Consider the following 63,038-nt stretch of genomic DNA (forward strand, 5'->3'; position numbering starts at 1 on the left):
TTCAACTCCAAACTTAATATACTTCTTTAAATAATTATTAAAAACTAGTTTAATTGATTGAAATGAAAATAAAAAGGAGAACAAAATTAAAAATAGACAAAAAAAGTGTAGATAATTTAAAATAGGAAGACGTCTATTTAAAACATAGGAATAAAAAATCAAATTATTGTGGATTAATATATAGAGAGAGGTGGAGAGATATATTTTTTTAACAACATAAACACCCTTAAGAAGAGAAAGAAAAGTGATAAATATGATAAGTCATGTATGATACGTAAAATACACAGAAAGATAAATATAAAAATAACAAATGTTAAGAAAGATTGCTCACATTATTGTTTGAGTCAACTCGTAATTGGAAAAGTGATTTTACATTATCGTTGTTGACTAATCATTTATATTTTAATCGTCATGTTAAATGTTTTAAGTTTTAAATTATTTTTATTAAATTATTACTTAATTTGTAATGTCTTCTGTTTATGAAATAATATTATGGTTAACATAAGTTTTTTTTTTTTATAAGAAAAAAATCTTTTATCTTTTTATACAATATTTTACTTTCATTTCTAATGGACTTAAACTTATAAATACGAACTTATTAGTGTAAAACCAAACTTATTTAATCTCAAAATAACTCTATTAAAAACAGCACAAAAGAAATATAGATTTACAGATTCAAACTGATAAAAATATTCATGTTTATATGCTATTTTTGAAGTTTTAAAAGCTATACTGAATCATTATTAAGCTAAAGATAAAATAAGTCCATATATTATATATTAGCATTTGACTTTTGCTAAAATTTTAATCTCACGCGGTTTTTCTCGTTTGCCTTTTTCCCTTAAACCAAGTCCCACTTTTCTAACAATTATATAGTTAATCATGCACATATACGAAAAATTCTACGTACGAGAATTGACTGCTTATACGTCACTCATACGTGAATGATTTTGAAAATTTGTATAGATGTATAAGCCTAACTTTTAGAGTGATGGTTAACTTCTTATCTAATTTTTCAAATGTGAGTGGGAGATATTTGTAGAGGTCCATAATTCACATATGTATCATGTAAATCCTTCTTCCATATGTTTTCTTCAACTTTATAAAGTTTTGCAGAGAAACTAAAAATATAGTTAAATAAGTGGTTTTGCAGGGGAGACAAACATAAATGAAACTTGAATTCAACCACATAAGACATTGACATTATTCTTAACTCAAAATCTTAAGTAATGGATTTATGTATTTTTATCCTTATATAGTGTTTTATTTTCTCATTTCTAATCAATGTGAGACTTAGATTCACACTTGAATTTCTAACCTTTATATAATATGAAATTGTCTTATTTTTTTTATCGATGATGAAATTTCAGCTAGAAAAATGTGTGGATTATAGTTGTGAATGACTTTTCTTTAATCGAAAAGAGTAGTTAGGTGTTAATTTGTGCCTAATTATCAAAATCTTTTCCCTAACATCCACACGAGTGGAACATGGAGAATTGGGGCAAAAGATATTGATGGAGTGAAAAACAAGTAAGAGCAAGATGTTGGGGTTGGGTGCGTGAGTGTAACATTCCATTAAAAAAAGGAACAATAAGAATAAGGAGAACGAAATCCAATCTTCTCTGAATGTGACACCACAAAACGATGAACATCATCCATTGTTGCTCTCTTTCTGCATATTGTTTTTCAAATATTAGAAGATACTGTTACTCGGAAAAATAAAATTGAGCATTTAATTGAGAGAATAGTTGAGATTTTATGAATCTACAAATTTGTAATAAACAATAAATGGTTAAAAGTTTTCTTCTCCTCTTTCAGTTTTATATTTTTTTCTCTTTTTCATAAAAAAAAATGTTTTTGGCACTCAAACGACATTAGTTATCTTAAAATATTTTAGCAAACTTATTCAGTACACACTAGCTTTTTAATTAATGAATATTCTTTAATGTTTTGCTGCAAACCATACGACATAATAACAATTCAACTTTCTTTAATGCCGAAAGCCAGCTTCACAACGACATCATAATTACCAAGAAATTGATGCTCCACCCTGTAAATTAACTTTGAGTAATTAAGCACTAATTAACCTAAATGAAGGTGGTGATGCCAATTTTTTTATAGCAATAAAGATTAAGTCTGTTATGTTGAACAAGCCGTTCCCAGGCAACATTAAATAGACCATATTTTATATGTTTCTAGATTTGAAAATAATCGTCTGACCCAAATATAAGAAAAATAATTGATTAAATTAGTTAATGCATTTTATGTTTACTAGATTAAATTTAAAAATGTTCTCTTCTCTCTCTAAAGTATACCTAATTAAAAGTTGACTTTATAAACAAAAGTCAGAGAAAACAGAAATATATACCATTACATAAAGATGAGATCGATAATATTTGCTATAGTTATTTTTTTTTATTGTATTTGAATTTTGTTAAAGTTTTACATTAATTACAAAGTAGACAATTTTATAATATATAAATAAAATATAAATTTCACATTATAAATTACAAATTAATTTTGTAAAATTGAATTAGATTAAAAATTTATTTCTTAATTAACAAAATTTAGTAATGACGTGATGAAAGTTTATCGGTGAATGGTTTAATTACTTAATTTAGTAATTAATTAATTAATTAGTGTTTATGTTGATGAGCTTAGTGGAGCTAGGTTCGTAACCTTTATCAGCGAATGGACAAGACAGGGTCTTTGTTTTAGCAGAAAACGGCATGCAACCTGTTCTGAATGCGTCACCGTCACGCTAAGCTATCTAAACTCTATACCCAACTTCAAGTGCTTCCATCTCTTCTTCATTCATCTTTGGGACAATGCATTATTATATTTAATATATATTTCCATCACATCAAATTATTGTGATGCTAATATCAGTTTCTTTCGTATTTGTTTTAATCTTAATTTTTTTTCCATCTTCTACATGTTAAGTAATATTAGTTTAATCTTCGTATATAAAGACGTTAAGTGTGTCATATTATATAAATTTAGTGAAGATTAAATATTTAATAATTTGTCACACATAAGTTTAGACTAAATTTCAAATTTAAAACAAAACAAAAATTTAATATTTTATATAAGATTTAAAATTAATTTAAAATATTTTTAGAAATATTTAATAAAACGTTAATTTTAGTGAGAATATCACCATAAGATTTATAAAAAAAGTACATTGAGAGTAAATTTAAGGAGGGACAATATTGGTTTATTTTTACAAAAATTGAGACTAAATTGAAACTAAAAACAAATATAAGAACCAAATTGAATCATTTTGACACGTGGCACAAGTGCAAAGTGACATGTGTAAAAAATAAAAAAATTCAAAAATTCAAAAAAATTATAAATTGACATGTGACGTTGACTTTAACATCGTCTAATCAAATTACCGGTAAGGATTAAATTGAATCATTCTTAAGAAAATGATGATCAAATTGAGACAACAAAAAAATTGAGGACCAAACTGATATTACTGAACAAATAGAATGACCAAAAGAATAATTTAACCTTATTTTTAACAAAGAACACTATTATGCACAATGGCGGATCTTCACCAAAATTTTTTAGGAGCCAAAATAATATACTCAAAATTTATATATTTAATATTATTGTGACTAATTCAATTAAAATGAATACATAATCTAGTATATCTATAACTATCAAAGAAATTAAACATATATAAAGGAATGTTTATCTTTTTTTTCATATTTTTGAACTCATGGTAATTGAACCATAATTAAATTTTTCAGTTAACTTTTTTCGATGTAAATAACCAAATTATCTACAAAATATTTATCTTCCATTTTATTAACGTGCATTTGATTCAAAAAAGTCTTCACAAGCTTTCATTTCATTGTTATGCGATGAGAAACCATATTATCATATTTTTATCTTCATCGACAGTTTTTCCATCAATTTTAAAAAATAAATTTATTCCTTTATTTTTCATCAATATACCTATTTAGAAAATAAGTTTAAGAATAGAAAATAATTTATCATAATCTAATCAAAAGTTGAGACATAATTACTAAAAAAAACTATGATAATCAAGTTAAAATTAAAAATCGGCTATGAAAAATCACATAATATATTGCTTCTTCTCCTATATTAATAAAAAATAAATATACTAAAAGGTCATGAGATAAAAAATAGTGCTAAATGTTAAATAAATATTTCACTATAAACAAGAGAAAGTTACCTATTTTTATTTATTTATGAATGGAAGAGAAGATATGAAAAAATATAAAGAAAATAATGAATTTTTATCTAACTTTTTTTTAGTAACAAAAGAAAATAAATAAGATGAGAGATTAATATAATATACGAAAAACTCAAAAAATAAAAAATATCTTAATAATTTTGTTTTTTTATATATTTAATTTTATATTTTATTATTTTGTTATTTTATTTTATAAAATAAATTAAAAATGTTTAATTTAATTTTTATTAATTTTTAATATAATATTAACTTAATTTAAAAAGATACATACAATTTAAAAAATTTTAAAATTTATATAATTAAAAAAATTTAAAATATAAATAAAATAAAAATAATTAAAACAATTTGGGGAGGGGGCCGTGACCCCGCTGCCCCTTCTATCATCTGCCTCTGATTATGCAGCTTGAGAAACCTTAATTAATTTCCTAACTAATACAGTTTGAAGATTGTGCTCTAAGATTAATATCAAAATTTATTAAGTCGTTCCATGTAATAAAAAGTGAATGCCCTAACCATTATATTTTAATAGATCCCAATGCATGGAACATGGAATAAGAAATGTTTAATAATTTAATGATACTCACTTTGCATTCCTATTTTTAAAACGAGTCTAAATTAGGTCTCTTTTATAAAAGAATAATACGATTAACAATGCATCATATTATCACTATCTGATACTTTATTTTTATTTTTACTTTTTTTGTAAAGTTATTTTGTTGTCACGTATCAATTCTTGATATGTGACAATCTCAGTGTCACGTGACAAGATAATGTCACGTGTGCAAAATGTCATTGTCTTAATTTCAATTTAGTCTATATATATATATATATATATATATATATATATATATATCATTATTTCAATTTAGTCCTCACTTATGTGTCTTTGATTCATATTTTTCCTAATTTTTTTAATAATTGAAATATATTTTTATAATCCATTTTTTATAAAATTAAAATTAATTAAGAATAAATATTTTTACAAAATTAAGTACTGATATTTATATTAAAATTTAGTGGTCAACGAATACATTAATAAAATATGGGTTAATAATATACAATAATGTAATATGTTAAAAAGTAATTTTTAATAAAAAATATTAGTATAACATTTATACAAATAATAAATTTGGTCTGAAATTGGGGAAAGACAATCACTACTAGAAATTCTCATATTACATGGGATTTTTCTTGTAAATTTGTTAAAAAAATTTGCAGGAAGAGATTTTTTTTTGCCATTTTTTTTAAGAATTTTAATTGACAGGTAATTCTTTCGTAGATAATCATTTCCTACAAAATTATAAAATTTGCAAGTATTTCCTACAAAATTTGTTGTGAAAAGTGTTTTATACAAAATATTTTACAAGAAAATTGGTAGCAATATCTTGCAAATTTTTTTTCACAACAAAATTTGTAGGTATTTCCTACGAAAAAATTTTCAAAACAAAATTGTCAGGAAATATAAGTTTTTTTAGTAGTGAATATTACTCTATTTTGAAGAGAAAAAAAGTGGGTGACTATATTATTCTATTAGTATAATATTTTTTTACCACAAAATATTAATGTAAATATCAGTACTTAATTTTATAAAAATATTTATACTTAATTAGTTTCAATCTTATAAAAACTAACAGATTAAAGAATATACTTCAATTATTAAAAAAAATTGGAACAAAATTGAACCAAAGACATAAAAGTGGAAACTAAATTGAAACAATGAAATATATATGGGGACAAAATTGAGATAAGTAGAATAAAATTTCACACACATGACACTGACATTGTCATGTGTCACACCAGAAACTTGATATGTGACAACAAAAAAGTTTGTAAAAAAAATTAAAATTAAAAAAAAAAAACTAGAGAATGACACACACCATTAACGACATTAATTCTTTTTTTTTTAAAGTTGAAACACAATTGACACTTTCTTAACCACAGATACCAAATTGACACATTTCTACAAAAAATAAGTATCATCCAAATAATTAAATCAATCATAAAACATGTTACAACTAGATAAAACTCAGAATTCAAAAAGATCATGAGTGTGTGAGTTTTTTCACGTTTAACATTTTATAATTTCTAAAATAATTTTATAAATGGTTTTCACCAAGAATGAAAATATTTTTAAAAACTTATTTAGATTTTTAAATTAATGTATTTAATTTTTTTTAAATGATAAAATACTAAACAGTAGCATTCTTAGATATAATATTTGTAAAACTATAAAATGTAAAAATATTCCGTAAAAGATGTGCTAAAATTTGTCAGGCATGAAATGCTTGTCCTGTGAACACATGATACAACTAATTTCTATAGGTTAAAATATTCTATTGGACTATGTTTTTGTTCAAAAATCTCAATCAGATCCTAAGATTTTTTTAGTCTCAATTAAGTCCATATTTTTGAAAATGCGTAATAATTAAATCCATTTTGTTAGTATGGTGGTAACGGTGTTTAAGATGTGACACGTGTCAGCACCTCATTTTTTTTTGAATTTTTGTTGATTTTTTTTAAATTTTTTTTTTGAAAATTATTCATTTAACGTGTCACGTCAATATTGTGCCACGTGTCAAGTCAGTAAAGGTGACACATGTCAAGTCATTGTCCGAATCTCAATTTGGTCCATATGTTTGTTACTTTGATTACATTTCAGTCCATTTATTTTAAAATTTTAAATATATTTAATTTAACTTTTAACAAAATTGTTTTAAAATTTTATATTTAAATTTATGAAATTGTTATTTTTAAACCAACTCTAACATTTGTATATAAATTATTTAAAACAATTTTGTAACAAGTTAAAATAAATATTTTAAAATTTTTAAAACAAAATATAAGTAAAGTTTAATGTAAAATAAAAATTTAAATAAACTTAATATTATTAAAATGTTTAATAAAAATAGGTGTAGTTATGCTTTTGGTCCCCATTTTAGAGTCAAAATCTCAAATTGGTACCCGAATTTTTAAAAGTTTTGTATGGAAGGGTGCAAATCAATGACTAATCCTGTGAATATAAAGGAAAACTTTAACCAGGAAGGTGGAATTCAAAGAGTAAATGAGACATACTTCAGGAGTTTGATTGGGTATTTGATGTAACAATAACAAGATCAAAATTATTGTTAGGATCAAACGCTTTTAGACAAAAAATTATAGCCATTAGTCTTGTGACCCGGCCCACTTAGCCTCCGTCACGGTACAATTGATGCCACATGCAACAATCTACCTCTCAGCAATTGTCCTACTATGAATCCCACTTGAATTGTGACTTGGCCCACCAACCCACAAAAATCTCCCCCTTAACAATTGCCCACCAAAAATTGAACTCGTGATCTTGGCTCTGATACTAATTGTTAGGATCAAGCGCTTACCACTAGACTAAAAGCTATAGCCATTAGTCAGGGTGCAACTCTTTTTACTTAAGAGTGTAATAGCTCAAGTGCCACTATCCAATTGTGACCCAACCTACTTGACCTCTGTCATGGGACAATTTATGTCACATGCAACACATGTTAACTATTATAAGTATTTTTATCTTGTTCATGCATTGTACAAGTGACACACCTGAAGGCTGCAAGAAGACTAATTAGATACATCAAAGCTACAACTAATTTTGGCATTAAGTTCAAGAAAAGCAAGAGTTTCAAGTTGTTGGAGTTTTTTAACGGTGTCTAGACAGGTTCATTGATGACATGAAAAGCACCTCAGAATATTTCTTTAGTCTTGGACGTGGAGTTTTCTCTTGAAGTTCAAAAAGTAAGAAACACCAAATCTATTTATTATTAAAAGAGTTTATTGTTGCAACTCTTACTATCAATCAAGCCTTGTGCCTTAGGAAAATATTGAATGATCTTAATTTTGAGTAGACGGAAGACACTAAAATCTTTATTGAGAATCAAGTTTCAATAACTATTTCTCATAATCTTATATTATATGAAAAAAACTATACACTTCAACATCAATGTTTTTCTTAGGATAATTTAATAACTCTTACTATTAGAAGACTAACAAGAAAATGCTTGATATTAAATACTACAAAGCAGTAGGAAAAAATGCTACAAAGCACCAAAAAGAGAAAAATTATTTGCAAATCAAAAGTATGCTTTTATTAGAATCACTTTAATGGACTCTAACTAAAAAATAAATTAATTTATAAATTACGAGTTAGCATCAATTAAATCGATTTCAACAATAAGTAATTTTAATTTTAACATTATAGCAAGAGTTTATTCTTGGTGTAATCAATGCTATTATATATCATCCTGTTAAAACCGATTCTAAACTTTATAAATTAATTAACCGGATTATTGTAGCGAACTATTAAGGATAACATCTCACAAATTTTTTTAAATGAAGTAAAATTTGAATGTAATTTAATTCTATAAAACTAATTTATAAAATAAAGTTTACACCATACATACCATACAATGTAAATTTGCTTATCGTAGAATCTCCAACACAAACAAATAAAGCCAAAAACGTCTTGGTACCTCATTCAGAAAAACACACTCTAGAACAGAATAATCTCTGAAACATGTTGAAATGACAAGAAGATATATCCGACAAAGATTATGCCTTACAAAAAATGTCGATACAGGTTTTCTAAGTATTGACAAAAGCACATCTTTACACACTCAAGTACAAAGAAACATAACAGCTTCAATTATTTTCCAAAATGAACCATCGAATCCACCAACACTTACAAGTTATGAACTATATCTACAAGAGATGTGTAAGTACCCACACAAGCAATAGTAACCCCCAACACTATTATCGAATAGTTGATGATCATTTCAGACCCAAAAGTCTTGTAAGCTCCTGAAATCTTCAAGTAGCACACTGATGGCACTAGAATTGAAGCTGACACACTCAGCAATGCCCCAATCAGTGACATGAGATATCCAAACAAGGGTATGGCCACAGCTACAATTAGAGAGCTTACGAGAATGGAGGTGCTAACAAGTGTGTGTGTGAATCTTTTGTTGTAGTGCCATGAAATCTTGTTTTTCACAGCATTTATGACTGGGGTAAGCATCAATGCATATTTTGTTATAGGATTGACCAAGGTGGTGAATATTGCCACATGTGAACTGAACTTGCTTGTTGGAAGGTTCAAAGTCACCTGTGATTCAACCTCTTGTCCAAACATTAGGTACCCCAAAACACCTGCTGCTGCATAACCAAGAGTGCACACTGAAAAGCACGTAGACAGAACCTGCAAATACAGAGAAACACAAACTCTTGTTAACTATATAGCGAGTCAAATCATCAAAATGAAGCAGTTGGAGATCTTGTTAGGTCTAGAGGGGAGGTTTACTAGGAAAACACAACACTAATAAGACCTGAGTCTAATCATATAAAGCATTGACACCACCCTCAATACAAAATCTTAAGACAACAGATTTATGGGTCTTTATATTTATCTCATTTCTACCAAACGTGAAACTTAGACCTATACTTGAATTTCCAAGATCACATCGATCAAAAGAAAGACGAGTTTATAATATATAAGTGGGTGCATATCTCATCTTACAAACTGTTATGTGAGTTGAGTTAGACTTAAAGTTCACTTCTTAACGTAGTGTAAATTTCACAGAGTATATAAATGGTGCAAGAGTAGCAAAAGTTGTTGTGTTCTTACCCTGGAGAACTGAGTTTTGTCTCTCATGGAATTGTAGAGAGTGGGAAGAATGGGATGTGCACTGTAACAGAAGGCATATAAGCTAGCAGCAGCAGGTATTCCACTGAATCTGAAGAGTTTTCCCTTTGCATGAAAACCAGTGCCATCAATGGTACCATTCCAAAACAGAGAGAGGAGGAAGATGGAAGAAGCCAAAGCCCCACTTGCAGACACATAAGAGAGCATGCTCATATCCTCTAACAGAAGACTAGGAAGAACAGCAAGAGCAGCAACTATGGTAAAAATTGTTGCACCACCGATTGTTACCCCTGCAAGGTTAACTTGGATATTTGGTACTAATTTGTTAAGGTTGTCACCCTCTAAAATGAGAAAGCCTGTTACAACAAGATAAAGCTCAGAATTCATGGCGATTGATACCATCAACCTCCCCTTGTATCCAAATGCACGTTGACCTATGTCAGGGAAGGTTCTGATATCAGGATCCATGTCCATGCATCTTTTCACCAACATCCCAGTGTAACAACAAGCCACGGCTATCACAAACAGTAGTGAAATGCTTAACCATCCCCCAGATGACAGTGCATAAGGCATGGAGATAATACCAACTCCTGACACCATAGCACCACAAATCATAGTCATGTAAGCTTCAATAATCCTTAAATTCTTCAAATTTAGTCTCTGTTGATAAAGTTTATCAGCATTGATGCTTGTGTAAAGTTTTACACACAGTTAAATGGATTTGATTATTTTACGATACTGTTTAATTCATTAACACGTGATAATGCATAAAAAAAATTACATTCACATTGAAGTAAATTCTTGTACCAAAAAATAGGTATATGTTAAATTAATTTATTAAAGAAAACATTATAAATATAGTTTTTACACTACTAATCAAATAAAAATTATTATAGTGGTCAAAATATCATTTATATTATCAGATTATTATAATTAAACATGAAAGGTAATTTGTTCCCACACGAAGAGATAAAATTGATATATTAGTTTCTGAATCTAATTTTAGAAAACAATAATAATACACATATAAATATTGTTTATAGTATGTATTCATATATAGAAAGAAATTTATATTATAAGTGTATTTAATTAATTGTCTGTAATTGCAAGTGGAACTTCACAAATCCTATCCATTTAATTTATTGTGAATTTATATCTAAAATTAAAATATCATAAAATTCTAACGGTTGGATTTGTAACTGCACATTTTGCAGCATACTTCAAACTTTAGTGATGATGGAAAATAGCATTTTCTGTATCATTGAAACATCTGTAACACTGTCACGTGAGTGCTTATTCCGTGCTACATCCTTAAATGAACACAAAGAAAAGCTACATGCGTTCCATGTATGGACAAAAGTCAAAACAGAGTAGGTATATATCATAAAACAAAATTATTCTAATTCTTCTGTAATATTTTTTTTATTATTAATTAATGTATTACTATATACAAATATTTTATGTTTTGAGTAATAAATATTATTATTTTCCTTTAATTCATTTTTACAGCACTTATTAAGATACGCTGATAAATTTACACTTTTCTCAGTCGTAAATTATTATACATCATATAATTTTAATTTTTACAATAATTATTTTAAAAGTCATAAATTAAATTTAATTATTTAATTAATAGTATATAAAAATTTAAAATATAACAGTGTATCCAGATAAAAATCATGTTTAATAATATATATACATATATATAATGTATGAGTAGGGATAAGAATTTATAACATTATTCAGATTAACTTAATCTGTCTGAATCTTTCCTATTGAATAATTTAGACTAATTTTTTTAATTTATAATTCATCCGTTAGATTAAAAAAATAAATTAAAATTAAATTTTAATTTATAAGTTAACAACTATTTAAGTAAATAAGCAAAATATTGTTTATAAGGTAGTGTATTACGGGATTTTTAATATGTTTTGTACCAAGATAAATATACTTTAGTGCCAAATACTTAGGCCTTTTAATATGTTCATTAAAATGTATATTTATTAATTTACACTTAAAGAGCACGTCATAGAAAGATTTTAAATCTATTTTAAATAAAATTATATCCTTTAAGAAAAAGTCAAGTTCAAAAACTAAAAGCAGATTTCATGTAAATAATCATTTCTTGATTTTTTTTCTTAATGTCTATTTAGAGTGGAGTTTCTCCTACCCAATAACATTCATACCCTTATTATAGTCAAGTAGTTACAGAAGCAAAACTTTCGAACCCAGAATCTGATGATTTTTTTTTCCCAGATTAAGAACTTCTTCCAAAATCAAAACTTTCACACCTCTTTATACTATACGAGAATTCTTAAGCTTTAATTGTAATCAGCAATAGTAATATTAACTCTAAAATCTTCAGACGTTTTTAGACAGAAAAAAGATGCATTTTCCCTCACTCTCAGACAAATAACCATGAAAAACTCTCACAAATATTATCAGTTTTTAAGGCATTCATGTAACAAGCAATAAGATCTTCGATCCTTCAAGAAAAAGCAAGATACCAAAAAGGACCAAAACTCAAGAAAAAGAAAGAAAGAAAGAGAGAGTGCATATGTATCATCGTCATCATGGATATGGTAACAATGATTCTGAAACCAACCAAATTGAATCTAACAAGATTCAAACTTTGATGAAAAAGAACGACTTTTTAATACATGCGAAAGCAAGAAAACCAGAAAGAGAAAAGAGGGCATGCAAATTACCTGAGAGGGCATTAATCAGATTGAAACAGGTCTTGAAAAAGGAGGTGTTACCCTCATGAGATGTGTGCAGATCCCAAGTTTTGGCATCCAACACTTCATCTGAGCCATTCACTCGGTGCAATCTTTCATCTTCCAAAAGGGGTATGGTGATGATGGAGGAGCATCTCTCACCTTGCTCAGTACCAGCCATGGACATGAAAACAAGCTTTTTTCTGTGTATATATAATATATATATATATATATATATATATATATATATATATGTTTCAGTGTTTGTGACTACAACAAGATTGCACTGTCCTTGTGTTTCTGGTGTGAGACACACAGGGTACAGAGAGTTCAAAGGTTGATTCTCTTCTTTTTTTTCTTCTAAAAAATGTGTACACAAAATGCCCTTTTAAAATAATTCTTTGTATCTATCCAAGAAAATTCTGTGATGGCTGGTCTGTTCACAGGGACTCGAGTTTCTAAATTGTTTAACTTTTGTGCACTTGTGGTTTAAATTTATTTCTACATTTTGAACCACTGGGGTAAGTGTGACTTTAATTATAACTTTTTTAAGTAAGTATTATATAACATTTAATATAATTAAAATACTGACATAATTATTTTTAAAAATTAGTTCTTTCCTTATAATGGGGTGCCAATATATGGCAATGTTCTTCTCACAAAATTTATTAATCTGATTTGTCTATAAGGAAGTACTTTCTTATTTTATAAACATTCATATTCTTTTTAGAGTAACCATGATTACTTGCCAAAATAGGTATGTTGTTATGGTTCCCTTGTCAAAAATATTAATGTTCTTTCTAAGATTTGATTAATCTGATTTGTCAAAGTACAATTGTTCTTTGATGTTCTTTAAAATATTTCATAATGTACGCCTTAGTTAAAAAAAGTATACATCACGTACGTTAATATTTGGATTTAGGTCTAATTTTATTTCATAAAATTAGTTTAGAAAATAAATATTAGATATATTTTAATTTGGCTATCATCATTGGTGAACGTGAGATTCTCAACGTTAACATTGTCATAAAATGAGTAAAGACTAGGATTTCTATTGTTTTAAAAAACACGTTAACATTGTTATAAATGTAAATTTTCAAAGACTAAAATCTCTGATGTTTGAAACATATCATCAAAGATATCGAACCAACTAGAAGCATCATGCAAAGTGAATCACATGTATGACTTAGACTTTGTTTTTATTTTTTTTTTTAAGTACATATACTCGTGGAAAGTGTAGAGAGAAATGAAAGAAACATGTTGCAAAAAGTAAAAAGTTGATTTAAATAAATTAAGTCTTCCTTTTTAAAATGCGTCATGAAAGATAAGAAAAGTTAATTAAGTGGAGATAACCTTAAATTTGTGCTGGGTATGTGGAAGATGCAAGTGCATAGGCCTCTTGTGAGGGAACCATTGTTGATAATAATGGTGTGTTTATCTTTGTGGTGAAGATGGTAAGATCTTATATATATGGAAAATATTTCTTGGTTTGGTATTGAATGAGTTTTTGGTAAGAAAAATTATTATTATTGGTAAGAATCATGTCTTGGTGCTAATTTGACAAAGAATGGAATTTGTTTTCATTTTCTATAAAAATGAAATGTGAATTTTAACAGTATTAAGTTACTTTGAAGATTTAAATATTTTACATAAGTTAAAAATAAAATAAAATTATAATACATATGCGTTGGAAATTGAGTCTAAGTCCCACATTAGATTGATATAAAAAAGTGATCATATAAGGATGAAGACTCATAAATTCATTACCTTAAGATTTTGGACTAAGAAGTATCAATGGTTTATATTGTTGGACTCAGATTTCATTGGTATTATATTTATCTGATGAACCTCTTCACTTCCTCGGTAAACCTAACAATTTTACATAAATTTGATTATTTCAGTATTTTATTTTTAAAAAAAAATAAAATAAAAATTAAATTTAAAGAAAAAATAATTGAAGATACGAAATCAAATCAAATTTTGAAAAAGACAAAATTGTGCTAACAAATTTGATAACTTATACTATCCTTACCAAACTACAAACCATTTACAAAATTGGTGTCATTTAGTTTGGATGTATATAAGTACTGAACATATGTTTTGGTATGATATAATGTGATTAAATGAGCATATATTTGGTATGAAAACTGGTCCATATTATGTCACATTATGAGGTGCATGAGTGTGACGAAGATAAATTATCTAAAAGTCGAGAATGACGTTCAAAATGAAGGTGGAGCAATGTGAGGACACAAGAGTGATGAATCGAAAATGTGAGGTGTGTAGGTCCTATTTTTTTTATTTTCTTCCTCTTTTTCTCTGTTCTTTCTTTTTCTTCCCCTCCATTTTTTTATGCTTTTCTTTATGTAAGTTTTATCTTTTGACGAGTGATTTGGTGATGATTGAACAAGTCCCTAAAATGTCCTAATGTACTGTTGTTGGAAACATATAAACAACTATTAGATACGAAAGTTTGGAATCAAATTGATTATGATCGTAGAAAATATTTTCTGAGAAATATCGATTTAATTTTAATAACTTTTTCTTATAATTTTAGGTAATATCTTTTAAATAAATTTTTTATTTTTTTATATTCTAAAACTACTTAAAATATATGTTGTTTTTTTCTTATATCCTGTTGGAGCACATTTCCCTTTCTTTCTTTATTTTCTGGCAATGGTGCAGAGATCGAAGCCAAACGTGATTATTTCTGATTATTTCTATTTTTCTTTATGCTTTTAATTATCACATGAGAATGTATGGTTAGCTTTTATTAGTCCCATTTAAGGGCATGTTTGGTTTTACTTTATTCCCACTTTCGAAATCATTTTTAAAGGAATGCTTCTGACTCATTCCGCGTGCGCCCGCCGCACTCGCCGATAAAAAGAAAACTTTTGAAAATAACTTTTTCTAAATTTAAATTAGTTTATATTTAACTATGTAAATTTTTTAATTAGATTTAACATAGTTGTATATTTAAAATTAAAAATATTGGATTAATTTGAAGGATTATACGGAGTCTGCTATTGTGGTATTTGTGACTTAATTTTTGGTTTTATCTTATGAATAAAGTGGTGTAAAAGAATGGATAAGAGAATCTAGTCAATGATACGTTGTGGTTGCTGAGGTCTATCCCTGACTCAATCACCTCAATGGGTGTTAAGAGATTTCTCTTCAGAGATATGTATTAAACAATTTTATAAATTAGATGTAATGAAACTGTGTTTCGGTAAACATTTTCGAATTTCACTTTATTTATTAAATAGTTTCTTTATGATCAATTTGTTTGTATCCATAAGTGCTGGGTCAAAAAACTTTGCCTTAATGGAAAAAAATATAATATTTTGATTGAAAAACAATTTTTTTAGTTAACGTAATTTCTTAACCGAAAATTCTTATATAATTAGCTTTCATACATCACAAATGTGCATTTTCATATTTTAAAATATTATGTGATTTTTCATTATCAATAATAAATTAAAATTCTAACATCGGTAAAAAGTAAAATCAATTTATAATTTATAAATAGGTGTAAGTGTTATTTTATAAATCAATATTGTAAGATTGAGTTAAACTTATAAAATTTACTATTAATATAATATTTAAAGTAGTTTATGACAGATAAATTTGTTGTTTATCGAGTCTATTATTCTATTTGTGTTAAAAATTCCATGTATTCTATTTGTGTTAGAAATTCCATGTAGATTAGAGAAAAAGTCAATTAATATTACATAAGTAAATACAAATTTATCTTACATACTGATTTTATAAAATTGAGATAACCTTAACATTTATTTTATCATGCATTCATCATACAAATATACTTTTATATGTTTTCTTTGATGTTCAGTATTTGAGAATAACAAAAATTAGAAAGCTATGTAATAAAAAGGATATTGATTAATTATTGTCTTTCTTAAAAAACTATATTAAAAAAATAACAATTATTATTTTTAAATATTTAGTAAGTATATTTCCATAAAAATATAAAACTTGTTAAAAAACTTATTTCCATTAAATAATTGTCGTTAAAAATATATATTCTTGTCTTGTGTAATAATAATAATAATTCAATATTCGAAAATTCAAAACAAAACGTGGTGAAAAAAAAAATGTTCTTCAATATTCGACGAAAGAAGTTTTTCTCAATAAAATAAATACAAGTAAAAATAAAAAGTAGAAGAAAAATATAAACGTTAGCTATTATTTCTACATTGGTTGTTCCTAAAAAGAGTGAACTCTAATTCTTTTACATTAGTTCCCGTATAAAGATTGTTCCCATAATTAAGCTTTTAAAAATTACCATCCGAATATCATATTAAAATTAGCCAAAATATTTTAAGGAAGATTAAATTGCATTGCACCACTATAACTTTATACACAATGCAGATTATCTAAATCAAATGTTTGAATTATATATATAATTTGGCGGTGTACGTGTGGTAGGATATTATAGCAAATTTTAATATTAATTTGTTCTCTGAGATATTCCTTAACATAGATTGATGTTGATGTTAGTGGAAGTATTAAACATTTTTGTAGTGTGTAGGATATCTCTTATGAAAGTTTTAGAGTTACTCAATTTATAAACACTAATAATATATATATCTTTTTCTTAGGTTTACTTTGCATTTCTTGGTTTGAATACGCAATCTAGTAATTATAGTTTGTTTACAAATGTCTTTATGTAATAATAACAAACAATGTACTTATCCTATACACACAAAAAATAAATTAAGCATTCAGTGCACCTTTTACCTCTTTCCCTTTCATCATTCCATTTCAAGACAGCACAACCTATGCAGACAACAAAAGCTTGGCTTTCATTGGATTCGTATATATGCTCTTCAAGAGAAACCTTCCAAACACATACATATTATAACCCTGCATCTTTCTTCCACAACATTGGCTCTGCTATTCTGAATTTTCTTAACACAAGTTATTATTATTATTATTTTTCCTCGAAGAATGGTCAAAATATAAGTTAAAATAAATTAGAAATTCAAGTGAGTTTAAATCCCACATTGGTCAGAAATGGAAAAATAGAGCATTATATAAAGATAAAGATCCACAAATTTATTGTCTCAAAATTTTATATTGAAAATAATATCAATATTTTATGTGATTAAACTCATATGGATGTTTATTTTCTCCTGAATGAAACCTCTGTAAAATACGTTAATTGTGATCCTGATATATTCTTAAATCTTCTTATTTCTCGTCAATTTGAGATTTTTGACAAATTTGAGAAAGAAGTAAATAAGTGTGAATTGGCAAATGCAGGTTTGAGTGAGGGCTGCATGGTGATTTGATTACATTGGTGTGTTGTGGTGCTGAGCACTGACAAAGCATGTGGAGCCTCAAAGATTGAAGCTCAGAGGGAGATATGGTGCCATTGGTTATTCATTCTGTCGTGCATTTCAAGCATTATATAAACAATAACATCTTTAATAATGGAGATATAAAATTTAAAGTTATGCTCATATGGAGGACCACTTTTATCACTTTCTTATGTCTGTAACTGTAAAATATCAAAATGATGCATTCATTAAAGTCACTAAAATTACATTGGTAGAATTATTCGGATAACAATACTGTTTTGATACATCAATCTAAACACGAAACTATATTAATGAATCATTCGATAACAAACTGTCTGTCAATAGCATAATAAATTTAACGAACATCAAATTTCATTAAAATAAGTTTTGAAAAATATTGATACTATTTTCAGAGATACAAATTTTATAAAATTAATTTTGTAAAATAAAATGTATAAATATTTAATAATATAAATTTGCTTTATTTATCAACATGGTATTTTTGAAGGGTTAAATATGTTTTTGATCCCTCAAGTTTCAGTAAAATTTTGAATTAGTCAATTTTCGAAATTTTTAACCAATTTAGTCTTTCGTCTGTAGAAATGCGTGAATTTGGTCCTTTTAACTAATTTTTGTTAAGTTTATCTGACGTTTCAAGCATATTTCATGATAGTATTTGAATTGTTTATACTATTTAATACATCTTCGCTTCAATGTTAACTCAAATATTACTATAAAATGTTTTGAAACGTTAAATAAACTTAACAAAATTTGATTAAAAGGACTAAATTTACATATTTCTAAAGATAAAAGACTAAATTGGTTAAAAAATTTGAAAATTAATTAATTCCAAACTTTACTCAAACTTAAGGGACCAAAACATATTTAACTATTTTTTTAACTTATCTTTTAACATGTTTTTGAAATGAAAACTACTTTCTTTCGTTTAGTACCAAAATCTAAGAGGCAGGAGTGCACTCATTACTACAATGTGCCATTTCCGAAGCTTGTTTGAGTTGGAGCAATATTGTGAAAGGTTTTGCCACCTTTTTAAGTGCCTCAATTATTAATCTCCTTTTCCAGAAAAAAAAAAATGCTCTCTGCCATCTTTCTAGTACTTTTTTCTCACCAATAACTAATTCACAAATGTTGAACAAATATTTAATTTAATTGAAAAGAATATAAATATTAGTTATGATTAGAAATTATTTTGAATACTTCTTCGCTAAATAATTTGCCTCTTTTCGAAATACTTAATTTTATTATTGTAAACAGATATAACTTGTTTTTTAATGACTTTTTTAAGAAATGGTCATTAGATAGATAATTATAACATTAAAACACTTTTTCCTAATCCTCAAGAAACTGATTCCACTGTCTCACGCATATTTTTTTTATTAATTTCCTTAATGGTGCATATTATCATTTATTTGACACTCTTCCTTATCTTACCCTATATGGATTTATAAGAGTACCCTTCATTAGGATAACCTAAAAAAATTTCATGCTAATACTTTTTCATTTGAATGAAATAAAATACACGTATAGTACACAAGGTTCACTACTTTTCTTTTAGGGATGTAGGTCCACATTTCAAAGTAAACATATTAATCCAAATGGCGGACAAAAAGTAAAGAATATTCGAGAAAAAGTGATATATGAGTTTTTATATATGCATCTTTTACAGAAAAAAAAGAAGAAGTATTTTATAATTATTTTATGAAATTTATTTATTTATTATTGAGAATAACAGCATGTTCATCATTTTGATGAAGACATATGATGAAAAAGAATACAAATACTCACACACTTTATATGTTTGTCCGAAGATAGTGGGTATTTTGACCTTATTATAATAACGAATACACTTTATCTAAGTTATGTCCAAAGAGAATGGGTATTTTTAACTTGTTATAATAATTAAATTTGGAATTATTTTAAAATTTCATATATTGATAGTTCAAATATGTTAGCCAAAATATAATGCGTTTGGACATTTTAGGTTTTGCAAAAGCTTAAAAAAAAATAATTAAGTTAATATATACTATTTAATAGTGAATACATAAAAAAATATTGAATTTAATAGTATTTAAGGAATTAAATACTAATTATAATAATTGAGAAAGTGGAAGTTTTAATGATTGAATAACTATATTAATATATTTTAAAACGAGTTGATGGCTTATTAATTTTCCTCCAATTCCGTGATGTTACACCCTACCTCATGCAAAAGATAATCAATCATCTTGATTTGAAAGTTTTTCTTTCATAATACAACAATAATGGTTTTAAAACCTTTTTTTTTTTATGAGTCTATGATCAATAAGTAATCAATGAAATCAATCTAATAAAGTCAATGAAAAAAGTTGGTATAAAGATTGGTTTCAACTGATATTTTTTATTTTAGAACTTAATAGATATTTTTTATTTTAAAACTGAATATAAAATATTAAGACAAATGAACACTCATTTAATGGTGATTACACTAGGTTATCGATTAAATTTGAAACTAATTTTTTATTGTTAGAAAATTTGCCAATATTGTAATCTGGGTCACGTACCTACCATTCCCATTCCATTTCATGTAAAGAAGTGCAAGATTTTATAGTTGTGAAAGGAAATAAATGGGAACATGTTTTTCTTTTCTAGTTACCCTATTATTTCATTTCCCCACTTGCTTATGTCCGAATCATAAATAGTACATACTATTATGTAATTATGAGATCCTAATACTTTCCAAAAATAAAGGACAATTACAAGCATAATGGCATGTTTGTAAGGAAGAAAAAATAAAGTAGAAAACAAAAAAATATGTAAAATAACTTATTTTTAATAGAGAGAAGGACAAAAAATCACTTTAAATGGAGAATAAGTTTGATCAAGTTCACCTATTTGGAGAGAAGTTAAAGGATTTTTAATTTTAAAGAGATAAAAGGGTTTAGAAAAATAAAGAATAAATTTGTTTTATATTATACAATTTTTAAGAGAAATAAAATATTTATTTTCAATTTATTTTAAATTTTCACATCTATATTCATAAAAATATATCCTTACACATATCGTGGTCATACATTAATAAGATATATGATTAATATGATTTCACATCTATATTCATAATATGGTTTTATTTTCAATAAAACCACCATATTCTTACTACTTTCACAACCATTTTACATGTCACAAATTAAAAGCATAACATATGATTAATTTATTAAAAGATAATTTCATCATTTTTTATTTTTGGAAAATTCTTATATTAAACCTCACTATAAGATGAGAGACTATTGTGCAATGAATGTGGTGAGTTTTTTCTTTAAAAAAAATTAAACATAAACAGAAAGAAAAAAAAAAAGCCTGAAGAAGAAACGAAACAAAAACTCACTGAGAGGAAATAAAATAGAGGACTTCTACCATAACGTTTAAAAATTTACAATACTATATTTTCTGTATATAATAATTTAAAATTATATTATTTATGAAATAAATATTTTGCTAAAATAATATAAAATCTATAAAAGAGAGTACATTAAAATTATTTTATTTTGTTAAAATAGTGAGACCAATAAAAAAATAATTTAAAATTAATTAATTGAAAAAAAAGTGTTATGTGATTCTTTCGTGTTATATATATATATATATATATATATATATATATATATATATATATATATATATATATATATATATATATATATATATATAAAATTATTTTTAAAATATATAATTAATCTTTAAAATCTATATAAATATATGTACCACACCTAGCCGGCCTAACCAAATAATAATAATAATAAATTATCATATATACGCTGAGCAAATAAAGTAACCGGCCTAAGCCGACAGAAGGGCAATAGCGACCTAAACCACTAAAAGAGTAATCGGTCTAGATCGGTAAAGAGTAACCGGTCTAGACCGGCCGCTCTGGGAAACTAAACAAAAACTTAACAAAATCAAAACATTTCTGTAAGACTCATAAGACCCACAAACAATCGAACTAAGGGACCTGGGCTAGGACCCAGGCCCACCTACAGCCCAAACAGGGGCCCAGTCCATGACGTGGCCAAACATAATTAATAATCTATAAATATGTATGAACCCCACGAATTAAAGGTACACATTCATTACTCTCTTAATCATGAGATTTGACTTTCTTAGAGATTTTGCTGACTTGAGATTCGGAGTCTCTTCTGCAGGTAACCTCCTCGGGTCAAACCGATCACACCGAGATATCCATAGGCGACATGCATCAGCCAGGAGGAAGCCTACTGAGGAGATAGCGGACCTGAGTAACACTTGTGTTTAACATATCTTATTTGTTCTCTACAGGAACAATATATAAAGAAAATTCCTTCTTTTGTGTCCACATTTCAAAATACCAATTTTTTCCTTTAAAATATAATTATTTATTATATTTTTAAAAATTGACATTTATTTTTACAAATTTTTTTCTCTATTTATAAATAATTATTCTCTCATCTTTTCTTATATATTTCACTTTATTTTTAATAAATATAAATTTATTTTATATATTAACTTAATAACAATATATTATCATCACATATTAATATAATATCACGCATATTTAAAAAATGCGTAGCACTTGTATACGCTAATAATTGATAAATTAAATAACGGTTAAAAATAAAAAAAATAATAAACTATTTATAAAATAATTAATTTTTAAAATATAGGTAAATAAAGAGAGAATCCGACGAATTCAGATACATTCAAAATTATGGAATGTCGAAATCTTTAAAAGAGAATTAATATATTGATTTGATTAATTGTGGTGTGTAGGAGTTTGAAGTGATTATTTCAAATTTCTTTGAAGTTGTTAGATAAACATTTTTAAGCTCCAAACATTAAAGTTGCCAATTATTATAACTTCTAAAGCTTTTCCAACTTCACAGCAACATCTGTAAATAATGTCAAAAGTGTCAACCGAATAACTACCTAGTTTAAATAAATAAAAAATTACGACAAAGCTCAAAAAAAGTAATTAAATGTTCTTAACGTGACCATGTATTCTATAAGAATCATTGAATTTTTGTATAAAGTTTCGCGAAATTGATTTAATGTTTTTTACCTTACATTTTTGTATTACTAAGATGGTATTGAATCTTTTTTCGTATTATTTTGTGGAACATTCGTCAATTACATCAAATTACGTGAATTGAATGATCACGGCAATGTAATAAATTAATGAAATAACTATATATCAATATGAATATATCAATATGACAATGAAGAACACACATGACTAAATATTGGACCAAGAGATTAAGAGGCAGTTAAACATTGGTGTATAATGCAGAATGACTCAACTTATGTATATTTGAATAAAATTCTTAATACATATAAATTAATTTAAAAATTAAAATTCTTCATAAATAAAAAATTATTCACTTTTAAACAAATTATTCACCCAAGCATGCATATAAGTCTGCTTTTGACGAACCAACAAACATGTCATTAGTTTTTTACTTCCATAAAATTCTTTTTTTTTTAACATGACCTAAATAGTTTACAGGCCACTATAAAATTATGTAAATATTTTTACTTCAAAATTGTAAAAAAATAATAATAATTTTTTGTATACTTTTATGAAATTAAATTTAAAAGAGTTAGTCCATCAACCTATATATTATACTTATTTAATTTGCATATAGATTAGTACACTAACCAAGATAAAGGACCCAACTCTTCTTTATTTTGGGTCTAAACCTCAGAATTCAACAAAGCGCGAAATAAAACCAGTGGCTATTGCTTCCTGTAACCCCATAATTATTAACTACACCACATAATCAGTGCCTCTGCAGAGAAAGAAGAGAGGGTAGAATGCTATAAAGAGAGAAGAGAAAATGTGCAAAAGAAAAAACTTTTTTCTAAAAAACTCTTTCTATGTTTTCCAAAAAACTTTTTTCGAAACACCTCTGTATATAAGTGTTTCAGAAAACTTATTCCGAAAAGTATTGTTTTACTAAAAAAATTGTTCCATAAATTATAGTCTAAAAACCCTTTTCCCAAATATATTTCATATGTTAAAGTTAATTCCAAAAATTTTATTCCGAAAACCTTGCTTCAAAAATTTTAAAAAATCTCTCAGAAATTTTTCGAAATATATATTTCAGAAATCACTTTTTCAAAAGTAAAAATGAGCATTTTAAAAATTTGGGGAGTTGGGAAAAAATTGTGAAAGTGCAGGAAGTAAAAACCAAGAAAACCTAGTTATATAGTTACTAAAATGTTTTATACTTTATATATGATTTTGTATATTGGAGTTTAATTTATGTATTATGAATGCGGATTTTGTTTTAATATTGATTAAAATCAATTCAATTATAAATTAAAAAATAAAATAATAATAATAATAATAATAATAATAATAATAATAATAGTTAAAAACTTACCGTACAAAGTCATCTATAATTGAATGACAGTATATATATTGTAATTAATTTTCTTGTATTTTGTTATCTTTATTTTTTAGGTGTTTTATAAAATTATAACGTTATTAATTGAACGTTAAAGTTTAGACAAAGGTTCATTAATTTAATGAGTACTTAAAAATTCTAAAATAGTTAACATAAAATTTAAAAAAATAATAATAATAAAAGGAAATAAATTTTACAAAATCAAGTAACTTCAATCATTATATGCATGGAAGTTGTTTTGGATTAATCGAAGCAATTCTTCCTTGAAAAGTTCGGTCTTTCAGGACATACAAAATTAATTAAAACAATATGGCAAATTCTTCTTTTAACAACTTAATTTTAAAAATAAAAACGTAATTTTAAATATTAAAATAATAACTATAACTATGTATTATTACTCCGTCTAAATTAAAAAAAAAGTATAAAATTGATTTGATTAAGTTTTTCTTCGTTAGAACAGAATATGTAAAGCTTATATGACTTCAACATTAAAATAAAATTCGTAAGAATATAATAAGAGCAAACTAAACGATGTCGTTTGTGTACAATAGCCAAGTAGTGTTGACTAAGGATCCATTTGAAGTTTGAATCATAGTGCTACATTATTCTTAGTTTCTAAAACCATACAAGTAAAAATAAAAATATGCAAAAACAGATTATCACCAATCAAAGATAATCACTTTTTTTTATTTATTTCGTTCCTTTCCACCCTATGAAACCCAAACTTAGGTCAGAACTTATAATTCATTTCTCATTTTTCTATTAATTGTTTACATAAGGAGAAAAAAAACCAATAAAAACGAAATCATTTATTAGTTGTTTTGTTACATACATAAACTTAGTTTTAGTCCATTATTTGATTTCTATCAAACATATAAAAGGAATGAAAAACAGAATGTGATTACGTAAAGTAAATAGCATAGTTTAAGTTAGCAAAAAAAAAAAACTCCAAATTCAGAGGCAGAAAATTCAAATCCCATTCATCTACACCTATTGGGCCTACACATTTCTTACAAGCCCATAAGACTATAAAACTGAATAAGATAATCCACAAATCTACATATAAATGTCAAAAGAATTGTTTTATTATTTTTTGTTGACATAACTGACACCTCAATTCTCTTTTTTTGCCATTTTTCAATTTTAATTATTAATTAGGAGCCACTCTCTCACTCACTGAGATGAGAAAAAGATCATCATGAATCATGAGAGAGAAAAAGAGAAAGAGGTGCAGGTGCACATGGTCAGCAAGAGCAAGAGATGCACCTGATGAGGCCACTCTCGTTGCACGCCGTACACGTCTTGAACCCACCCTTCTCCGCGTACACCTTGCGCGCACCGGAACATTCCCCACACAGCAGGAACCTGTGATCGTCGCACACGTGGCAAGCGCGCAGATGAGAATCTGCTGCGGGCAGACCTTCGAGGAGCTTCCTGAGCTCGCCATTCTCGTGCAGCCACCGCACCTCCTCGGCCCCACCCACGTACCTTCCGTTGACGAACACACGAGGGAGAGTCAGACCCGTTTTGCGACCCGTGACCCGACGGAGCTCCGCGAGAAAACCCGAGTCCATCGAAACGTCGCGCTCGTCCAGAGCGACGCGGAATCCGCGCAGGATGGAACGCACCGTTTTGCAGTCCTCGAACGTGCCGCGGACCACGCGGAGGCTCGTGAAGTACACCACAACGCGCTGCTCCGCGCGGGGGATGGACGGCAGGGGTTGCGTCTGGGCGGCGCGTGGGGGGTCCTCGGAGGCGCGTGCGGCAAGTTTGGGGTGATTTGACCACGCTCGGAGGAGCTTGTTGGCGAGTGTGACCCGGTGGAAAATTGAGGGTTTGGGTTTGGTGGTGGAGGGTTCATCTAATATGAGGGTTTGAATGTCTTTGAAGGAAGAACATGAGAAGGAAGATGAACGTGGTTTGTTCCAAGGTTGCCACATTGAAAGTGGGAACTAGAATAGAACAAAGGTTGCTTTTTTTTTAATTAGGGTTGTGTTTGAAGGTGAAAGGTGGGGTTTTGAGAGGAAGGAAGAAGTGGGGGTGTTGGATTTTTGTTTTGTTTGTTTGTTTGGGAAAAAGGGTAGGATTTAGTTGCTGAAAAGTTTGGATTTTGGTGAATGAGGAAGGAGAAGGAGAGGTAGGAGAGAGAAAGAGAAGGATGAAGAGTGAGAGTGAAAGAGAAAATGGTGTGAAAATGGGGGAAGAGTGGAGAGGGAGATTGTGGTGGTGGTTAAGGTAGTTGAGGGGTTGGTTTATTTTGCTTTTAGGAGAGGGTTAAGAGGGAAAAGGAGATGGATTTTCAGATATTCGGATGCTCTTATTTAATGTTTGTATTAATATGAATTAATTATGGTGGATATTTAATCTCCATTTATGAGTTTAAAAAAAAACTATAAAATAAATAAAATTATATCCTAATTAGATTCATTAGTGAGATGAGAGCACCTGTTGCAGATGCACTTAAGTCTTTGTCACATCAATAAATATGAGAGTACATGTAGAGTTACTCCTCTCTGAGGAGCTTCCATTTATATTATTTATGTAGAAAATTAATAATAAGTTTTTTCGTATAAGTCAAAGATATAAATATTTATATGTAATGTTTATTTTATTCCTTAAAATATGTTTGAGAGCATATACCTTATATGATGCTTATATAATGAATTTGATGTAAAAAATGGTAAAAACATGCTCTAATTAACTCTGCACAGACACATAATTTATAATTTAGTTTATGAATGCAGAGAAAATTTTGTGTTTAGATTGACGTGAGTATATTTAAAAATGTAAAAGATAGAGAACAGGAATTGCTGCATAGTGAAGTAAAAGAAGAATGATGTTTTGTTTTGTTTTGTTATGTTATGAATTGTTGAATGATTAATTGGAGAGAAGAAGACTTGGTTGCAGCATCTGTGTACCAGCAGACACTGGCAGTGCAACCAACAGCAATTAGGACAGCATTCATGTTCCCTTTTCTCATCAGATCTATTTTTATTCTACTCATTTTCAACCAGAGAACATAAATACTGCAAAAATAATTAACTAATTAAACACTTCATCAAACCATATCGACATAAAAAAAAAAAAACTAAATGGTAAAGAATACACTTTCAACATTTTGTTAATGTTGTCGTAACAAAATTACATTAACAATGTTTCCAATATTTCGACTTGAAGTCTATTAAAATAATATTGATACAATTATTATTGTATTTTTGAAATTTTGTCACGAATTTTAGTTTGAAAGACATACAAGAAAATTCAAGAAAAGAAGTTACATTTAAATTTTTTTTCTTATCTTGATTTTTTAATAAAAGTTAAATAAGTTTCTTTGTCCTTTAAGGGTGAAAATTAAGATTTGTTTTTTTTTTTTCAAATCAAATTAGTCTCTCTTATTTAAAAATGTGTTCATTTAGTTTTTTTAACTTTGTTAAGTTTAATTCACCTTTTAATCTTGTTTCTTAGTTAATATTGAAGCGGATATCTGTCAAACATCATAAATAATTCAAATATTATTATAAAAGATCTTTTAAACAAAATAAATTTAATAAAATTTGATTAAAATGATTAAATTTACACATTTTTTAAATTGAGTGACTAAATTAAAATAAGTATTTAAAAAAAATAAAATTTCAATTTTTACTAAAAATAAATATATTTAACCATTTAAAAGAAATTGAGAAGAGTATGATTTAATTAGTGCGATGGTTTCAATAGTGAATATGATATTCAGCTTTAGTGGAGAAAGGAGAAAGAGGAAGTGGGTGTGGTGGATTCTGAAAAGTTGCACATGGTGGCAGGGTAACAAAAAGTGAAAGGAAGGATCCAAGAGAGACTTATAACACTCTAACACCTAACTAACTCCAAACCACATGCCACTCCTTTTTCTTCTTTTTTTTTCTTTTTTCTTTTGTTCACTCATTTGAACCAATGTTCCGTTTTTTCTTTCTTGATTTGGGTGCACCATTTCTTTCCATCACACACCCTTCACTTCCTTCTCTCTTATCTATGTTTTTGACATTTAAAAAGGGTTTCGCACTCGACCACATTAAATTAGTACTCACACACAGAACCTTGAGAAAATCTGTCTACCACTGTTCACTGCACAACATGGTTTCGTGTTGGAATCACAGCCTGGCTGCAAGTCTCTGCAAGTTACACCATTCCACACCATCATTCTCTTCTCAATAATCTTTAGTTGCACTTCCATCAATTAATTCTCATTATTTACAAATCTTACATTCAACCTTTTACCTTTTATTGTTTAACTTTGTGTTTTCACACATTTTACCAAATCATTTTGTTTTTTTATGGAACCGAATTGTTTCAGGAGTCTTTTGTTTTTTTTCTCTATTTCTCGAGATTTATCTTTGAGTTGTTTCTCGAAAGTTTTTTGGGAATGAGATACTTGTAGCTTCGACATTCAAGTCAGTAATACTTCGATATAGTGTTTATACTAAAGCTGAGTTAAAATTAATCTGTCTTTATATTACTGGGCTTTGGTCCTGACTTCATTACCTTCAGGTCGTTTGTCATGGCTTCATTACTTTCTTTTAACCTAGTAGTCGTTCTTAACCCTAAACCCTATGTCTCACTCTCCTCACTTTCTAAGCTTGCCCCTCAAGCCATTCCTTACTGGTTTTGTTCTCTCGTCTCTCATCTTCCCCTCTGCCATTCCTATTCATTAACATAAGTACTGATATCCCTTTGTAGTTTTTCATTTTTTGTGTTGTTGCTGCCATGTTTGTCATGCATCTATAGGTATAAGCATCATTGAGTTGATTGGAGTATAGATCTGTGAGTATCCATGTTGCCATGTTTGTCATGCATCTATAGGTATAAGCATCATTGAGTTGATTGGAGTATAGATCTGTGAGTATCCATGTCTGAAACGAAAACCACAAACAAGAAGTCGACTTTCGCAAGTGATTTAATTCCGGAAGTCGACTTCCGTAAGCCACAAGATGACGAAAGTGAACTTTCGTAGACCAAGATAAATTTTGAAAGTGAACTTCTGTAAACCACTATGAACAACATGAAAATGGCACCATCGGTAGTTGACTTCCGTAATTTAAACTGACTTTCGTAGTTGAAAGTGACTTCGGTAAGAGATGAGTGATTTTCGTAAAAAAATAGTGACTTCTGTAAAAGATCCGTAAAAGAGGGGTGACTTTTGTAAGTGTTGTGTCCAGAAGTGAACTTCCGTAGATGTGTGAGAAATATCACCGGAAGTCAACTTCCAATAAATGAAATTGGGCAACATTGACTTAACTCATCGAATGTCAACGAAGATATTTGATTTTGGATGTCGACTTCCGATTATTTTTTTTTCATTTTAATTTAAATTTTTAATATTTATTATTTTATATTGTTGTTATGTAACTTTTTTAGATTAGGTTGTAATTTTTTTTAGTTAATTTTAATGTAAATAAGTTTTAATATTAATTAGTTATAATTTAAATTAAAATAAGATAATATAAAAATGTTCTTTTTTTACTCCCTTTTTCTTTTTTCCATAAATTATATATATATATATATAACCTTTAACAAAATAAAAAAATTAAAATTAAAATTATCCTGTTTTTCAAATTTTATTAGAAGATTATCTGATGAAACATGTAAATAATTATAATTATAATTATTTATGATTTTTAATCATTTTAATTTTAATTAATTCTATTGTTGAGTAAATATAATTTTAATTAATTATAATTTTGAATAAATTTATTTTAATTCTTGGGATGCAACGGTACATATACAAACACCGTCAGCCAATTACTTTTGTCATTTCATAATTACTTAATTATTGCATTTGTCTAATTAATTTTTTTATATTTATTTAATTTTTCAAGGACATAAATGAAAGTGCATTAATCTTTGGAGGTGCAAAAAATACTGGGGGTGCAGAAAGAAAATGCCTTTATGTTTGGATATGGATGTTGGACTATGGGCTGTTTTCAGCCCAGTTACTGGAAAGATAAAATAATAATACAGAGAACTAGAAAGAAAAAATATCGTTTCTTCTTTCTTTTTTTACTTGTTTAAACTCTTTATGATTTGGATTGTTTCTTCAATTTCAATGCATGTTGTACAGTTTTTTTTTTCTTGTTTAAATTTTTTATGATATACATCTTATTTAAACTGCATCTACCCCATTTGAGTAATAATATACATATTTTAATTACTCACTTTATATATAGATACACACACTGGGATATCAAACTCAAAAATATTAATTATCTATTATTAATAATTTTATTTGAATATAAGAAAAATCAAATGATTAAATTAAAGTTACATGTGTAAGAATTATTAAATAAGATATCAAATACATGAAATATAGAAATCAACAAATTCCAAAAGAAATACTTCTAACAAATCTACTAATCGTGTTATATGTGGACAAGTCTCTCTTTGTAGCTATGTTCCGAAAAGAGGAAAATGATTATTTGTTTATCATTAGTTAACATTTTACCTACATTTATGATTTATAACAGATTTAAGAAAACGATTAGTGAAACAACTCTTTATTGTTTTATTTATAATAATTAAATATCTATTCCAAATTTAATTTTAACTTATTCAAATTTACTTTTTAAAAATATTAAATTTATTTATTTTATAATTTTACTTAGATTACACTTTACAATCAAATTTTTTATTTAAATTTATATCTTAAATAACTTTTGTTTAAAATTTTAAAATATAATAATTGCAAAAAGTCTGCGGATATTCATAAAGATTTACAAGTACTCTTTGTGTGGTTACTGAGGGATTTACAGGGTGAAGTTTTTAGGTAAGCCAATGGAGAAATTCTACTTCGGTTTATCCTTATCCATTTATTAACTCCACTATTTTTTAGATTTTTAATATTTTTTAATTACGAAAATAAATACATATATAGATCATTTATGTTTTAAAACTCTAGTAATAAAAAACTGCATATGAAAAAATGTTTTATTCTCTAATTTTTGGAAATTATAGAAATGTTTCTAAATTTTTACCTGTAGTTTATTTATTTATTTATTTTTAAAAACATGAAATTTTGTCGAAACATATGGTTTATTTATTTAATTTTAAAAACATTAAAAGCATAATTTCAACTTACTTTCGTAATACCTTTTTTACTTTAAAAAATCATATTTTAAAGAAAAATTTCTATTATTTTCTAAAAAAACAAGAATTACAACTTATTGAAAATCCTAACATTTCTTCAATCTTTTTTACCTTTGAAACGCTTAAAAAAAACAGTTACTCACTGCAGAATCTATTGTTGTTTGAATCACTCCTTCAAAATCCAACAAAAACATATAATTTGCGAAATTATGATGTTGTTTTACTTCCTTCCTAGTACATGCTCTTCCTCTTGAAAACACTCATTACAGAAAACGTGAAATGGAAGCCGATTCGAATGCCACCACCATAACCATAAACGTCAAGTTCAATGGCGTCAACATACCCGTCTCAATTTCACCCAACTCTACCATCAAAGACCTCAAGTCCCTTCTTCTACCTTCCACCAATGTCCTCCCTCGGGGCCAGAAACTCATCTTCAAAGGTTTCACCTTTTGCCCCTTTCTCTTTTTCATTCAACACCCTTATGAAAGAACCCCCACCCCTTTTGAATTGGTGTGTGAATCAAATTAAAGAGTGATCTTACAGGTAAGGTTTTGGAAGACCCCGTCACTTTGACTGCATCCAACTTGACTAATGGATCCAAACTCATGCTTGTGGCTTCTCAAGGTTTATATCAAGGGGTATTGTATATGACTTCATCAATCTCTTTCTCTGTTCTGGGTTTTGTTGGCTATGGAGATAGTGTTCAGTAAAATTAGTTTTTAGTTTTCTGTTAATGAATTTAGAATGCATACATTTTAGATAAGAAATGCTGGGAACATTTTGAAGAGACTCTTGGGAAATTTATTGCAACTCATGAAACTGTATAGCTTTTACTTCTTGTTCAATGAACCCCAATTGTGTTTTTTTAGTTTTCAATAAATTTGAACCAACAGTGAAGAATTTGTTAGAGAATGTATAATGATGTATATGGTAAGATTGCTGGCTTTTTAACAACCATTTTGAATGTTATATATGGGGTGGTTTCAAATTAGCAAATTGTGTAAAAATCTTAACATGGTGCATGAAAATTAGAATAAAAATTTTCAAGTAAAAAAATCCACTTTATTGGAGCATGACGGGTGGTTAACTCTGCTGTATAATACTATGATTTCATCATTAAGTTAAAATTGTGGCTTTATTGGTTATTGGATAAACCAATGGAAAATGTTTTACACAAATGCCTTGCCAAAATTGGTATAGACAAACTAGATGGATCATTTCGTATAGGAGATGAATGAAGCTACTTAGAATTGATATTATACAATCAGACAAGTTTGATGAGGTTCATCATGCTTCTCCTTGAAAATAAAAATTATGTTTATAGATGTGGCTGTGTAGAGTTTGCTTGTTTCTATAGCAATCAGAAAAATGTAGCTTGAAGATTTCGATTCTTTTACAGGATGGACTTGAAGAAAGCTAATGTTGTTCCCAAATCGAGGAAAGATAGTCACTCAGGCTCTAGCAATGATGTGAAGAAAAATCCTGTCAAGAACAGGATGGAACGGTGGAAAGCAACAGGAGTTGTAGCATTGTCTGAAAGCAACTTGGAGGTAATAATAATTTTGTCTTATATTCAACTAGACGCTTGGTTGTGTCAAATGGAAAATTAGAGACGAGGAACGTGGTAAATTTTATTCAATGTCATGGTTTTGAAGATTTTTCAGATTGAGATTCTATTATGTAATTTGCAAACAAAATGGTATGAAAGTATCCTCTTTTGTCTTTTTTTTTTTTTTCATGCCGTATGTGCATATGGAATCTCTTTTGTACTTCACATGTTAGGAATGTGTAGGGTTCACTTCAAATTATAGCGTGATTGGAGCCAGGCTATAACATCATTTACAAAACAATCCATCAAATCATTACAATTGAAAGTTGATTTCTTTTTCCAGTATAAGAAAGTTTTTGGTGGAAGGGAAGTTTTCATTCGGCATGTCACAATACTAAGTTTGCAATGACGCTTATGACAAAAGAGTGTACCCAAGACCTTTGCATGAATGCTGTTTGATCCTACCAATTTGGCAACTGCTGTTGTCTAATTCATAATTCATGGTAGTTTTATATGATTGTGTATAAGTAGGTTTTTGGTGCGGAGCAAGATGGATCACTGATTATTACGGTTAAAATTAAGATAATTTTTTGTTTTGTCTTTTTTATCCCTGTAATTGTTGGTTGTCCATGTCAGACCAGAAGAACTTCATACTATCTTGTTCATCTTTTTTGTCTCTTCTGTCCATTATTTAACCATAAAATCTCATTGAAAACCACACATGGTGTGAGGGGTTATACCACAAACAAATCATAAGGAAAAGGGGATTCCACACGCTACCTCTCTGAAGACAATATGGCAGAATAAATCACTGATTTCATGTTCATATCTGATGTGAGTCTCAATCTTATGTCAGATACCTGCTGAGGTCAATATGTTTTATAAGCAAATTTTTATTTCAATAGGCCATACCTGAAGAAGTGTGGGTTTGTGGATCTTCTGTAAGAGTTCTAGATTGCAACAACAATTCAATCAAAAGTGTCCCTGTCGAAATTGCACGTCTTACAAGTCTAGAGGTAAGCTGAAATGTCTCTCTATAGGTTTAGTTTCTGCTACATCCAGTTGTATTTCTTGAGCAATAATTAACACTGCTTGCTTTTTCTGAAACACTGCAGAAACTATTCATGAATTCAAATGAGATAGAGGATGAATCAATCAAGTGGGAAGGACTAACAACTTTGAAGCACATAACTGTATTAACATTGAACTATAACAAGTGAGTAGATCTTATCATGTAATTTCAACGTTGCTTGGACTTAGTTGCATAAAACAACAAATGAATTTATATAAGTATTGCTTTCATTATGGATTTTTATTAGTCCCTCTAAACCATCATAATGTAAAATGCCAAAGTTTACTTGCTTACTAACCATTATGTCATTCATTCTGGTTTAATGTTAAAATCTATTAAAAAATTCTTTGCATATTTGAAAGAATGACTTCAAAGTTTTAACTAACCTTAGCATCTTGGTCTTTGTATTTAAAGTTGATCAAAGAATGTTGTTTCTTCACGTAATTTGGTTGTTTAACATGATTTCTCTGCAGTTTAACTACTTTGCCGTCTGCGCTTGGGTCACTTACCTCTTTGAAGGAGCTGCATGTTTCCAATAATAAATTGGGTGGCTTTCCTGATGAAATAGGGCATTTGACTAAACTAGAAGTTTTGCAAGCCAACAACAATAGGTATTATTTAAAATTCAGTACTTGATTAAGTATGAATATATTTTTGTAACACATTGTAAGTTTGGTCAAATCACTAAAACCCTGTTTAAGGATTGTCCTGCACTTGGCTTGTTTACTACTTAGGTAATGAGTTTACTACTTATCTGAATAAACCAGTTTATCCAAAATCCATCTACCTCTTGCAGTAATTACTATTAACAAATTATTAACTGATGTTGAGAAAAATGTTGTTAATTTTTATTGATGTGTATCTTCTTCTCAGGATAAGTATCATCAGTGACACTATTGGGAACTGCCATTCTCTTGTTGAGGTACAGTTGCTGGTCTTCTTCTATCCTTTCTCTCATCTTTGTTTTCCTTTTTCAGAAGGGACTCTCCAACTGAGACAGCTTTGAAAAATTAAAACATCACTGAAGAAAATAATCATTTTTCTTCGATAATGTATACTCTTAAATATCCTTATGCAACTTTTCTTGTGACATAGGTTGATTTCTCATCAAATTTTCTGTCAGAATTGCCAGAGACATTTAGTAGTTTGAAAAATTTGAAGGTACCCTTTTCTCACCCATCTTATCTAATAACATGAAAAGAAAATTTAAGGTGGGTTTGTTTCCCATCAAGTAATTTGTTAACTATTTGGTATGTTATCTTTAAATGGTTTTGAAGTTTAAGAACTGTAACTATATACTGTTGCAATTTCATTCCTCTACCTTAGTACACCACATGAGGACTACTTCACATTGATGCAGGCACTGTATCTTAGTAACAATGCCATGAAATCTCTTCCATCAAAACTATTCAAGACTTGTTTTCAACTCTCCACACTGGATCTCCACAACACAGAAATCACAATTGATCTCCTTCGCCAGGTGTGCACATTTTTTTTTGCGCTATATTTTGAACAAAAATCAATTTTTTCATTTCACCAGAAGGTTTGGTTTATCATGGTTATGTCAGTTCAACTGGGCATGTAATTTCTAAGAATAAACTGTTACATGACAGTCAAATATGCATTGGTTTCTTTGCAGTTTGAAGGATGGGACAATTTTGATGAGCGACGGCGTTCAAAGCATCAAAAACAAATTGATTTCCGGGTTGGAGTCTCTAGAGATTTTGATGAAGGTGCTGATAAGAACTAAAATTATTTGTTATAAACAATGCAGTTCATTCAGATAGTATTCATGAAGTTCATGTCTTTGGTGGCAAATAGGAAATTGGAAATTTGTGATACAATGTTGGTTCATTAAGATTTCCTATAAGTGACGATAAATACTTAAATACTAAGGTTCTTTTGGAGAGAAAAAAAAAATGGCTAAGTACCTTTAAAGAAGTTTTTGTATTAATGTCTCATTTTTTCTGTTATTACATGCCCTTTGTCTGTGTATGTATGATAAGATAAGAATGTTTTGGGTCTGATGTCTGGTTTGAATGGCTCGTGCTATAAACAACGGTATAACTGTCATTGTTTCATCTAATGGATGTTTTTGTGAAGGTGAATCAATTTATTATTCCAAAAATAGTTAAACATAAAACATTACACCTTCACCCTTTTTCTTTTATCATTGCAAACTATATAATCTATTATGGATCCTTGAACTAATCAATGATATGTTTCACTTAAGATTAAACATCATTATTTCTACAGTTTCAAAGTAAATATTTTTTGTTAGTATAGATCATTCCTTACACTTCATAGTTGTGGTTCTAGCAAGAATAAAATTAGTGAAAAAATGTGTAGTATTTTTTTTTTTGGCAAAAACAAAGTATGTTTCAAGGTAAGAGATACGTTTGATTGGAGTTTAAAGAGGTAGAAAATAATTTCTTATATTATCATGGAAGTATAGCTTTCTCACCCTCGTCATGAGAACAAAGATGAAATAAATATATTATTGTTAACTTGCTGCAGATGAGAACAGTAATCCGAAAATAATTTCTAAATTTTATGCAAGCAATGGAATGTTACTTTCTCTAATTTATATTTTTAAATTGAATCTTTAATCCGTATAACACAGTTCAAGATTTGAAAAGTCGAGATTTATGTCATCCATTTAAATCTAATTTGATTTTTTTTTTTCGGTAAGTCCTTACTGGACAAGAAAATTAAAAAGTAAAATGAATTAAATTTCTTACATGAAATATAGTTTATGAACAAGCTGTGCAAAAATTTTAATTTATTTGAACTTCATAACAATTATTTATTTTACTTTTTTGTCATTTTTCATATAAATAGTTATTAATTTTATGCTTAAAGTCATTCTAGTTAGCTCCTATTTTTTTATTAGTTGAAAAATAAAAATGACTTATTTTACTTTCTCATCATTTTCTTTTATAAATACTTAATAGTGTTTGGTGAATACTTTTTTCCAAATTTATAACGCTTTTTTTAAAAAAAAAAAAAAAACTTAAACAATACTGGAAGTAACGATTTTAAAAACACTTCTATGATTTATATATTTATTTTATTTGACCCTAAAATATATTCATGACCTTTTTTTATTTTTGATATAATTTCAATCATAAGATTCTATTGATACTTTTAGCCGTGTTGTATGAGGTTAACTTTATTTTTTTTAATTTTGTTTACTAAATAAGATATTGACATTTATACAGTTAATGGTCAGGATTTTTTTAAATATATAATTAATTTTATTATTACATTCGATTTATAGGATAGTAGATTTGTTAAGTGTTATATTAGTTAATATAATGAAAGCATGATAGTCATTTAAAAATGTTATTTTACTTTGGTTTAAATTATAAAAAGTATTGAAAATATACTATAAAACTTATACAGAATGAAAAATAATCAACAATTGAAATAATATGAATGTAATTTAAATTTAAATAATTTATCTATAAACAAAATATTATAGAATTGAAAAAATTTAATAAAAACATTATCGAAAAGTATTATATATATGTCTAATGTGTTTTTACTAATAATTTCACTAAACATTTATTAACAAAACCATAGCACTTCCAAGCTACTCTCCTTTCTATGATGAAGTGACCCCATTGCAATGTTTAATTTATGAAATAAATAAAAAAATAATGCTTATATTGATATAATTTAACTACAACTTATACCATCTAAACATTTTAAAAGTGTACTTAAATTATTACAATACAGTGTTATTTTAGAAGTATCCACAATTTATTTATTTTTTAAAAAATGAAGCCTAAACTGAAATATAATCTCAACTCTTCACTTAATAAACAGAGACCGTAACAACATAATAGTATATGCAAACAGAGTAAGAATGCCAGGAGGAACAAAGTTGTTTTCTGAATTCACATGAAAATTGACATAATGTTTTCTTTTTGTATGAATTATGAATATGATGCATAAGTCAAACATGGTGTCGGTCTGAAAGACGGAAGAGAAAGAGGGCTCTATCAACGGAAATAAATGGATATTTGAGGGATGTCAATGTCATTATCATCATCATCCTCACATGCTACAACAACGTCCAAATGACGACGGTATGAAGGAATGTCCAACTTGGCCACGTCCCTTCCCAAATCTGCTACCTTTTTGTCCATTCGCTCTTTATGTTTAGGGAACATGCTATTATAGAGCAGGCAACTTCCACAGGAAATACTATAAGCATTCAACCCCTTTGCCTTAAGCCACTCAAGAAGTTCTCTAAGGGTAGGATTATCACCAACAATCCATCTATCCCAAACTGTCCAATTCATATCTTGATGCTTGATAATCTTCGGTGGAACTGGTTCAGCCATTGAAAACAGAGGCAGTGCCAAATTAGCAAATGTGTTTCTGTAGTCTTCAACTTTGTGCCCTCCATCCAACACTTTGTAAAGCTCCAGGCAGACAAGACCAGTGGCCATGGCGGTCGAGGTTGCAATTGCAGGAATGATCCGTCCGGCAATAAACTTGGCTTTCAGCTTGTCCACCTCAGGAATGCTGTAATTCCGGGCCCTCATGTTCGCAAGCCCAGCAATCACGTCCATATGGTAGTTTGTATCATCATCCTGCAGTTAAAATGGCAGAATGGTTTGTGTTCTCAATCGGCGATAACTAAAAAATATATATAAACACACAAAATGCAGAAGAGTCACATCAGGTAAATATAAACTCAGGACCATTGAACATAATTACAAAAAATACAAATTGATGAGCGTCAGAGAAAGTGACCGGAAATGCCGTACCTTCTCAAACTGAATTGGTTTCATCCTGAACTCTGACGGCAGAGTAGCGCGACACCTCTCTAACCTGACTATTAGATCATTAATAACTGCTGCATCATCTATAGAAGCTGTAGAGAGACTGGTAGCCTTCTCATCTGTCACTATTTTCACACCTTTCTTCGGCTGAAAGTCGGGTACTATCACCCTATCCACAGCTTCAGCCACCTTCCGAGTGTTCTTAACCCAATCAGGGATTGGGATACCAAAAGTTTCTGCACGCAAAATTGAGGCTGCCAACACAAAATTTAGATGACCTAAATCAGACGATGAGAACTGCAGGGGATGAGGGAATCTTTTTGGCGCGGACCAGAAAGGAGCTCCAGTACTAGTTGCAGCATCTTCGGGAAAAGTATAGATCAACTGCTTCAACCGATTAGCAAAATAATCCTCAAACCTGTGAGAAATGTGTTTTATAAGTGGACATAAAAGTAATATGTTCACACAACATTAATATAAAAGTTAAAAAAGACTAGCATATACTGACAAACGCACATACTTTAACCGAGCCCAAGTGATACAATCTTCAAAAGTTTCACATTTGTCACTGTCCAGGCACTCAAGAACACGCTCCAAGTTATCCCTTGCTTGAGCATCACCAGCGTTCCTCATTGAGGTGGTATATTCACTTGGGTTAGACAAATATGCATTTACTTCAGCTGGAGTTTTCTCTAGCAAACCCTCAAATTCAGATCGTGCCCATGTCAAGCAATGGTCAATGTTGTGTGGAAATGAGTGCACAGTGCACATCGGTGCCTGTTTCTCAGGAGGATCTCTTGATGCCCCATAGTTTTCTGTCAGGTGAGGAATAACCATCTGTGTATTGCATTTCGCTCCAAGAGTTCCAGACTCCAGAAGAGGCTTTTGGAAATACAGGCATCTCTGATCAACATATAATCTTGCATTAACATTGTCTAGGGCATTTACAACAACATTCAAGTTTTCCCAGAAGGTATCATTGAATACATTTTCAGTTTCTGTGCCAACACGATTTTGTAGAGCTTCAATATTAAAACTAGGATTGATGGAAGCAGCAGCTGAAGCAGCAACTGTGGACTTAGCCTGTCCAATATTCCAATCACGGAAAAGAAACTGCCTGCTTAGGTTACTCTTCTCTATCACATCATCATCAGTAATAGTGAGTTTACCCTGACTTCCACAAGAAACTCCCATGAGAGCAAGATTTTTTAAAAACTCACATCCCAAAGCACCAGATCCAACAACAAACACTTTAGCATCCTCTAATCTTTTCTGTAATTTCCGCCCAAACACTGAAATCTGTGCATCATAACGGCCATTTACTGGTTTGAAATCATCTGGGTCCACTGGGTCTGAAGGGAGTGATTCAACAGAGTCAAAGTAGAAGAACTGCAGAGGAACCAAAAGTTAAAACCATAACACATACCAAAGACCAGTGTTATTAAGTGCCCATTGTTTTCAATTCTTGAAAGCTATGTTCTGTTACTTAAAGAAAAAAATCAATAGATAAGTTTAGTTTATTAATACTGTTTTTAAAAGTAATACCAATTTCTTAAGTCTTTAAAACAAAGAATCCAAAATAAATTGTATTGCCTTACTATTAGTTATCTATCTAGAAACTATTTTCTAAAATCATTTTATAACCTATAAACTAACAATCAGACCCTTCTTCCCTAGGATACGATTCTAATTAAAGAGGCAATTGACAAAAATTTAGAAAACATCAGTTCCACAGAACAAAAAACAACATATTTTTACCAATAGCCTATAATCCTATGTGATTGTCGAGTATCATGACAACACCAACTTCAAAACAGAAAAATATCATGGGATTCAATTAAATGAGTAAGCGTATCTCACTTCATCTTTATTCTCTAATCTTAGCTGTTGTATATCTAAATTAGACACTTGCCTAGCATTGAGTGGAATATAGAAAGAGGAGGAGTGATCACAGAAATTTTCCTGGAAAAACAAGTGGACCATGGCTTAAAAGGGTGACCAAAACATGAATCTCATATCCCAGAGTTGTGTATGCTATATAGGGGCAATTGGCTTAATCAGCATCAGCTTCTTAATCTCCCTTGCTCTTTTTAATGTATGCATTAATCTTTCCTTTCTGATTGACATTAGTCAAATGATTATATCATTGTTCTTTCTGGTACATAGATGACCAGGGTTCAAACCAATGTTGTCAAACTTGAGGACATGAAGGGGATTAAAGATCATAACTTGATTCGTAAGAGCTATGAATATACAAAAATAAATCATAAATATTAAGATCCAGTACATAATACAGCTAAAATAGATTCATATGTCATAAAATGACTTGAACCACCTTCATTTGACTCCATTTTTTCTTCAAATTCTAAACAGAACAAAACACTCCACAAGTCTAAATTGAAGCAAGAAAAGAAGAAAATATCAAGGAAAAATAAAAAACAGAATAGAGACAAAGATGAAGGCAATGACCAACAACGATGAAGGCAGCACTAGCAAGGATCATGAGACTCGGAGATTGCTGACTCAGCAAGTATTGACTATAGCAACATGAGTGCTGTCATGGCAGACAATGATGATGATGGGAGTATTGAGCATCATCGTGCATAGCCGTTTAGCCCTTATACTAAACTGCAATTAGGAACCTAGGAAACGAGGGCCATCTTTCTTAAATTTATAAACTAGGTCATCAGAAACCCAAATCGAAAAAACACCCGAGTCAATTCAGGCTCTGCACAAACAGATTAACACAGTGCACAAGCAGAGGCATGATTCTACCCATCTACTTTGTGTCTAAGCTCGCTACTGTCTCCTTCACCAGTACAATCACACAAGTTCGCAAATATGCTCACAATTTTGACAACATTGGTCCAAGCTTATGACAATCATTTCCTTTTAAATATTTTTTCATGACTAAAGAAGATTAGGATAGAAGCTAAGATTTTTTTAATCACAGGGTACTTACCTAAGTTTTGAACGTTGTGCATTAGAAACTTTGGTATATCGTTTCAGGACAGCAACTCAACAATCAAATAAATCCTCATACATGTCAGCATTTTTGAAGTCGGGTAATACTAAATTATAGTCAAGATCATATATCTTTATAAGAGTAGAGTTCGACCAATGGGAAGGGAGTTAATCTTCTTCAGAAACTACATTGGTTAAGTCACTAACACTAAAAAAGAAACAACGAACTGAACACACACCATCAATCAGCCCAAGTATATGAAAGGGAAGTAAATTTATCAATAAAAGATATTTAAACAAGTTAGGTTTCACCTTGCAAAACACAAAATTTAAAAACTCAATAAGTCGAGCGATAAAATTTTCTGACCTGAAAAAGTGGATGAAATTTCCCAGAGCACGCTTTGACAACCTCTTGTCCAACAATTCCGCCAAACATAGCAGCCATAGGATTCAATACTGCCCTGGCACCAAAGGCAAAGTTTCTCAAAAGTTTTGGATTAATATCTTCTAATTTTCCATCAGTAGTGTTGTCATTAATTTCACTGACAATAGATACAAGCTTTTTTGCATCTTCCTCCGAACCAGCAACAGGTAAGCGACCTAGCTCAGAAATGAATTTATCCAAACCCTGGAATGCTAAGTGAAGGAGTGGTGGGCGGTCGAACTTAGAAAAATCACTCAGAAGAAAATCACCAGGATCACTGAGTGCTTCCCTCAGTGACTTGAAGTTGAGTACCTTTGATTGTTTGACCTGTGTAACAATTCCACCTTTCTCATACATACCATAATTTGTAGTGTCTTCTTCGAGAGTAAACGAATATGCTCTAGCATTTTTAATCTTTCTAGGCTTTCCATCATTCAATTCTTTCATACCATGAATTTCAGAGAATACAACAAGATCTCCATCCTGAAACTCAAGCCTCTCATCATCAACACATGATACTAGAGCAGGGTTGTCGTTGCTAATGGATGCTATTATGCCACTGTGGGGTTCTTCCCCATCAACATCAACAACAGTAAACTCAGGCCCAAAATCACAGAACACGGAACCAAAAAGTCCTCTAACTTCAGTTTTAATAAAGGCAATAGGAGGCTGCTGACTGCGACAATAATCATTAAATTCACAGGCTTTCTCTAGACTGATATCGGTGAAAACAACAGCCTACAAATTAATGAAATAAACAGTAAATATATTATCAAAATAAACTTCAATAGAAATGAAATTATAGTTGAAAATATGAAGAATCCAATTTATTAACATCAATACAAACAAACTTGAAATTTTTCAGCATTAAATTACTTCGGAATTATACAGATCAAACAAGGACGTAATTTATACAAATTTAAAAGAAATGGGACATTCAGGAAGGTGAGTGTATCTCTGTGATTCATTTACTAATAGAAACTTATATTATAAATGCTATACAATAACAATAATCACTATTACAAGTGTGACTTCATTTGCAGCATTCAAAATCTATGCACATAAGAATTAATTCGTAAAACAATATTCTTTTATGAAAGTGAAGGGACTGGAACTTACTAGTTATAAACAAAGTATGACATGTCAACCATAAAAACAAATACATTCTAATAAAAAATAACATGAAATAAATTTTGAAAGGGAAGATTAGACAGCAGAAGTCGGTACTTGAAAATTAGAAAGCTGCTCTTTTGTCAGAGGAGTAGTCAAGCTTTGGACAATCACAGCATTGTTGAGCTCCTGTAGCTTACTAACAGAAGATGTTGCCCTGTTTTTACCAACATCATTCTCTGAAAACACAAAATTACTGGAAAGATCCCACAGCTCCACAGTTCCCTCATCATGCAATGTCACAGATTTGACACCAGCAAGAATAAGATTCTTCGCTGTAAGCAGTAAACTTCATTAGAAATCCAAAACAAGATTTAAAATTCGAGAGCTGATAATGACTTCAACCCAAATATCACCATCATTAAATACAAAATCAAATCACACAACAAAACGTACGGTAAAAATTACATTATTAAATATCTCTCAATAAATCAATGTAAAATTATAGATTACAAATCTATAAAAGAAACTACAAGACTGATTCCATCGGTTGATGATCAAGAGGTTTCTAAAATTCGGTCGGCAACATCAACGTTTTTGGAAAAATCACAGGATGCGACAAAGCCTTAACCGCGATTGCAATTTGAAGATTCCTGGTGATCATTTTTATGACAAATCTAGACCAACAACAAAACTACGATATTACGAACAGGGAGGGTTACAGCACTCTGCCTACAGTTTTTTTAAGATGGCAGTGGACAGATAAGGATAAAATCACCAAATCCACTAACACAAATCCCACTGTTTATCACCTTAACGATCTCTTCTAAAAGAAACATCAAGCAGAAAGCTCAGATAAAACTAATATTAACAGAGTTTCACCACCAACTAGGGCATCACAGATAACAGCAAATCTAAATGCGATCTCAATTCAAGATAAAACCCAAACAGCACAAATATTATCCATAAGTAAAGTGTTCAAAGATTTTACCAATCTCGACGCCAAGACCTTGCATCCCGGAGACCAGAACGCTGGAGCCAAACAGCCTTCGCATGGTCTCCCGACCATACACGGCGAGCTGACGGCTGTGGAGATCCTCATCGATTTCCGGCGGGTTAGAGTCGCCCAAAGCCATGGCCGACGCTCCCTCACTCGTACTCCCGCTTTTGCTGCTACTGTTGTTGTTGAAGCTCCGGACGGTGAAATCGTCGTTCTTCACCGTGGAATCAGCGGTTCCGGCGGCGATCCGATTCTTCTTAGAAAAACTACTGCTGCAAATGTCGCTGTTCTCGGTCTCCTCTGCTGCAACCGGTACTTCGCAAGGTCTCTTAGTTGGAAGCATATAGTGCAGTAAGCTGCTGAACACGCGATGCAGCGCGATCGTGAGGACGACGACAAGAACAACAAAAGCAATGAAGAACAAGGGAGAATTAACAGCGCGATGATCGCGCAGAGGATCGAAGTCAAAAGCAATATACACAAACCGCGAAACCACTAACGGAATCACGGCGAGGAAAAACCCTAACCCTAGCTCACGGAGCATGAGCACAATTATTATTTTTGTAATTGTATTTGTAACTGTAATTGTTCGAGTAAAAGAGAGTTAATCGAATGAGATTAACGAAGAGAGAAGCAACGTACCGATTTGAACTTCGGTGCGAAGGAAGAAAGAGAATGGAACCTGATTGGATGCAGAGAATCGGAGAGAGAGTGTTTTGTTTCGTTTGGCTTTGTTCTGTTTCGTGGAGTTTGGGTTTTTATTGCGAGGGTGGAGAGAGAGGGGTATTTATGGATTTGCAAAAAGAAGGCGAATGCGATGCTACTATTCTAGGGTTTCGCTTCGAGTGAGGACATGACAGGTGCTACTCCATTTTTTCCCTCTTCTCAGAAGAGAGAGATGAGAGAGGAAAGAGAAGACAGGGCGAGAAGCGTGAAGTGAAAGATAAAAAGTCAGAAAGAGAAACAGAGGACTCTTGAGTGATTGCCACGTCGGCGTTTTGGCATGTGGTTTGTATCAACGGCACTAGCGTTGGGTTGTACCGCGCGTACTGTGCTCCAGCAGGCACTGCATCCGGTGAGGAAAAATCTAGAAGAAGCTAGAATAATGAAAAATAAGTTTTATGCTTTTACATTTGTTGATTCTTCCTCTTACTTCGTGTTGTTTTGTTTTGACAAAACATGATTATATGGACATTAATTAAATAATTAAATAATCTAAGAGAAAACCCTAATTATGAAAGCAGATAGACAAAATATCTCTAACGAACTATCTTTGTTTAACTAAGAAAATGTAAGTAATCGTGGTGGGTCAGAAAAAGCGACAGAGATTCCAACTTAACAATGGCATAGTATTTTTTATAATTTTACTTATAATAAAATTTTAAGTAAATTATAAATTAAATTATTGATTATGTTTTAATTCAGAATATATAATAAAAAAAAGGGATTAAAAAAATTAAGGATTATATTATATTTTATGTTAGCTGTATACTTTTAAATTTGTTATTTGATTAGTAGGATAATACGAATTAATAGCTATTAAAATAATTAATTTCATGTTTTAAGAAATTATGCAGAATAAAAATAATAATAAAATGTTACTCATATAGAATTAAAATTTCTTTAATGGTTTGAGATTTTTTTCTATAACAATCACTAACTACATTTCACATTAATAGAAAAAGGTTAACAATATTTCGACATTATAGCATACATGATGCTGTTGTTGCAAAAGGAGAAGAAAAGATGGAGAACGCGGTAAAAAAGAGAGAAAGGAAAAAAAAAAAAACTTGATTCGAAAAGTTTTTTATGAAATAAACGTATTTTATGTATTTTCTCGTTCGAAAAAGTTTTTATATGTGTCTTAGAAAATTGATTTCAAAAAACTTGTTTCTAAATGCATTTTATTTTATGTATTCCAAAATTTCTACTTCTGAAATTTTGTTCTAAAATCTTATTCCAGTACTTCTACTAGAGATGGCAAATAAACTCGTCCCCGTGGGTATTGCCCGAACTCGTCCCCGTTTTGACGGGAAATCCCCGCATTGACTGGGTATGGGTATGGATATGGGGAATCCCCGACTTTTTCAGTTGGGTATGGGGGATGGGGATGGGTATGGGGATGTACATATCCCCGCCATAATACGCGTCCCCGCCATATCTCCATTCTCGTTTAAATTATTAAAATATTCACACTTAATGAAGTAACCCTATATATATATATATATATATATATATATATTCTATTTTTTATTTCTTTTAATTATTTGATTTGTCATGAAACTCATTTGCATCTCCAATATATTTTTTATCTTATCATAACCTTTATGTAATTATGTTAAAATGATATATGTTAATTAAAAAAAATTATGTCTCACATTTGAATATTTCTATTATTTTTTAATATTTTTATTTATTATATATTTTTCTTTCGCATGAGAATGTTTATACTCTCAATTTAAGGTAATAGAACAAAAATTATTTACTTATTATTATTATTATTAATTTTTGTTTAATATGAAGAACTCTTTTGTTTCATTAAAATAATTTTCATTATTTTTCAACTATTGAGTACATATATTGATATTTGAAAAGTTTTCTTAGTTCTCTAAGATATTTTTCATCTTATCATACTTTAATTATACATTTGATTTCCTTTGTGCGATTTCTTTCGATAGTTTCTCAAATTATTTCTAAAACACACATTTGTTAGTTTTTTAATATTTTTATTTATTTTTTATTTCCATCATGTAAAAAAATATTTTGATATATTCTATCTAATTATTTTTTATTTTATAATTCATTATTAATCATACTATACTTTTTTTCACTTTAAATTATGTTTGAAGTGGTTAAAGTTATATATATATATATATATATATATATATATAATGATATTTAGGAATAATATATGATAATTTACTACAAGAAAAACATGAAATAATGACTGATTTAGTCATTAACCCATATCAGTCATTATTTTTCGTCATTGGTGGTAGTAATTGATTTATTGTCTGAATCAGTGATTAAATTAGTGACCGATTCAATGATCGCACCGGTACTTGATTTAGTGACCAATTTAATCACTAATTTATTTGTAATTTAATGACAAACTTTTGTTGTCACTAATGATATTTCTATTTAATTTTAACCACTTCAAACATAATTTAATAATTAGTTCTCCAAGGTATCTTTCATCTTATCATACCTTAATTATACATTTGATTTCCTTTGTGCAATTTCTTCCAATAGTCTCTCAAATTATTTCTAAAACACACATTTGTTAGTTTTTTAATATTTTTATTTATTGTTTATTTTCATCATGTAAAATAATATTTCGATATATTCTATCTAATTATTTGTTATTTTATAACTCATTATTAATCATACTGTAATTTTTTCACTTTAATTGTATAAATAAATTTTATTTACTACAATATAAAAATGTAATGTAATTGCTATGAATATTTATTTGTCACTATCCAACATATATTGAAGTTCAAAATATACAAAATCTATGTCAAAATTTTATTATTATGTTTATTATTTGTTCTTTGTGTCATTTTGATCCAGTGATGTATTATAAGTTTTATTAGTCTATAAAAAAAAGATTCATTAGAATTTAAAATATTGAAGTAAACAAACATTTAAAATATATTTTAATTTGAATATTTGTTTTCCTTTTATATTTTTTTGAAATATTTTTTAATTTTATCAACTAAGTTTCATCAATGTTGTAGTTTGCAAATTTAATAAATGTTTTGGTTCTCATGAAATTTTATTTGGTATTCTAATCTAAAATGTAGACAATTATAACTTATTTCAGAGTATTTGATATGGAAGAAATAATCATCCTCCTAATATTGAATATTTGATAATATTATGTTTTCTTTACCATAATTTTTTTTCTTTTATAAAAATTAATATTGAAATAGTTAGAACACGGGTACGGGTATGGGTACGAGATTATACCCGTTACCCGTTGGGGATGGGGATGGGACAAAAGTTTGATACCCATTGGGTTTGGGTATGGGGATGGGAATGAATTTTTTATGCGGGGATGGGTATGGGATAGCGAAACCCGTCCCCGCCCCGCCCCGTTGCCATCCCTAACTTCTACAAAACTTACTCTGGAGAAATTTCATAACATGTAATACATGTAATCTGAAAGTAACTCTTAAAAAAGAAATTAATCATTTAAAATATCTGGGGGTAAACGAAGAAATTGTAGGGTGGGGGAGGTAAAAGCATAGGTGGAAAAATCGTGAAAAGGGTAATAGGCTGCATTTTGGAAAATTTAATACAGTAGTTGGGCTCACCTTTGTATAGAGAAATAACAATAGGAGTTTTCTTCCTCCATCCCCGATTTTTATATACAAACTATAATGATCCTATAAAATATATATATATATATATATATATATATATATATATATATATATATATATATATATATACACTAGCGTAAACATAGGCGTTATCGCGCATGTGTGTACGCATTTTTTGAATTATATTAATAATTGATGATATTGTAATGTTATTAAGTTAATGAACAAAATAAAAATATATTTATAAAAATTAGAGTGAAATGTATGGAGAAAATATGAGAAAAATAAATGTTGATGAATAGTAGGAGAAAAAAGAAGAAGGGGATAAGTAAATAGTTTTATAAAAACTTGTAAAAGTAACCGTTAATTTTTAAAAATTTAATAAATAATTAAATTGTAAAGGGTAAAGTTGGAATTATGAAATGTGGACACAAAAGAAGAAATCGCCTATATATATATATATATATATATATATATATATATATATATATAGGTAAGTAATAATTATCGCTTATCAATCTTTATTTACTGTTCAACAACTTTCACTTTCTTAAACATGGACTCCAATACTTTTCATCCGGTCAAACTTGTGCACCACTCGAGCCGCTTGCTCTTCTCTCTTGTTGGAGTTGTTCTTCAACAATCTTGCTTCTTCGTCTTTGTTTCTTTGACTTCAGCGATTTTTCATCCCTTTGGATTAGCTTTGCTCCACTTTCTTTCTCTACATTTGTTTAAGTTCACCGATTCTCAGGGTGCCAATATGGGTCTGGCCCGTCGGGCCAGTCCGCAAGCCCGCAGAAATAACATGGGACGGGTCAAGATAATGAACCCTAGTGACCCGGCCCACCGAAACCCACAGCCCACGTGGACGGGCCCGCAAGTCTGCATAAAAAAAACTGGCACTTGTGTGTATCAGTTACTTTTTTTTGGACTCTTGTATTAACGTTCTAAATTCTTGTATGACTGAAAAATACAAGTATTATGTATTGTTAAATGTACTAAAATTTGAATAATACATCTTATACGTCAAAGTACGAATATGAATATGATGAAAATGTTGAATTACCAATTTATCATCCAACTTCCCAAAGTCTTTGCTTTAATAATTATGTGAACTTCTTAAAGCTTCCCAATTTTTTGAACATTGAAAGTTTTATCATAAGAATTAAAAATAATTTTAAAAGATTAAAAAGAAAACAGGCTAGCCCGCGGGGCAGGCCAGACATTTCAACCCACATTAAAAATGCGGGGCGGGGTGGGCCGGCCCGCATTGCCACCCCTATCAATTCCAGGTAACATTTTCATTTCATTTCAACAACTTTGTTTTGTTGTGAGTGAATGGGGTGTAATGGTGTAATATATCTTCTTTAAATATTCATTGAATTTTTCAAAAGAATGAAAATCGGTACTACCGAATTCTGAAAGTCGGTATAAATGTATTATAAAACTTGTTGAACCTAAACCAGGGTATACTAAAATATGAAATTCGTCCACACCAACTTTTGAAGGTCATAGCCACCGAATTTTGAAAACTGGGAAGGAAGGGGTGTATTATCATCAAATAAGTTTCGGTGTCTAAAAATCAGGTTCACCGACTTCTACAAACTAGTGTTATCAAATTTTAAAAGTCGCAACCACTGAATTTTGAAAACCGAGAAGAAAAGGGTGTAACGTCATCAAATATGTTCCGAATTCTTAAAATCGGTGTTACCGGATTCTTGAAATCGGTGTTACTGGATTCTGCAAACCAATGTTACTAGATTTTGCAAACTAATGTTACTGGATTCTACAAACTTGTGTTACCGGTGTTCTGAAAGTTGGGATCCAGTTTCTAAAAGTCGGGAATTTTGGTTTCTGAAAATCAGGAATTCTGATTTTGATTAATTGTAAATGTATTTTTTTTATTACTTTTTTGTGTTTTTGTTTTTTGTAAGTGGTTATAATTGGTTTATTTGGAGATGAAGGTTATTCTGTAGAATTTAGTAATTCTCATGGACTAAACGAAATCTTAAACATGGAAGATTCTTCATCTTGACCACTTAATTTTTGAAACAAATAACACACAAATAAAGTCATCAATACATCCCTAAGAGTGACACTATTAGTAAAATTATAATGAAATATTAAAAAAAAGTAGTAACATCATCATCAATTATCTCCTCTAGTATTTTATTAAGTTTCATCTTGTCCACTTTCAATTTGGAAGAACCTGAAAAGGAAAATCAATTCATTCATTGTAATAATTAATATGAATATACATAAATATGTAATTTGAAATGTTAATTTAATTATCTTCTACGTCAGTCCATAACCAATCTTGAACATACATCAATGCCTCTAAAGTGTGTGAGTGTAATCTTGGAGTGAGAAATCGACTATCAGTACTAAAATAAGACTCAGAAGCAACAATTGAGATAGGAATGACTAGAAAATCTCTTGCAATTATTTGCAAGATTGGATATTTTAGCCTTCCACCAAACTAATGTCAAATTCTTCATCTAAATCGGGTAATGTTGGTTCCTCCAAGTAATAATCAAGTTGTAACTTATAATTTGATGGTTCAATTTTCTCTACAATTCAATGTTTTTCAAAATCTCTCTTCTAAGCATCTTTTCTTCCTTTAAGACTTCGGCCTACGTTTATGTTTGGATTCTAACACAAAAAACCTAACTTCTTACCTTTCATGTTTATTTCATACTCTTTTACCAAGTCCTTACAAATGGTCTTCACTTTTTCAATTTCACAATAAGATTCCTCTCCATATATCTTGGGGAAAAAATAATCCAACAAATCAATTTTATACATGGGATTCAACACAATATGTATAACCATAACCTCATTGATCACAACCCAATACTTGTTAAATTTTAAAACCATGGATGCAATCATTTGATGAATAATAGAAATTGGAGAGTGAAGTCATTCCATCAAAGCCAACTTAATTTGGCATACCTTTGGAAAAAAATATTTGCAGTTGGATATGAAATACCAGAGAACAAGAGTGTGACATCATAAAATATTTCCAATATTTGAAAATTTTAATTTGCCATTTGTCAAAATCATGTGCACTAGGCAAAGCTTTGTACTGACTCTCTTATTGTGACAGTCGATCAAATACATCTTTGTAGTTTAATGCTACTTGAAACATCAAAAATATAGAATTCCACTTAGTTTTGCAATCAAGAACAAATTGTCTACTAAATGGAATATTCAATTGAGCACATGTCAATATAAATTTCTCTTATATTTAAGGTGTTGTATTTCAATAATTATCATTTTCTCTTACCTCAATGATATTACCAATTATAGACAAATCGCCATTACAATTAAATTCAATATATGTGCACAACATTGCATGTGAAACAATTGACCACCCAAAATAAGAGACCTATGTATAATCTTATATAAATTGTGTTCAATCATAGCATCATTTATAGTGCAATTGTCAGTTGTCAAAGTAGAAACCTTTCTATCTAGATTCCAATCCATTAAACATTGAACCAACACTTCAACAAGAACTTGACTAGTATGAGAAACAGATACATACATAAACCTAATTTGAAAGACCAAATTTTAATAATGTAGTCAACAATAACAAAGTTAATGTAAAATAGTAGTATAGTTTTATTACCTCACAAGTCGAATTTGTAGCCTCCATAAATAATCAATAAAGTGAGTTGTTACAGTCATGTATCCTCTATGTTGATTACTAGCAGTCCACATATCAGTTGTAATTGCAACTTGACTTTGAATCCTTAATCGTAGTAACTTCATTTTCTCATTTTCTTCATGTTACTCCTTCATAAAATCATTTTTTATAGAGTTCCGAGAAACCACCTTCAATAGAGATTGTAGAGCCGCACAAAACACTTTTAAACCAATGTGATCAACCATTGACATTGGATACTCAGGTAGATTATCATCTTTTAAAGTGCATGACTAGTTGTTTGTTGATTAAACACATAATTCCTAACAACTACAATTTCATTCTCTACTTTTCGAGCTTTCAAAAATGCTTGTTTGATGTCTTGTGTTGTTCGAAGTTTACAAGCCTTAAAATGATTTGGCAAATGCGTTGTACTTTGCCTTCAATCACCCAAAAGGCTTTTCTCATAATAATTGCATACAAATTTCTAATTTCCATCTATTTTTTGTTTCTTAAAATGATTCCAAACATATAAAATTAACTTTATTGAATTAACAGTTGGAGTTGAGCTTTCTGTTTCACATAGAGTTTAATTTATAGGAACATCATTTTGCTCCTTAAGATTTTATTCGCCCACATTTGGTTCTACAAAATTGTTCTTGTTCTTATTGATCACCCATAAAATAGGAGTATATGTTTCTTGAATGGACATTGATGAGGATGAATGTAATTAGAAAATCCTACAATTGAGAGACAAGCAATAAAAAACCACATTTTTTTTCTAGGCAAAAGGTGAGACAAATCAACTAAAAACTTATCTCACGTAAATAGCATGATCTATCACACTTACATCGATATTGTCGCATATAAGCCTAAACTTGAATAATAAAATCTATATGTCTAGTAATTTTTACTATTAAGTTTGCATTAGTGACCAATATGGTGATGCTTAAGAATGACTAATGATCACCTCTATGTTTAGCATGTGAAATCAATTAGTTGTTTTATCTTACCCAGATTTCCTAAACTATCTTTTGGATTAGTTAGTACTCCAAAATATGCACCATATCTAGAACATGCAAGTTGAAGGTCATAATCAAGTTTTTCAAACTATCTTTTGGATCGGTTAGTACTCCCACATGTGCAAAATTCATAGATTATGAAGTTAAAACAAGAATAAAAGATAAGAAATGATTGAAAAGAATTATATTGAATGAAGAATCCACAGAGAATTAAGAATACATTACACCCAACCCCGTGAATGGGGGAGTTACTTACTCCTAAACATACTGAACACTAGACTGATGATAAAAGTGAATACCTTCAGCCTTCAGCCTTCAGAATGCCCTTCTACCGTAAACAATATAGATATCAAGTTTCTTTCTCTCATAGTAAGTTTTGACCTCTGTCAGACCCTCGATTTATAGATTTTCCAAAATGCACAACTCGTTGGGCGAATTAAAGATGATTATTTGGGCGAATGGACCTTCTTTGGGTGAATGACGCGAAACTGAATTGGACTTGCAACTTTGTACTTGATTTTGTACTGAAATTTCCTGTTGGATATATCTTTTTTATCTTATTGAACTCTATATTCTCGAATTATTCTTCAATTATTCTGACTTGTAATTGGGTAACCAACTTTGTGGATAATTAATGTTGTTGATAATCTTTAATTGTTCATATTTCACTTATTTACAAAATATAACCCAACATTTATCTTTTCACTTTTACTGAATAAAATATGAAATATCAAATAAAATTAAAAAAATAAAATAATAATAAAACATAAAAATTAAATTAAATTAAAATATGATAATGTTAATTATCATAATGATTTTCAATAATGATTTGCAACATGAGTTAGTTGAACAATGAGTTGAGAACGCTAAGATGAAGTAGAATCTCGAAAGCGACAATGGAAAGAAGGATCAACCATGACCAAGCAAAACTCAAGTGACATTATGTTAAGACTTTGGCAAGTGTACCAAGTCGCGCAAGTAGTAACCGGTAAGACCGGGATATCGTTTCCCAAGAGACTCGTGTATACTAAATAGTTGTGTAATTAGTGACTAATTTAAACTAATGAATAAATTCATGATTTGGGTTTTTATATGCAAGAAAGTAAATATTTCATAAACAATTAAAATTGAACTTGGATATTTGAAGACTCTAGAAAATGGTAAAGGCTAGAAATGCAATGGATTGATATTGTTGGAGTTAGACTTCACCTACTTCACTCTCATGTATATTAAGCAATAAAACTCTTCTCCATTAATTACTAATGTCAACCCACAAGTTTACTCAAACTCTAATTCCTTAGTTGAATGAGCCTAGGTTTCCTTATTTAGAGTCAATTCCTTGAATCCCTAAATAAACAAACCCGCTTTACAAATTAGGGTTTAAGACAACTAATGGGTCAAGTTCCATTCCTAGATACAAGTTCCATTAGGTATCTTGTTCCAATTCAAGGTTTCAAGAGATATTTTCCAATACCTAATGACCCAAATATCATGCAATGAATGGGTAAAACAAAGCAAGCTTTAAATGCATAAACAAAGATACTAGAAATCAATGGAAGAAGCATATATATATATATATATATATATATATATATATATATATATATATATATATATTCAACCCATTCAAAAATACATAAGAGTTCAGTGGCTACATCTAACCCCAACAAAAATGGGTTTAGCTCTCCATTGTCATGGAGAGCTCAAGCTTACAAAATGGAAATGGAAGAGGAAGGAGACACAAAGAGGAAGATGGAGTTGTTCCCACAAGCCCTAGCAGACCTCCAAGCGCTCCAAGACGTGTTGTTCGAGCTCCAAAATGTCCAAGATGAGATTCCCTCCGCAAAAACAGAAGAAAAAGGAGTCACTTGACACATCAGCGAAAAAGGGCGCCTGGCGGAAGGGTCTCACCGCCAGGCGCAAGCCACCAAACAGGGGGCAAGTCTTGCCGCTACCGCCCGGCGGTCTCCAGTTACCGCCAGGCGGTTCGTAACAGGGGCGCCTGTCTGGCACTTGGTTGGCGCTTGACTAGCGGTCTGTTCCGCCTGGCGCTTGCTTCGTGTCGCCAGGCGCTTCCTGTTGACATTTTCCTTCTTCTCCTTGCTATTTCGGGTCACTCATTAATCTGGATTTTTGGACAAAGCTTCCCATCTACAAAAAGGACACAAAAAATGGGGATTAGTGGTATATTTAGATAAATGTAACCCAAAATGTATTTATTTACAAAAGTAAGGTAAAATTGAGGATTAAGTAGGTTAAAAGCTTTGGAAGAGATGATTTTGCTAATGAAATATAGCTTGGATAATGGTAAAAATTAACATTATCACATTATCATAATTCATGTTAATCAGAAGACAGTGCAGGAATGTTATATTACCAGCTTCCAACGCATCGAGTTCATCATTTTTCTAACAATGTGGGGAGGGTTGCTCCACAAGGAAAACTCAAAGCAGAAGATATGGATCCTAGAGTGGAGGATGAAGATCGCGTCAAGCTAGTTGCAGACACCTTACGCATTTTAGGTTGAGCTAAAGAATGGTCACCTCAACCCAATTAATGATATGTCTCCTCCTTTTAATGATAAATAATCATAATGATAATATCTCAATAAGTTATACTGTTATAGAGTATATCAAAGTTGATAAGGTTGTAAGTAAATGTGTGAAAGTGAGTTCCCCGACTCATTTTAGGTTCGAGCTAAAAGATGGTCAACTTAACCCAATTCACTTTTTGGTGAACCAAAAATTGTGTAACATGATTCGACCACCACGGTTTGGTAGGTTAGTGGATTGACTCACTAATAAATATTTTATTTTTATAATTTATTGAATTGCAATGAGAGTAAATTTTGACTCAATTTTTTTTTGTTATAATAGTGGAATAAAAATATTTACCTAATTATCTAAATATCATTATAAAGATAGTAGTTGAAAACTAAAATATCAACATATATAACTTGACAAACAAATAAATTAAACATCCAAACATTATTGAACAACATCATAGTATTTAAAAATATCAAATTGTGAACCTATATAATTAAAAAGAGTAAATAATTATAATAAAAAAATTATAAAAAATAATAATAAAGTGTTGTGATTGGTAGGTTACAGGACCACCTACTTTTAGTCTAACTCAATCACTGAATTCTTCTCTTATCCCACCGAACCTTGTAAATTGTCAAATTATTACAAATATTATTGATTGGAATTTGACAAATAACATGATATTTTCATAAATATAATCCAAAATGAATTTCAGCTATGAACCTATTCAAAAGTTTGGATTTATTCTAAATTATATTTGTGCATAATTGTTTTACATAATCCAAAGTATATGTACAAAAGAATATATTTAGACTAAATTATCAACAAAATATATTTTTTTTACAAAACAATATATGTAAAAAATATAAATTTTGTACAAAATTTTGCATGTACAAAAATAAAATTGTACAAGATGAGATATAATTTGTACATATACTAAATAAAAATATGTAAAAAAAAAATATGTGTGTATACAAACACATGGGTATAATGTGCAAATTTATGGAATGATCCATTAATAAATGCAATTCATCTTATTATGCATGAAATCTAAAATATATGAAAACCAACACCTATGGAAAAGACCTTATACCCATATCTAATTTCTCAACACCTGTTCAATTTTTGATTTTTTTGTCATTCTTCTCTTTTGATCCTTTTAACTCTTTCTGCTCAGTAAAGATCCATATTTTGGGATTCTGGCTTACGAAGAATTCAAATCTTTCGTCTTCTCCTTCCTCCTAAACCCTCTTCTTGGTTCTGAGATTCTACTTTTATTTTTCCCAGATTCAACCGTTGAAATTTTTCGGAACTTTTGGTTTTGAATTTTTCAAGTTTGGGACTTTTGTTTTTTTCCAGATTCAACTGTTGAAATTTTTGTGTTAATTTTTTGGGAACTTTTGGTTTTGAATTTTTCAGGTTTGGATAAACAAGACTTGGAGGTAAGGATTTAAGGTGGTTTGTAAAAGGGAATTAAAAAAGATTCGATTTTTAGTCTTTTTTTTCTTTTTATGCTTCAAATGCTTCTCATTTTTTTCTTTTTTTCTAAACTTTTGTAGTCGCCATTGATAGAGGGGATTGTTGAAGTATTTTTCAGGTTTGGGACTTTTGTTTTTTCCCAGATTCAACCGTTGAAATTTTTGTGTTAATTTTTTGGGAACTTTTGGTTTTGAATTTTTCAGGTTTGGAGAAACAAAACTTGGAGGTAAGGATTTAAGGTGGTTTGTAAAAGGGAATTAAAAAAGATTCGATTTTTAGTCTTTTTTTTCTTTTAATGCTTCAAATGCTTCTCGCTTTTTTCTTTTTCTAAACTTTTGTAGTCACCGTTGACAGAGGGGATTAAGTAAATATTTTTTCTGTTGATGGGAATTTTTGTAAGGTAATTTTCTTTTTGGTAAAATGTTGTTGGTGATTTCAAGGAAACGTTGCAGCAATTCAAATAAACATCTGCATAGATAGATTTCAAATAAACGTTGCAGTAATTTTCTTTTAGGTTTTCTGGGTTTTCTTTCCTTATTTGATTTTATTTCATGGTTCATTGGGTTTTTTTTGGAGAAGTTCTACATATCAAGGAAAGTTGTGATATCGAGGACGAAGACAAGAACCGGCGCTGGCTCCAATCTTGGTGGTGCTCGGGATCCTGCTTCCTTTTCTGTTTGTGAGGATTGCAATCTTGATGCGAGAATATGTTAGGGCATGTTTCTAGGTAATATATCTTCTCCAATTACTTTCTTTGCACTCTATGAAATAACATGTCCATTTTTCAATTATTTTATTTGAAGAAATAATTTTTTCATCCTATGGACATATTGTGGGAGTGATTCATCCCATCTTCGTTTATTGTGGTTATGGTGTTCCATGTTTCATCATCTAAAATCTAAGGCCATTTGGCTACTTTAATATTGAACAAACTTTGATTTTTTTGGTATTGGAATTTAAGTAAAGACCATTTCTATTTGTTATTGAACTTCATTTTTTTATTGTAATTGATACAGATGATTATAAATTTGCAATTTTCATTCTTTGCTTTTCTAAAATTTGGCTTTTTAATTTTTTCACTATTGGTGTGATTTTAACTTGCTTTTTTCATATGTTGAAGGCATGATTCATTTAGATAGTTTAGTATGCAATGAGTATGGTTAGCTTAATCCTTTTAAATTAATGCTTCAATTATTAATTGATCCTTATTGTTATCTTATAAAAGCTTGGTCTTTATTGCATCAGGGGAATCTTTCTGAATTTGAAAGCAAGGTCTGTTGCAATTAAGAATGCGTATGACAAATTTCAGACTCTTAAGTTATTTTTCTACTTGCTTCCAATGTAATGTAGGATAAAAATTTAAAACTGATGCAATATAATAAATTGCCCTGGAGGAAATGCATGTTATTCAATACTTCGAACTGAAGATGTGCGAAGGCTCTAGGTGATTATTGATGTTTAAAGGCTTTAGGTGATTACTTAGCTGAAAGAAATATCATGAGAATTTGTGAGTAGTTTATGTAAAAAAGATGTTTTGCAAAGAATGTTGTTCTCTACAATCCGCATAGTTTTATGTTTTGATTTCTGATTTTGATGTTCCTTTGTAATGCAACAAATGATGTTTATACGCAGATTACGACAAGATGAAAGTCTTATTGGTATTTTCAGCATGGAGAATTCCAAAATCGATACGCAACTGCTTCAGATGTTTAAGTCATGGGACATTGTAGGTAAGTCATGGTATCGAAATATACTTTACATCCACAATTGATTGTGACGATGAGCTGATGGTTATTACTTATTTGTATATCTTTGAATTTTATTAATTTTTTCATTATCATTTTGACATGCAAATTTTGGTTGGATTTTAGTTGATAAATCTACAACTCACAGCCAATGTGTAAGATGTACTTGTGCTGTGATTGAGTCCCACAATGGAAAGATAGAATTATAGTGAGGTTTACAAAACTTTGGCATTGAATCATTTTGGAATGAGGTGCCATTTGTCTTGCTTTACTTTGTTATTTGTACATATCAATGAAGAGTTTGAATGTAGTAAAATTACTGTATTATAATTTATTATAGACAATGTTGATCTTGAATGGTGTTGGTGAATATGACTGGGACAACCGATAATATTAGTACTATTAGCTGTGATTTAATATATTAATATATTTTAATATCTTTGTATGTGTTTGTCGATATTTACATGTGTTTCTATTTATAAATTTTAAGATTAATCTCATGTTTTTTTATTTATTTTCTATAGGACCATATTTCGATTTTGTGCATATTTTCTACATGATTATATTATTATTTGAATTAATATAAGCAGTAGTATTAGTATTATTATTATTATTATTATTATTATTATTATTATTATTATTATTATTATTATTATTGAGATTATTATTAGTAGTAGTAATGTTAGTACTATTATGTTTGATTTTATATATCAATATATTTTAATATCTTTGTATGTGTTTGTCGATATTTACATGTATTTCTATTTATAAATTTTGACATTAATTTCATGTTATTTTTATTTTCTACATAATCATTTTATTATTTGAATTAATATGAGCAATAGTATTAGTAACATTATTATTATTGAGATTATTATTAGTAATAGTAATGTTAGTACTATTATTATTAACACTAACATTATTATTATTATTAGCATTGATATTAACATTATTATTATTAGTTTAAATATTTTTATAAGTCGTCACTTTGAATTGATACGAGAGTTCAACTTTTAACTTAAACTTTGTATTCCGCAGTTACTTTTTTAATATTAATTTCATGTTGGATTTATGTTGTACAAGATCATATCATATAATATGTCTACATTTTACTCTAACAACAATCCGTGCATACACATTCTATTTTAATAAAACATACAAGCATCTATATATCTACATATGTTTCTATTTAAAAATGTTAACATCAATTTCATGTTGTACGTATTTTGTACGAGACCATATTACATATTATGCCTACATTTTACCTTAACAACAACATGTGTATATGCATTTCATTTTAATATAATATACATGTATTTATTTCTACATGTATTTTTATTTAAAAATTTTAACATCAATTTCATGTTATATTTATTTTCATGTTATATTTATTTTGTACGGGAGCATATTACACAATGTACATACATTTTATTTTAACAACAACCCTACATACACATTTTATTTTAATATAATATATAACTCAAAAGTATAATTTAAATTTTAATCATGTAATTTTATTACGCATTACTAATTAATTAATGTCAATTTCATGATTTAAAATAAATAAAATCATATTTAATTATTATTTTTTAATTTTATTATTATTAATATAACAATAAGTATATTAATTATATAATAGTGAAATATAATTACATAAATAAATAATGGATTCAAATATAATAATAATTATATTAAATTTTTTATCCGAATAAAAAAACAAAAAAAAAATGACCGCACGGGTCTCAATGAAGTTCAAAAGATACAAAATCTATGTCAAAATTTTATTATTATGTTTATTATTTGTTCTTTGTGTCATTTTGATCCAGTGATGTATTATAACTTATATTAGTCTATAAAAAAAAGATTCATTAGAATTTAAAATATTGAAGTAAACAAACATTTAAAATATATTTTAATTTGAATATTTGTTTTCCTTTTATATTTTTTTGAAATATTTTTTAATTTTATCAACTAAGTTTCATCAATGTTGTAGTTTGCAAATTTAATAAATGTTTTGGTTCTCATGAAATTTTATTTGGTATTCTAATCTAAAATGTAGATAATTATAACTTATTTCAAAGTATTTGATATGGAAGAAATAATCATCCTCCTAATATTGAATATTTGATAATATTATGTTTTCTTTACCGTAATTTTTTTTCTTTTATAAAAATTAATATTGAAATAGTTAGAACACGGGTACGGGTATGGGTACGAGATTATACCCATTACCCGTTGGGGATGAGGATGGGACAAAAGTTTGATACCCGTTGGGTTTGGGTATGGGGATGGGGATGACTTTTTTATGCGGGGATGGGTATGGGATAACGAAACCCGTCCCCGCCCCGCCCCGTTGTCATCCCTAATGTTGGATAGTGACAAATAAATATTCATAGCAATTACATTAAATTTTTATATTGTAGTAAATAAAATTTTTTTATACAATTAAAGTGAAAAAATTACAGTATGATTAATAATGAGTTATAAAATAACAAATAATTAGATAGAATATATCAAAATATTATTTTACATGATGAAAATAAACAATAAATAAAAATATTAAAAAACTAACAAATGTGTGTTTTAGAAATAATTTGAGAGACTATCGAAAGAAATTGCACAAAGGAAATCAAATGTATAATTAAGGTATGATAAGATGAAAAATACCTTAGAAAACTAATTATTAAATTATGTTTGAAGTGGTTAGAATTAAATAGAAATATCATTAGTGACAACAAAAGTTTGTCATTAAATTACAAATAAATTAGTGATTAAATTGGTCACTAAATCAAGTACCGGTGCGATCATTGAATCGGTCACTAATTTAATCACTGATTCAGACAATAAATCAATTACTACCACCAATGACGAAAAATAGTGACTGATATGGGTTAATGACTAAATCAGTCATTATTTCATGTTTTTCTTGTAGTAAATTATCATATACTATTCATAAATTTCATTATATATATATATATATATATATATAACTTTAACCACTTCAAACATAATTTAAAGTGAAAAAAGTACAGTATGATTAATAATGAATTATAAAATAAAAAATAATTAGATAGAATATATCAAAATATTTTTTTACATGATGGAAATAAACAATAAATAAAAATATTAGAAAACTAACAAATGTGTGTTTTAGAAATAATTTGAGAAACTATCGAAAGAAATCGCACAAAGGAAATCAAATGTATAATTAAAGTATAATAAGATGAAAAATATGAGAACTAAGAAAACTTTTCAAATATCAACATATATACTCAATAGTTGAAAAATAACGAAAATTATTTTAATAAAACAAAAGAGTTCTTCAGATTAAACAAAAATTAATAATAATAATAATAATAAGTAAATAATTTTTGTTCTATTACCTTAAATTGAGAGTATAAACATTCTCATGCGAAAGAAAAATATATAATAAATAAAAATATTAAAAAATAATAGAAATATTCAAATGTGAGGCATAATTTTTTTTAATTAACATATATCATTTTAACATAATTACATAAAGGTTATGATAAGATAAAAAATATATTGGAGATGCAAATGAGTTTCATGACAAATCAAATAATTAAAAGAAATAAAAAATAGAATATATATATATATATATATATATATATATATATAGTTACTTCATTAACTGTGAATATTTTAATAATTTAAACGAGAATGGAGATTATGGCGGGGATATGTACATCCCATACCCATCCCCATACCCAACTGAAAAAGTCGGGGATTTTCCATACCCATACCCATACCCATACTCAGTCAATGCGGGGATTCCCCGTCAAAACGGGGACGGGTTCGGGCAATACCCACGGGGACGAGTTTATTTGCCATGTCTACATACTAGTGATATAAAAA

At 29.1% G+C, this 63,038-nt stretch overlaps 4 protein-coding genes across 5 annotated transcripts; 1 reads left to right on the forward strand and 3 right to left on the reverse strand.

Moving 5' to 3' along the window:
* Window positions 1–8,768: 8,768 nt before the first annotated feature.
* LOC114188255 (amino acid transporter AVT1I-like) lies at window positions 8,769–13,009 on the reverse strand. Its single transcript, XM_028076830.2, has 3 exons — window positions 12,599–13,009; window positions 9,873–10,480; window positions 8,769–9,446 (listed from the first exon to the last, which is right to left on the reverse strand). The coding sequence occupies exons 1-3, from the start codon at window positions 12,792–12,794 to the stop codon at window positions 8,931–8,933; spliced, it is 1,320 nt and encodes a 439-aa protein (XP_027932631.1). The 5' UTR covers window positions 12,795–13,009; the 3' UTR covers window positions 8,769–8,930.
* A 12,282-nt stretch (window positions 13,010–25,291) lies between these two features.
* LOC114188258 (uncharacterized protein At5g39865) lies at window positions 25,292–26,656 on the reverse strand. Its single transcript, XM_028076835.2, has one exon. The coding sequence runs from the start codon at window positions 26,300–26,302 to the stop codon at window positions 25,607–25,609; it is 696 nt and encodes a 231-aa protein (XP_027932636.1). The 5' UTR covers window positions 26,303–26,656; the 3' UTR covers window positions 25,292–25,606.
* Window positions 26,657–31,636: 4,980 nt separating this feature from the next.
* LOC114188257 (LRR/ubiquitin-like domain protein) lies at window positions 31,637–36,043 on the forward strand. Of its 2 annotated transcripts, none has more exons than XM_028076834.2 (10): window positions 31,637–31,920; window positions 32,025–32,119; window positions 32,881–33,031; window positions 33,936–34,046; window positions 34,146–34,246; window positions 34,576–34,713; window positions 34,976–35,024; window positions 35,198–35,263; window positions 35,463–35,582; window positions 35,742–36,043. In XM_028076834.2, exons 2-10 carry the CDS (start codon window positions 32,073–32,075, stop codon window positions 35,850–35,852), a joined length of 894 nt encoding a protein of 297 aa, XP_027932635.2. In that variant the 5' UTR covers window positions 31,637–31,920; window positions 32,025–32,072; the 3' UTR covers window positions 35,853–36,043. The 2 variants fall into 2 exon arrangements, with proteins under 2 accessions (XP_027932635.2, XP_085530810.1); XM_085674684.1 differs by having other exon boundaries at window positions 31,642–31,920; window positions 32,025–32,124.
* A 1,855-nt stretch (window positions 36,044–37,898) lies between these two features.
* UBA1 (ubiquitin-activating enzyme 1) lies at window positions 37,899–44,990 on the reverse strand. Its single transcript, XM_028076726.2, has 6 exons — window positions 44,388–44,990; window positions 43,514–43,731; window positions 42,230–43,024; window positions 39,419–40,287; window positions 38,884–39,316; window positions 37,899–38,706 (listed from the first exon to the last, which is right to left on the reverse strand). The coding sequence occupies exons 1-6, from the start codon at window positions 44,938–44,940 to the stop codon at window positions 38,110–38,112; spliced, it is 3,465 nt and encodes a 1,154-aa protein (XP_027932527.2). The 5' UTR covers window positions 44,941–44,990; the 3' UTR covers window positions 37,899–38,109.
* Between the last annotated feature and the right edge of the window lie 18,048 nt (window positions 44,991–63,038).

The sequence above is a fragment of the Vigna unguiculata genome, chromosome 6, assembly GCF_037176805.1.
Source record: "Vigna unguiculata cultivar grain cowpea cultivar isolate G323 ecotype 2 chromosome 6, ASM3717680v1, whole genome shotgun sequence".
Lineage (NCBI taxonomy): Eukaryota > Viridiplantae > Streptophyta > Magnoliopsida > Fabales > Fabaceae > Vigna > Vigna unguiculata.

Bases quoted from the DNA above. Each gene is read 5' to 3' on its own strand.
- LOC114188255 (XM_028076830.2), bottom strand. From the start codon at position 12,794: ATGTCCATGGCTGGTACTGAGCAAGGTGAGAGATGCTCCTCCATCATC. The intron at 10,481-12,598 runs GTAATTTGCATG...CTATGGTGTCAG, and splicing joins TCTGATTAATGCCCTCTCAG to GAGTTGGTATTATCTCCATG. The intron at 9,447-9,872 runs GTAAGAACACAA...CTGTATTTGCAG, and splicing joins ACAAAACTCAGTTCTCCAGG to GTTCTGTCTACGTGCTTTTC.
- LOC114188258 (XM_028076835.2), bottom strand. From the start codon at position 26,302: ATGTGGCAACCTTGGAACAAACCACGTTCATCTTCCTTCTCATGTTCT.
- LOC114188257 (XM_085674684.1), top strand. From the start codon at position 31,758: ATGGAAGCCGATTCGAATGCCACCACCATAACCATAAACGTCAAGTTC. The intron at 31,921-32,024 runs GTTTCACCTTTT...GTGATCTTACAG, and splicing joins CCAGAAACTCATCTTCAAAG to GTAAGGTTTTGGAAGACCCC. The intron at 33,032-33,935 runs GTAATAATAATT...TTATTTCAATAG, and splicing joins TGTCTGAAAGCAACTTGGAG to GCCATACCTGAAGAAGTGTG.
- UBA1 (XM_028076726.2), bottom strand. From the start codon at position 44,940: ATGCTCCGTGAGCTAGGGTTAGGGTTTTTCCTCGCCGTGATTCCGTTA. The intron at 40,288-42,229 runs GTCAGAAAATTT...GTTCCTCTGCAG, and splicing joins AATTTCATCCACTTTTTCAG to TTCTTCTACTTTGACTCTGT. The intron at 39,317-39,418 runs GTATGTGCGTTT...CATTTCTCACAG, and splicing joins ATCACTTGGGCTCGGTTAAA to GTTTGAGGATTATTTTGCTA.